Source organism: Onychostruthus taczanowskii, unplaced genomic scaffold (genome assembly GCF_017590055.1).
Source record: "Onychostruthus taczanowskii isolate IOZ18803 unplaced genomic scaffold, ASM1759005v1 scaffold34, whole genome shotgun sequence".
Taxonomy (NCBI): domain Eukaryota; kingdom Metazoa; phylum Chordata; class Aves; order Passeriformes; family Passeridae; genus Onychostruthus; species Onychostruthus taczanowskii.
Window position 1 is genome coordinate 3,034,626 of NW_024500794.1, and position 68,842 is coordinate 3,103,467.

The window sequence follows — 68,842 nt, forward strand, 5'->3', positions numbered from 1 at the left end:
ATGGCAGAAATGCACAAGGTGCCACTTTTCAGCTCTTCTGCTGCAAAAAATCTTGTTTGGAAGAAGAGAGAGAGAGAGAGAGAGAGGCCAGATGGACATGACTACAAAAGAACTCCTTCCTTCCCTTTTGAGGTGGTTGTTATTTAGAAAGGGAAAATGCATAGTACTGTGCACTGAAGAAACAGCATGACACATTTATTTTGTATAGCAACTTGTATAAAAGCTGCTGAACCCTTTATGGAATTAATTATCTGAAATACATGATTTCTGCCCAAATAAAGAGAAATGGTGGTGAGTAGCAACACTAGAAAAACTTCACTTTGTTGAGATTCTGCAAAACCCATTTCAGGATTCAGCTGATATCTCACTTCCATTTCAAAGCAGGCAGAGGTAGAGCTTTTCTTTGGGTTCAGCAGATTTAAAGAATACTAAAGAACATTGTTTAAAAAAAAAAAAAGAAAGCAAAAAACCCACAACAAAGTCCCCACACTCCAGAAGCATTTCCTAAGTATATTTAAAGAGAACAAAATAAGGTAGACTTCATCTGTACAGTTGAAAAGGACAAGAGAGGACAAGAACCTGATTTATTTACTTTCACCTGAGTTAAGAGGGCTAGAATCTGTTACATACCATGCTTTTTCCTCTGTGTTACAGGTACCTCTCAGCTCCCTGAAGACTTTAAGGGGTAAGGGACATTAACAGTCAGCCCCCCTCTCCCTTGTAACTCTAATCAGTCATAGCAGGGTGGGGGGCACAGGACAGAGGCTGAAACAAGGGAAGGCATGAGGCCTCAAAAAGGAATGGCTGGCCATAGTGGGGGCAGACACACTACTTCAGTCTGTTCTGGGGAATCCAGCCACAGGACAAATCCTCTGTTCATGTGCAGCTGGTGGCCAGAAAACCCGTAGGTGTGCGTGAAGCTGAGGAACAAGACTGCACGCACCGGAATACTTGGGAACTAAAGCTTTTAACAAAGGGCAATAAACATGCAGGAAAAAGAAGAGGTGGAGGAACAGAGCCTTGAGTCTACAGACTGAAATTATGTGTTCAGTCAAGCTGCCAAAGAAAAAAGCGTAATTGGTGTTTTAATTCTGGGAAAGAGGGAGCGTTTTTTCCAGGCTGGAGAAGCACTGTGAGTTGCTGCAGCTGATTAACAGTGCCACCAGCCGGCCTGCTGGAAGAGGGCCAGTTTGAGAGACGGGAAAACAAGGTACATCCACTCACCACCTCTCACCCCTCCAAGCCCTCACAGGCAGACTCTGATCCTGCAGGCACTTTGCCAAATGCAGAGGGGGCTATTCCTGGGAACAGCTGCAAGAAAGGTCTTACAGAGGTGCTGTGCAGCACTGACTGCCCTCAGCTCCAGCAGGGTGAAAGGAGGTAATAAATCCCATGGGCTTGTTTGCTACAGCCAGGAGTGAAGGCCAGAGTATCCAGCTCAGGAGGGCTTCTCCTCGTATGGAGCACAGCAATCAGCATGATGAGCCATGGCAGGCCTGGAATTATTAAATAACCAGATGGTGCCACAGGGGCAGTGTAAACGCAGCCAGTGAGATGTATGTTGGCAATGAGATATTTAGGGACATACTTTCCACTGTTCATGGGGTGATTTCCTATTGGAAGATGAACTTCAAATTCAATTAAGTTTGGCACCTCACAGTCTCCCTGATTACAGCACTTATTAGGAGAGCTACTAATTGCCTGCTTGTACAAAAACACCCTAAAAATATGTTGGCTAATAATAGTGTCAACAGCATGAAAAACAGGAAAGTTCTCCTGCAGTAGAGCAAAGCCAACATCAAAAATTCTGCCCCAAAAAGTGAATCAAAGGATTGTGGAACCTTTCACACAGTTTTTTAGACAGCAGTAAGGAACCGGTTTTGCCCTACAGCTGCAGCAAAAAGCTGTGTAATGAAATAAGAGTTGTGGGAGAAGGAAAGGTATCATTTATAGTCAGTCTCAAATTTTGGCAGCCTTGCACACCTTCGCCAAGGATACTGGTCAGCATTTTGCTAGACTATAACCACATGATTAGGGAGCTAAATTTTATATTTGAACAAATGCAAGTCAAATGGGTTTCTGAGACATGAGAACAGTGTAAACAATTTATTCTGTGTGGTTATCATACAGTTGACAGGTTCCTTTCTGCTGAGCTATATGTGGACATGTAGACTGAATGCCAGGTAACTACTAAAAAGCTGATTGAAAAGAGGTATAGTGAGATAAGGTATGAAATTTGAGAGGGAGTGAGGAGGCAGGGAAATGCAGCTAAACAATACTGTATTCCAAGCCCTAACAATAACTTAATGTAAGGGATAACAATGGAGCATCAGTTAAAAGTTTAATTTTCCATCTCCAAAAGAGATCTGGGATTGAGCCAAGATCCTTCCTCTTTGGACTCTGAAGCCAGAGAGAGTCTCATTCCACTCCAGAGCCACTGACAACATGCAAATATTGGGGCCAGTCACAGCAGTGAGGTACAGGTGTGAATAATGGCTATGCAACCCATGTTTCTGACATGAATGCACAGGGACTGCCTGAGTGATGGTCACTTTTTGTGCATGTTCTTGGTGAAATTACTTCATCGTCATGGCTTTGAGACTGTTGTTGAAGATGAATATGGCTGAGAAGCAGAGGAAGAACCTTTATTCCTAGAGAAGTAGTATCTAATAGAATGTCAAGGAAATGCTGTCAAGTGTCAACAAGTACCAGACAATGTATCCACTAACAGATATTTACCAAGGAAGAAAGCCAGAATGCTCTGAATACTTTTGTCTTTGTTTCAGGTTTTTGGTTTCACAGAATTGCTGAAAGTGTCAGTATAGCAAATGCATGTCTTCCAAGAGAAGTGACAAAACAGAGCCTCCTTCTAAAACTGCTTCCTTTCCTGGAAGGTGAAAGCCTTCCTAAGCCTGTCCTAACACACCAACTTTCATCATGCTCAGCCAAGGAAGCAGGCTATCACCTGTTTGGAACACTGTAATGTTTTTTTATATTCTCACTTTTGCTGCTTTCTGAGTCATTTCCATTAATCTGAAATTCCAGTCATGTCCCCTCACAGATGTGGCATATACAGGTAAGTCCATGCTGTCAACAGAAGACTAGCACCTGGTTCTAACAAATCCTGACAGGCATGCTGAATCACACTCATCTGTCATTATCACCCAAAATGCTAAGTCTTTGAGTACCTGGGTGCTGTCAGAAATACTGGATGCTGACAGCAGAGAGAAATCAGGTTTTTTAGCTGGACTGTGGCATCTGTGCCTTGCCTTACTTCCTTACTTTGCATTTACCAAGATATTTACAGGATCATTTCAGTACTAGATGGTGAACAGAATGAGACACACTCCAAAAGGATACATAAGAGTGGGCACACCCCGAGCTGCCAGGTGCTTTCTGATGAGCCGCTCGGTGCCGTACCAGTTGAAGCCTTTTGTTGCATACCCAATCCGTGGAAGATGCACTGTTGCTGAGGAGAGAACAGAGACAATAGAAAACAGAAGAAATACTTTTGAGCAGCCTATCTGTAATGGAGATCTCACTTCACTTCAGAAAAAAACAACAGAGAGGTGGAAATCGGTCATCATCTTTAGGTGCAACCACACACGTACGGATTCGCTGTTCTACTGCACGAACACTTACCATTCCTTTTCTTGGCTGCTAAATAAATCTTCTTCAGGCCCTTTTCCAAAGCTGACAGCTTAATGCCAGACAAGTTGTTGGACCGATCTCGGTGCTGAGCTACAATCAAGGCCAGCTAAGGAGAAAACACAATAAATTGAAATACAATCTATATACAGTACTAAGAGACACAGTGACAGTACCGGAAAACTGTATTACTAACTTTTACCTTTAATAAATGAAGAAAAGAACTCATTATCTCTAATATTTAACTGCAACTAACCATGTTCAGTAATCAGTGCCATTATTGCGAAAAAGACATAAGGTTCATTTCACACAGCTTCAAAAACATATGGATAGAGCAAAACAGGAAAGAGCTTCTCATTCTCACCAAATCTTGTCCTTTTTTCCTAGATTTTTTATCATCAATAGGGAATAGCAGTGTTCCTCCTAACTCCAGATCTGTCCAGAAAAGAGAACAGGACAACAATAAAAAATCAGTCCTGAAGAGTAAACAAGCAGTCAATGAAGCAGTAATTTCACTGTCAAATTCTGTATTATTCTCTGAGACTCTATCTCCTCATGATGGTTTCGACAGTCAGATCTTTTGCCCAAGGAAGCAAGACAAACATTTTCCCTTGATCCACCCAATCACACACCCACATCCCAGTTAAAGACAACAAATGGAAAGAGAGACACTGAAATGAGAAGAAGACTTCTGGAAGAAGGAAAATTAGCAGGAAATTAGAAAGATCAACAGGTCCATCTTATAGCAAGATGTCAATTCCTAACCAGCTGCAGGTATCTCAAAACTGTTAATATATGCTCAGGAAAAGATTAGTGCTTGGAAGGAAGCAATGGCTCAGCTGAATGGTGCCTGAGGTGGCCTTCATCCTTCTTGAAAGCACTTTGACAGAAGATGCAGTGCTCTGTCTTATTTAGTGAAAAACACTCTGTGAATGATGTACAAGTTTGGAGTTTTTCCCCTTTTTTATGACTTGCAGGATGGATTGGAATGATCAACCTCTGCACAGAGTTCTCACAGTCCAAACAAGCCAAGTCAAAGTACCCGCTGAAGTACTACTTTTAGAGCTAGAGATGCACATATCCAGAGAAAGAGTAAAACACATGAGTATTGAGGTATCCAGGCACTTCATTCCTGCAGTGTCAGTGAGGTTTTACCCCGTTCAAGTATCTTGGCCTCAGGTAATATTTTAATCTCTTACCTTTCATCTTTCCTGCCATCTCGTATATTTTCCTTGGCTGATCAGAACGAGCCTCTAGAGCAGTGAATAAACCGCCCCTTCCCCAGCGGCCGGAGTCATCTAGAATGAAATAACAAGTTAGATTCCTTTCAGAAGTGACGTTGAGACCACCCCTGCAGGAAAGGCACCTGCTCTGTACACAGACAATGAATGATTATCAAAACCAGATATGACATACAAACTTAAGTCAACAACTATTCAAGAGACTATCCTAAAGGATAAACCTCAGCCCGGGAGAAAAACAAACTTATCACAGTTCCCTGAAAAACCCCACAGAAAAATTCCTTACTGTTCACCAATAATGCTGAAACAAGCACTAACCATAGCACTGAGCATATAAACCTGACAGTATCCTCACATACATACATACATATAGGTACACAGAGCATGCATGTAGCATGTCCCCACACTGGTGCCTTGGGCTTCCCACCCCAGGCGTTTGATATTTGCAGTCTTTCACTTCTACTTGGCATTTGCACTTCAAACATGAGCTTTCATGCACAGTGAAAGCATAAGCCAAAGCAGATGTTGATGTTTTGCTGTAGCCCTGGACAGAGAGCAGCTCCAACACTGCTTCAGGAGGAACTCCTTTTAATGTCTTTAATGCCTTAAAAGAGGGCCTTAACTTAGCCTAACCTAGAGCCTCTGTACTGTCATTGTTGAGAGACAACCACCAAGAAACTCTGACCTCAGTCTTTGGAAGTGTCTGTCTCTCTCTGCTGACCGAAAAAAGAAGACAAATTTCAGTATCTCAGTTTGATTCCTACAGCTTCCACTGTAGGATAAACAAAAGACCCTGCTCTCGAGAACTGTCATCATTTAGCCACAGATATAAAATTTCAAGCCCTACAGGCACCTTTGAAGAGGTTTATCCATAAATCCAGAGCTGGCATGCAAAGACCCTTGCACACCTTGCTAGTACTTATGTGGGTTATACATGCTGGAGTAGAAGCTGTAGTGCCTCTGCACCACTTGAGATTAAGTCAGACTCAAATCCAAATTATTTCAGAATTAGAAACTATGGAACCATTCAGCTCCCTTGTTCACTCCTCCCAACAACAGTCCTGTTCCCGTTGTTCAAAAGTCCCACCTAGGCAATGGACAATGATGGCATCTTCCTCTTCTGCTTGGGGGTGGGTTACATCTCCCATGACGTATTTAATATAGTTCTGGCCTTCATCTTTGTAATCTAAATCCACATTCTGCCCCAACTCATCCTCCTCAAACCCTTCCTCGGAGCCACTTTCCTCTGAAGGAAGGCAGGTAGATGTGTAATGATTGGCGTCCCACCAGGCCATCCTGAAACCGAGAGAAGAGGATGTTCAATGAAAATCAAAGGTGGGGGCACACAGCTTGGTTTAAATAATTTCAGTGAAACACAGGAGACCTAGACCTGCATTCCCTCTGTTCCCACCCCATTTTAGGCCAGAACAACAGTTACCAAAGTTCTTATTTATAACATTAGGAGCCACGTGCCGATGTCATAAGCCAATTGCAGGCATGGAAAAAGTGAGCACATAACAAAGGGCAAGGAGCTACTTGGAGTGGTGAAAAGGAAGAACACCTGGGAAATAACAAGGAGAAAGTTAAGATGTGCCAGAGAGTCACAGATGTCAGAGCAATTTGTAGGAGCCAACTGTGACACTTCAGAAAGCTTCTCCCAAATGCTCATTGATTGTACAGTCAGACACAGGGCTCTTATTCAGGACATCCTCCATGAACTAAAGTAAAGTCAGGCAGGGTATTCAGGAGGAAAGAACCCTTGCTAGGGACTCAAGCCATCTTCCCACCTTCACATCCCCATGTTATGCAGTTTGAGCATATTATTTCCATCAATCAGACACATTCCAAGAATACAGTGCAACAGACACCAGTTCACAAGTAGTAGATGCAATACAAACCATACTTTTTCTTGTGCTCTGCTTCTGCTTTTGCTGCCTTCTTTTCCTCCATAAGCCTTGCCCTCTTTGCTGCTGCTTCTTGGCGCTTCTTCCTGCGAGCCTCCAGCTCCTCTTCACTCAGCAAGTGCTTCCTCCTGACTGACTGTTCCCGAAGGCCTGTGAGAAGGGCCTGGAAAGAAAGAGGTATCACAGAAACAAACTGCTCATCTTAAAGCCATGCCTGATGCCCTCCTTAACCTACATTCCTTTCCCATTTGTTTACTTGTCCACAAGTCTTAATCATCAGAAGTCAACTGTCACATAATACGTGGTTTTGTGACCTGAGTTTATAGAACTGCCCTCTACAGCATATCTCAGATCTATTAGAACTGGTGAATTGTCAAGCCCTGATTCCAGAACCAACTTCAGTACCCTGACATCCAAATCTTTTAACATGCCTTCTGCAAGCTGTAGGTAAAGAGAGAAAACTGCCAAGTTTCATTTTCCACAAGCAAATGAAAGAGCATCACGTTCCTTGTCACATCTGCCTTACGTTTGCTTTGTTCCGGAGAGCTCTCCCTTCCTTACTGGTCTCTTCAGTCAATGCTTTCTGAAGATCCAAAAGCTGATCAAATGCTTTTTTGTCTTCTCTGCTGGGTTCTTTTGAATAATCTTTGCCTTCATACACGTAAATGTGACCTTTAAAAAATAATTTAAAAGTGTGAAAAGGAACTGAAACCTACTAACACCCAAAATGTACAGTGAGATCAAAAATTCTGGCTCTTCTGTGACATTGTTCTACCCTCAGCAGAGAAAGATCTTCACTCCCACAACTTTTTGGTATGACCAGAGTCAGTATCATGTAGAAACAGGAGAATTAAAATTTGCTTCCTCTGACAAAAGCTTTTAATTTAAGATAATTTAACATGTTTAGACTGGCAAGAAGCTTTCTTCCTATTTCATTTAATTAATTATTTTAAATTGTGGTTCCATCACTGTTCGCTTTGGTCATTCCATCTCTGCCACTGGAGAATTCATTCAGCTTTGCTATGTAGTTACAGGCAGCTCTTGAAAAGGGACAGTAAATTTTTGCTTTTGACTTCCCAAATGAAATGAAAGCACAGAACTCTGGCAGCCCAGGGCTGCTGCACACCACGTGAGTTATTTTCCCTATACTTATTACACAGTGTGGTAACACTGCCCCTCTTTTAAGTCATCACCAGAAAATACCACTCTTGGCTAACTCTCAGCAAATAATTACCCATTGCTGGCAACTGCTGCTGGATGGACAATAATTGTCCTGCAGAGCCACATTTCAGCTTCAGTCACAAATCTGTATTTAAGTGCTACAGTGTACCCAGACAAAAATTCAGTCTTTCTCTGGGAAAGAAGATACTGAAAGAGGGAAGTATCCTTAGAATTTACTTTCAGGTAGTATGGGACTATGAAAAACTAACCACAGCTGGGTGAAATTTGGGCTGGAAAGCAGAGTTTTGAAGACAGAGTAGGTTTGTTTTAATTCTATGGACACCATGACTCTGCGTTTCTTACCTCACCTTTTGGATTTTCATAGCCAATAATCCTTTATTTGGAGATAAAAAATTAAGCACCTGCTACGCAACCTTTCCTTAACTTACTAAAACGTCTCCAAAACTGTAGATCTATCTTAATGGTTCTCTGGAAAAAGCAGTAGCTACAATATTAATATTTCCCAATTTCTCAGGAATTTCCATCTGAGGTATTAAATATGAAAAAGAATTCAAATCTCAGCCACAAAAACTGGACAAGTATTGTTAATATTATCTTACAAACAGGCAAATAAAGACACAATAAGCACTCAGAAGTAAAGTTTGTGGATAGGTCACAAACAAAATCCAAGTAACTTGATTACAATTCTGCTTTTCTACTTATTGCCTGAAAAATGCCACCCCTACCTGGGAAGCCTTTTTTACCAGCACTCAAGTGACACAGCTATTTAGATTCTTAACTTACTCTCTGTATCCTCCTCTTCATTCTCTTCCTTTTGTGGCAGCACAGTGTCCATTATCCACTGCCCTCCTTTTGTCTCTCCAAGGATGTTTTCCAGCTCCACATCCTGTACAGTACTTCCCTCAGAGGAGAGCAATTTATCCAGGCCAAATTTCAAGATTTCACTCAGCTTTAACAAAGAGAAGGGGAAGTTCAGTATTATTATCCTCTAATTCCATGTCAATCCCAGTGTCTTGAGCTTCTCAGGCTTAAAAGCAAAGGATGTATGAGTGGTGGAACCTAAGCTTTAAGGCTGCCTGTCAAAATACTTATTCTTTAAGAAGTCCCATTCTCCCAACACCTGACGGGACAAGCTCCAACAACATATCTCCCATAATCATAACTCATCCAGACTTGAACAGTCATTTTTCTTCAGGGCTAAATGACACAATATCACTGTACTGACTGCATTCAAGCAGCTTTCTTCACAGTCAAAAAGGCCAGACTTGCTTTTGCCCTCAACCTGTTTAAAACAAAAGCATAAATACCATAAAAATCCAGGGGGAGAAAAATATCAGCATGGAATTTCCTATGGGCTCAGTTCCACTTCTCCCACAGAAACTTTAATTGCTGAGATACACACAAATGGGGCAGGAAGGGCAGGCAGAGGGGGAAAGGATACACTAAATCCAAACCTCTTCTAGGTTTAGCGGCACACAGGGGATATATTCCCTTAAATGTCACTTCGCTTCATGTTTTGCAGCCAAGTTCTCAACACAAACCTCAGCTTTCAGGTCAGAATTATAAATCATGCCCTGACTTCTGAGACACTGTATTTGCCAAGAAGTCAAAAGAAGGTTGACAGAGTTTCACACTAACAACCAAAAGCTGACTAGGTTATCACCGGACTTCTTATCAGCTCTGTTTGTGACAGAAAAGCACCAGAGACAGATCAGTTAGAGAAACAATGAGTCCAGCTTCCACTTTTTATAATTTCCACTAATTATAATTAAAAAGCAAGTAAGACAAAGAAAGGTCTGTCTTCCCCTCTTCTCCAAGACAACACACCCTTTTTCCACAATGAACACACTTCAAAATTGCAAAAACTGTCTTCAAACATCAGATGCTGTCTGGACCTGGGATATTGTTTTGGTTCCTACATACAAAAGCTGTCATGTCAATGCACAACTATTTGCAGAGGTTCAAATCCGACGTAAACACAGAAACATTCTGGCACATTTCTAAGGTGGTTACTGGAGTCAAATTGAGGATACAACTCTGGTTTACCTGCAACTCTGCTGTTCCCTGAGGCTTGGGCACTCCCAGAGCAAACTGCCCCCCTTCAACAACGGCATTGGTCAGACGGAGCTTCGAGGCAGCTCTTCGGTAAATTATTTCTTCAACTGTATCTCGCCCAATCAAACGGATAATTTTTACAGGCCTTGAAAAGTTTAAGAAAATTCTTATTACTTACTTTGTTTTGAGGTACACAAAGGTATTTACTATCCCCTCACCCACTCCTTTGGTAGGTAAAGAAGGCAAGAAGAAAATTATCAAAAATAATCAGCAGAAATGTGATGCTGATACAATTCTGCTTGACACAGGAGAAATGCTCTCTGCAAAAGTGCAGGCAAACCTCCATCTCCTACTCCAAATTTACAAACTTCCCACCTTAGATACATGACTAGGACAAGATTGTATGAGGCTGCAGTTGGAAAATGAAGACACAAAGTCCTCTCTGCTCCCCTTTGATCTTCAGTCTATCCTCATACTTTAACCTTCCATTGCCTATGGAAGGGGAAAGTAATACTGAGAGGCCAAGAGAGTCAGCAACCAAACCACAAGTAGTAACATTTCTCACTTGTGCTGCCCAATCCGGTGAGCTCTTGCTATTGCTTGCAAGTCATTTTGTGGGTTAAAATCACTATCAGTAAAAATAACTGTATCTGCTGCTGTCAGATTCATGCCAACTCCACCTAAAAACAAAAGAAGGAGGTCATAAAATATGTCACCAACAGAAAATAAAGGAGAAGCTGGAGAATTTATGCTGTGCAAAGTTCTGTCAGATTTGATCAACTGTATCTAATCCAATTGATCTCTCAAACCCAAATCTAAGTCTCTTAAGGATCTAGACAGATGGGTAAGCCTTCCATTTCCAGCTTCCTGCAACAGTCCAAAAAAGAAGCTGTACAATGCAGTGTAACCAAAAAACATAGGGTGTGAGTGAACCAATACAAAAGGGTCTGATTGTCAAAACTGATGAACACAGACATAATTCTTCTGCTGGCAGGCAGATTATCTCTGCAAGGACTGGCTTCCCTGAAGCCCCAAGGGACTGCCCAACTCATGACTTGGCTGCAGCACAGAACCAACTGTAAATATACCACTGAAACAGTGGAAAACACCAAGCCAAACTATACAATAACCAGAGCCCAGGTGTTTATGAGATTTAAAGGTTTTGAGGTTAGAACTTGGGCTCTCGTGAAACAAAAAGATAAAAAAAACCGGTTAATTTTACATTTTAAAATACCTCTACTGTTACCACATTGTGTAGCTCAAGAGGAGACAGACTGCTGCCTTACATTTTCCCCAGCTCATGACAAGACCTTCTTACCTTCCCTGTAATCAGAATATCCCTGCAAGTGGAGACAGTCATGCACCTGAAAATCAGTGTCCATAATGTAACAACAATGGCAATACTGTTAGCACACCTGCTCCCAGCTGAATACAAGATGCTTTGGCCAGACATAACAGTGTGCTGTAAAAAACAACCCTAAGTGTGGCTGGCATGGGAGAGCTCAGGCACTGTGGTGACAGACACACATACTCCTGACACACATCCAGCATTAGGGTCTTCCCCTCACTATCCCTGTGTGCTCCCCGCTGTGCACTGTGGTGCAAGCTCATCAAGACAAGTCTAACCAGAAGCCCAAAGGAAGACCTGGTTCCAGTTTGATGTTTGAGACCAAGCAGTGTGGATTCCTTCTCTGGAGACAAGCAGAAGCCTGGTTCTGCGCTTGTTTGAACAGAAAGACAGGGAGGTTTGAAACTGTGTAAAAGACACAGATCTGCCCAGGGAGTGAAGAGGGGAAGCAGCACAGATGGCAGTCCCATGGAGTTCTCTGCAGCCTTGGGACAGTAAAAGACTCTCGTTTCAGTCTGTCTGAGCACGTCCATGTTCAGCAAATTTGAGAAGCAATTCCACCAGCTTACTTAAAGGAAGTCTGTTCCTGCCTGAAGTCTGATGCTTGCAGAAATAAAATGGTAGTGAGATTCCTTAAGCTCAAACTGGCACAGAGACAGGCATTATGGAACTTGGAGTAAAATAAACTCAAGAGGCTGCAATATGAAAAGGATCTTGGCATCAGCTGTCAAAAGGAAAGCACAGAAACCAGATGTCCTAGATGAGAGACCCAAGTTCAGGATGTGTCCTGTCTCCCTCAAAAATCCCCCACACGAGCAGGCTGCAGAATTCAGAATTCCCTGAAACCCTGCCAGAGGGAATAAAATAAGAGTGCAGAAGCAAGATGGGTTGTTTGTCTCTCTTACTTACCTGCTCTGGTGCTCAACAGGAAGATAAAGATGGGCTGCTGGCCGAAGTTCTTGATGGCAAGGTGTCTCTCCTCACCCCTAACCGAGCCATCCAGACGCTCGTAGCTGTAGCCTTTCCAAACAAACAGCGTGAATGTTTCTGAAACTTTGCCTTTGCTCTTACCCTCTTACCTCATTCTCTATTGTCTCACTGCTGTCCTGAATCTTTTTGTGCCATATCCTTCTGGCTTGGTTCTCATTTAATTGCCTTCAATTCCTTCATTTTTTCCCAGTTAAACCTCGTATAAACTGAGGTAATGACCCTGACTTCCAGATTGACTGTTGGTAAAAAGTAATTTAGCTGAGTCTGAAGCAGAGACTCTTAGCATTTAATTTACTGCTTGGAAACACAACAGGAAAATTCAGAGCCCAAGTAAAAGAACATTAGCACACAGTCCCATTTCAGACTATGCTGTGCTGGCTGTTGGCCCCACAAAGCAGGCCAAGAACCATCAGATCCTCCTTATCCAAACTCCCACGGCCTTCAGTGTGCTTTGCTGTGAGCATGCAGTATGGGATATGGCACTACATTTGGCTTTATCCTACATTATTAGTTGTCCAAAACCATAAACACCAAACAAAAGCCTCTTTCATGGGAAATCCTAAGTAGGCATGGAGCCATGTGGATTGAAACAAAAGAAAATGTCCCAAGAACACATTGCTAACCTTGCCAAAAATGGTCTGATCCAACCTGCCCTCAGACATGTTGGGGCCCCACTGTCAACAATTGTTTTAATCAAAAATTAATTTCCTGGTGTAACTGTGGCTCAGTTTGTGTTTTGTGGTGGACAAAATGAATCCAGAGCAAGCCTATTGCCTTTACTGAAATTACTTCAGGACACAGGTACACAATTGAACACAGGTATATAATGAAACATTGCTACACTGCCATTTGTTAGCTCCAATTCATCAAGGCACAAAAGCTACTTTGAAGAACACTTAACTGCCAGCTCATTTCAGGAAGCTGGTAACAGCAAAGAGCTGAACTCAAGACTCTCCAACTCACAGAGCTGCTGCAGGAATATGGTCCCTATCTACTAAGAACCAATAAATCTTCATCACATTTCTTTCCCCATCCCAGACAGATCAACCAAAATCACAGGAACAATATCTGGCAGAGATCATTAGGATAAGGCCTCTCCTATCAAAGTGTGCACAACGTACCTCTATAGTCCATGTAGTCCTGCAGGATATCAAGTAGTTGTGTCATCTGAGAAAAGAGCAACACACGGTGGCCTCTGCAAGAAGAACATGAAATCCTGTGATGCTCAGCATACTGTGACAGCATTTCACAGCCTGCTGGGGGTCACAATAGCTTAACCAGTCATTATCAGTCCCTGTTACACAGCAAGGCCTCCCAGAATCACAGCCTGTTCCCTCAGCACATTTTCAGCTCCACATCTAAATGTAATCAGTTAAGCTTTATCTGCCTTCATCATTTGCCATGTCCAGGGTGTGGAGCCAAGAGAAGTAACAGGGCTCTGACACAGATCTGCTGCTGGCTGGATGCACGCTGGCAAAGAGCCTGTCTAAAAGGACCCCCAGCTTCAGCCTAGCATGATGAGGTCTTCTTCACCATGTGAGAGCTCTCAAATCACACACTACAATGCATCTGAAATTCTAGGAAAATGTAATATCAGCATCTCTGTAACAGCAGAACACTTCCTTCTCCAGCAAACAACCTTCAAAGATCAAGCTCTACCTACAAAGGGTGTTAAGAAATCAACTCTCCTCCCTCCGAGCCCTAGGCCTCAGACAGTGCTCTATTTAAATCAGACTTCACCCTAAAGCAGAACACAGACATTTCCCAGTCCAGAACTTCCACAGGGCTGGTCCTGCAGCAAATGCATTCAGTGGAGAGGTAGCCACTCACAAGGTGCTACACAGCAGGACAAAGACAACAAAATCAATCAGAACTCCACAAGGGCTGTCGAAGTTCTCTTTTTTGGTCTTTGGATTCCAGGCTCTGAACTCACCAGACACAACACAAGGGGTTCTGAACATCAATCCCAAAACTTCTGAAGTTTCAGCTTATTCTTGGGTTTTTCTTCTTCCCATTTGCCATGGACTGTGCCTCCCAGGCTAACAAAGGCATGCTAGCACAAAGGAACTCAACCGAGGCATTAGAAACCACTCTCAGTAAACTCACAATCAAAGCAGATATGCTGAATACCAAGTCACATGGTTATTGTCCCAGGTTCTCAAATATGGCAAATATGAGAGCATGTGAGAGAGCTAGTCAAGTGCTTTGAGAAATGCTTAAAGGGAAGCTACAAAAATCTTCAAGGTTCTTCTGCCATCTCCAGTACAGCTTTTTTTTACTTCTTTCAGGTAGTGAGTAATGTGGAATAAATAGGTCAGTGCTTGTGTTGTGATGAACAACTGCTCAATCTACGGCTAAAAAAAGTAGTTTGCTTTCCCAGCTTACTTTTTCTCCCTATGCCAACCCCATCCCAACATGACATACCCAGCGTACAAGAATGAAAGGAGCTTATCCAACAAACACATCTTGCCACTGGCTTCAACAATATGGTCTCCAATCTCAAAGGGTTCTGGCTCAACACCTGGAACAGAAAGGAGTTTCAAAAGCAGAGTTAAAACCACAGAAACAACAATTCTGTGTAAACCTCAGTGCGTCTGCATGGTCGCTTTTGCTGAGCAGAGTGACACACTGCTTTCTTGAGAAGATGGAGACGGTCCTTCTCTACCTCCAAATGACACCCTCAGTAGTTCACAAAGCATTGTGATTGCTTAGATGACAGAAGACATAGAAATAGAAAGCTGCAGTCAGAAACTCAGACTTCACATAGTCTCCTAGTTTATTCGTCATTATTGATGAACTGTCATGTGTTGGAACTGGTCACAAACTCACAGCTGCTACTGATTCAAGTACAAGAGTGTTTATTACTTGCTTCTTCTAAGCATTACACTAATAATAGAAAACCACTGTATAAATCAAGAAAGTGCTTTTTCTGTTCCAAAAGAGAACAGTGCTTTCCTACCATTGAAGAGGTATGGGTGGGCAACACACTTCCGAAGCTGAATTAAGACATTCTGGAGTGTAACCTTCCTTCCCATGTCATTTTCAAATGCATCTGGAACAAAGAGCAGAGAAAGAAACAGAGCAGGAAAGCCCACACTCCATTAATGGTTGTGACTGGGAATGTCTTGTACTAAGCACTGCTCTGAAGTGCTTCAGCACTGGAGTATTTCTCTCTGTGAATCACATCTGGATTTGAATTTCCCATCTGTTTTCATGGGCCAAAACAAATTTCCCTCCCACTTTTTGGACAAGCTTTTAGAAATAAGACCTTGATAAGCACTACTTTGCCTTGTCAGACTCACTGAACTTTCTGGACTCCCTGGAAAATGTCACTGTAATTTTTCTGAGTGAAATCATCAACATAAGTGAAAGAAATTTGGTGCATTTCATTTGCATTTTGAAATATACACAAAGCACAGTCAGGATCTCCTGGGCAACAAGATCTCCTTGTTGCATTTTTGTGAGGAACAAACAAAAAAAAAGCATGCACATATGCTGACTACAGTAGAAGATGAAGTTTCAGATTTCTGGGTGATGTTCATGCAAACTGCTAGAAAGCCCTAGAAGAAGAAAGCATCTGCAACTCCCCAGTGTGAATTTCCTTACAACAAATAAGCACTAACAAACCACATGATGGTGGTGGTTGCATTGTCTACATAACCCTGCAGTTTCCCAAAAAACTCCTATCTGCATCCAGTAGGTTGAAATTTGCTTTATGGCATGTGTGCTACTATTGGAAAATTTGTAGAGAACCACAGATTTCTTGTACCACCTTTTTGTTTGAATACAAAAACATGCAATAGAAGCAGGCTTACCTTGTGATAAGTATTTTTAATTACTTTAATTACTTTGAGATTGCCCAAAGCAGATCCTCAAGATGAACCTTCCTAGCTTACAATACTTGAGCAATAGATTATGTCTCTTATTTTACCATAAGCTAAAACCAAAATTAAGCAACCCAAATTTGGCATATTTATTCTGTACATATTCCGCAGATCAAAGCAACTTCTGCTTCTTTACAACAGAGCATGCATGTACAACAGGAATTAGTTTGGTTTTTAAAAATAATTTATAGACTTCAAAATGCCCAGTTACCTAGATCTTTTGTCAAAATGGCCTTGTAGTACTTCTTCTGCAGAGCTGACATTCCATGGTACAGAACCACTTCCACCTTCTTTGGCAGCTCTGCAGCCACCTCAGATTTGACTCTCCGAAGCAGAAATGGCTGCAGAAGACTGTGCAATTCTTTGGCTAGGCAGAGGCAGGGAGGAATTTAAAAAAAACAGCAAACAAACAAACAAACAAAAAAAAAAACACAAAAAAAACCACCCAAAACCAGAGGAGAATACTGTGTTAAAGGTAAGGAATTTAAACAATACCTTCAGAAGTACACTTTCAAAATAAATGTAAAAGGAATCTCACATCTATTGGTGAAACCAAGCTACATTTTGCAAACAGAGAAACCAAAACATAGCTGCATACTTGCAACACTTGGGACTACATTGAGAAAGCTCTTTCCTTAAAAGTAATCATTAGTTTTACTGGCTTTGTTTTAAAGCTTGTTACCATTAAAAGAAGGCAAATAAAGAGGACACAACATGGTTGTTTCCTAGTCAAGATAAAAGCTGGTTCTGACTGAAGTACAGTGTTGCTTATTACTGACCTGGCTCACTCTCCTTTTCAATAGCTTGGTAATACTCAACAAACTCTTTCACTTGGTCCTGGGGAAAGATGTCAGGTTCAATAAGGCTGAGTAAGGAGTACAGTTCCTGGAGGCTGTTCTGGACTGGAGTGCCTGTGAGTAGCAGGCAGAAGCCTACTGAGAACTGAATAAAACAAAATATTAGGAAAAAGTGTCTGTAATGAATAGTTAGTTAATATACAAGTCCACCTACACCACTCCTAGGCTTAACTTAGAAGATGAGTGCCAGCACAGAACTGCTCGCAGAATGCTGCAGATTTGCCAAAACCATCCAAACATGAGGTATGGTGTGACAGTCAAACAGCTCCAAACTGACAAGGCTGGCACCAGTGCAAGGAATTCAGTGTAAGCAAAATAAGAACAAAGTACAAAACTGACTCCATTAAAATGCTCAGGTCCATGCAGTCTACAGTCTAATACTGCACACTAGATGTTAGATAAGGAGGGATAACTGGAAAATGCAGTTGGAATAGGGCAGTGAAATGAAACTGCATCAGACTAAGTTCCATTTCTGTTTGCTGAGCAACTCTGACAAACACACAAACACTATCAGGTGCATGTTGCTCACAGTAATCCCCATAAAAAGATTTGAGAAATATGTTTAATTTTGGAAAGATACAAATTTCTCACAAGTTTGGTAATAGAAAACAAGTTAGGAGGAGAGATGAGGTGAATCCCATCTATTTTTTTTTGTGGTTATAACCAAAGCTCCTGAATTACAGACATATTAATTACATATGGACAATATGTTCAGAATATATAAGACTTTCAGGAATTCAATAAAACCCCCTCTTTTCCAAGATGTATTGTAGTACATTGTTGCTGATGCCAGCACACACCAAATGCTGATGTTTCACTGCCATGACAAGAAGTGCAGCCTTCACTCAGGCATTTGTGCTACTCTGGCTGGGAGCTTTGGAAGCTGGAGCAATTCTCCTAATTTCTGTAAACAAGGGTGGCTCCACTAAATGGGACAGTGGAAGTCAGTAGTTGAAGACTTGAGGTCTCATGAGCTAGGCAAGGGCTCCTTCACCCTGCCCGAGCTGGAGATGGCCTCTTGTTGCTTAGGTCAGCCAGACATCTACTTCTGCAGTAGCACAGCTGTGGTGCAGCACCATGTCTGGCTGCTTTACTTTTTTTCAAGTCTTTCAAATTGCTCCAACATGGCAAGCCCAAACATGAAGCAGAATCAGAGGGAAGCTGCAAATACTGCCCACTGCCATGCAAAGCCAACAAGGCCTTTATCTCTCTGCCACTAAATATGGGAATCTTTTCTCCAGCTCTGATGGAAACAAGTGATGATTCACACTGATTCACAGAGAATCTGAAAAGGGAAAAGTCTTAAGGCACTAGAAGATAGACGAGTTACTTTACCTCAGAAAGTGTCTTGTAAAGCAGAGAATTTTGATTTTTCAGTCTGTGAGCTTCATCTACAACCAAGGCAGCCCAGTTAAAGCTGAACAAGCAAAAAACAGCATCTTCAGTTAGGGGCTGATAGTTCATTCTTGTAAGTACAGAAAGACCAAAGTAAGTGGTGGCTCTACTTGTCTCAACTTAAGGTGGGGTCCCATCCCATGAACAACAAGCAAACACCAGAAGTGGGGTGAAATTCACAGGTACCGTTTTTGAAGAGCCGACAGAGGTTTTTAACTACAGTCTGGGTGAGTTTTTTCTGAAGTCAAGACTAACAAAATTCACTTGAATTTCTTGCTTCTCTCTCCACCCGTTACCATCAGGAAAATGATATAAGCACAAGTTTGCTGAACATTCAGGTCTCTGATTTGGAAAAAGAGACATGAAACTAAGCCCTAGCACCTGTGCAACAACGCAGCAACGATCAGGAGGCAGTGATGGAAGAGTGATCCCAAGGCTTTTGCAAATCACCCAAGACAGGAGCTTCAACTTATTCTGTGTTCATACAGGTCTACGCAGAGTGTGCTCCAGTAGGCTGCAGAATCACTGGTGATCCAGTAGATCCACTAGGCTTAATTGAAACTCCACATCTTCTCAACCCTCAGTGTCTGTGCCTCTTTATCACTAGGGTTTCAACTTCCATATCAGAGTCATTTCCAGGGGAGAGAAAGCATGAACCTCTGTCTTTTGTCACCCACACACTTCTATTCCCAGTGGAACACATCTGAAATCACAGTGACCTACATTCTTCCTAAAAAGGCTTTTTGTTTGCCTTGATTTCCCTCTCTGTATATCAGAGAGGTTCTCAATCGCCAGAACAATCAAGTGTCATTACTCTTATTCTGCAAGCTCAGGAGCTGAATTGCCAAAGGGCTCTGCACTGTGCAGCACTGCAGAAGCTCATGTGCAGAGCAGTCTTATCCCTCATCTATTCCATTAGAGCATGGCTCTTGCTCAACTCATTTGTGCTGTTACATTGCTTGTAAGGAGTTGTGGTGGGGAGATATCTGATAACTCTGACCCTCCTTTACAAAGTGCTCCAAATGCTCCCACACAGAACAAGGTACAAATGATTAGCAACCACTTTATTTCAAAAGGAAGACTAAAGGGCAAAACCCTAAATTTGAGTGACATGGCTTTGAAGTTATTTATTAGCTTTAGAAGTAGGAAATTACTCTGTAGCTGACATTTCTGTGATACTAGGGCTGGCTGCTTGCTCTCCCTGGGTGCTACATACCTGGGCTACACTTTAAAATAAACAGAATAATATGCAGCAATGCAGAACATAATATGAAACTGTAAGGACAATACAGTCATGGCTACCTTTCATTAGACCTGGCTTCTACCATGATGTGCAGCACAGTCTGCTACTTCCAGTGGCCAAGGACAGGTGCTTTGCTAAAAGACAAGGGGTGCCTGCCCACTGTGGGCCTGACTGGTCCCGACAGACACAAAATTGTGCCAGTGGGGGCCACTGGATTTGTGCTTCTACAAAGGTACTGAGCCATTCAATATGTATAGCTGCCCCCAGCATTTGTCACAACACCACTGCAAGGCACTGGCACTACTGCTAAGAAAAAAGGAAAATTCCTCCCCATTTCAAGTGCAGATGCCTGTGGAATTCTGCGTGACCGTGACAGTACCTCCTACAGGCTGAATTCCAGCTGAATAATCAGTCTTTGTAGAAGGCATAATGCTTCACAAGGCCTCCACAGTTCTGACTGGAGGCAATAAACTTCAGGACATAAGACATTATCACTGTTATATAATGCAGGTCAGTTTCAGTGAATGTTGCAACTAATACCTTTATAACCTGAAGCTCTTGAGGATGTCCTCTGCTGGACTGATACTTAATGTACTGCTGTAAGTCACTATGTGTCATATAGCTTTGAGTTAACTGGCTTGAAAACTGTCCTTGGGGGAAGTTCACAATTGTTTTAGCTGAAATTAAAGACTGAAAGTCGGAAAAGGCAAAGTTCTAATCACAAGCCAAGAACATCCCTCTCTCTTGTGAAACAGCACAGAATCTTGTACATACAAATATCCACTTAAGAAATCGTTGATAGATATCCAGACTTAAATTTGAAGAAATTAAAACCACACTCACGACTTTAGAAATGCTGCATCTTTCAGGCAAATCTGCAATGAAAAAAAATGAACTGTGATTTATGATTTAATTAAATACATCAGTTAAGAAACAGAGCATTTTTCTGTCTGCTTGCAAACTATGGTGAAAAGGTGCAGAGTGGAATGAAGGCACTTACTACCTGAGGAAGAAAAATGACAGCTACATGACACCTTCAGCATGTCATGGTTTAACACCACACACCCTCTCACTCACGCTCCACCCAGGGAGAGGGGGGAAGAGAACTAGAAGGGTAAAAGTGAGAAATCTTATAGGCTGACAAGGCATGAACTGGGTGATACAGAGGAATCAAAAAGGCAAGGAAAACTTGAGCCCCCCTTTCAAGTGACAGACATCACGTACCTCGTATGTTGTCAGGAGTGCATGGAAGTGAGAGTGCCCTTTCAGATTCTTCTGCAGTTTGGGTCGCTCTTCCTTGCTGCCTACATATGTTATGAAAGAAAGACCTGGAGCAAACCTGTTGTTAAGAGAAAGACAGAGCAAAAACAGTGAGCCAAGCTAAGTCTTTTCATGTGTTTATGACCCTGGACCTCATTACCAAACACAGCCACTGCACAGATGATGAGAATTCCTATCCAAACACCTTACACTCCTGTGAGATGTGTCTGGCTCTCGGCTTTCCAATCTCACTCCTTCATAATTTTCACCTCAGGTTGGCACCTCAGCTGTTAGCTCTGGTTTGGACAAGTCCTAAATAAACCTACATTCTTTTAGCTGTAAGAGTCCTAGGCAGACAACTGAAAACCAGTCTCATGACCTAACGGCTACTCTGAACTGAAAAAAGTTCATAAGAAGCAGGTGAATGAATACAGTTGGCCCAGATGAGGCCAAATAATTGGCCTGGATCATACTAAAATAAAGACAAAAATGTCTGCAGCAAAGAGGTCCTAGTCAGGACCTCAAAAATATATTCTCTCAGTCAAAAAGCAGATAAAACCAGCTCCAATTGTTGGACCATACAATTCTTCCTCACTTAATCCCACCACCGCTATTTACCTAATATTCCTTCTGGAAAGCTGCAGTGCTGCTCTATGAAGGAATACACTTTCTCCCAACTATTCCAACCCAACGTCTATCCAAATCAGGCCAGCTCACTTCAGAATGTAACCTGGATGACTTCAGATGCTGAGAGACAGCATCAGCTGACAGCCACAAAGACAGACTTCTGTTCTAATCTTTAACTTCTAGTCCTTCCTCTTTTAAGGAATCTGTGGGCTACAGACCACAAATGTACATATTTCAGGCACAGCAGCCTGTCACCCTGCTACACATCAGCACTGTCATCCCAGTGAGGATGGGCTGCATGCACAGGTGTGATGTATTTTGTGTGCATATGTGAGCATGCCCCCCAGCGTGGGTCTTACCTTTTACTGTGAAGATTCCTGGCTGTCTTCAGCAGATTTTGCCTGAGAGAGGCTAAGCAGGGAGGGTTATAAATCAATAAAAAGCAAGGAGCTAGTGGAGGCATTTGGACTGAAAGTCAGCCAATAATATAGGATGGATGGATTTATGTATACCACAGCATTGTAAAGACTATGCATTAACTGAATAGTCTGCATTGATTTGTTGGTTTAGTAGCAGCTTCCCTTTTTACTTTCTATTCCTTTGAAAGAATAAAAAGAAAGTGTTGGAGTGAGCACATTTGAAAACAATTTTTGCAATCTTGCAACTTGCAAACTTTGCAATTGCAAGTCTGAGCAGTAATATTGTAAGCCAGACAATTGTTAAAACTTACCTTTCCACCTCTTCCTTCCAGTTGCTCAGAACTGACAGAGGACAAAGTATCAGAAATCTCTCTTTGTTGGATAACTTTTTTGTCAAATAAAGAAGTAGAGAAATGGTCTAAAAGGCAAGGAAAATATTTTTTTAATAACAAGGGAAGGATTCAACCCGATAGCCTGATCCTACAGAAGGTGTCTCCTTGTTGAGCTTTGCACTAGTTTCCATAGGTTCATTATCACAAATCAGAGTTAACAGAATATCAAGTGGGATACAGACAAAAAGGCTTAGATGCTAAAACATGACCTCAATATATGAAGTCCCTTTCTTGCACAGTCACAAACCAGGTCTACCACGCATCACTTTCTAAAACTATTTGTAATTTAAGACCTATTGAATAAAATCAGCTGATCCAAAGCACAAAATTCATTTTCCAACAAAACTTAAACCCACTGAAAAACTTGGAAAAAAAAATCCAACAAACCTCTGAAAAAATTAGACATATAAATTTTAATCCATGTGTTGACAAACATAAAAATCTCCTTCATGCAAGTGCATCAAAAGGACATTATTTTCCCTGTACTGGCTGTGTATTGTGCCTTCAGCTCTGCACACTATGAATTATGCATTAAAGTGTTTGGATAAAATGGCCACTCCTCTTTTTACAAAACCCTGAAACCTATTTAGAGTTACACAGGACTTAACTCAGGACTTGGTTTAAGTGGTTAAGGACTGAAAGAGACAATGAGCTCTCACTTGAATATGGAATTCTGAAGGGGTGGGGGGGGAATCAGGGCACTTTTTATTTTTCATTCTGCAGAAACATTAGGCTAAAAACCCAAAAATTAAAGCAAAGATCATTTTCCAGAAGAAGAAGACACACCTGACAAGTCTTCCCAAGGCCCATCTCATCCCCCAGGATACAGCCATGCTGGACTTCATAGCATTGCACCAGCCAGTTCACACCTTCTAATTGATAGGGACGAAGTTTAATGCCTGGGAATAAAGTGATTTGTTACACTTACAGTCACCAGTGCACTCCATACACACACTAGACAGAAACAGGTCTTGCCCAGAACAGGCTTTCCTGAACATCTCCCTTACAGGAAAAGCACAGCAGCCTTCAGAAGCTGTTTTACCCTCCTGGACAGCAAAGACCCCGATGTTATAGCAATTAAATTAAAGCATATTCAGAAATTTACAACAAAATGCCCTGAGCCATTGCAACAGGTCTGTACAAGGAACCTGATCTAATAATTAGATACTTTGAAAAGGTACTTTGCGTTCCTTGATTTTCAACCTGAATCACTTTTTAAAATATGTAAGTACTAGAGCCAGGGACACACTTCAGGCTACCAGAAATGTTTGTCACAATCTATTATTGTAGGATAATAATTTCTCAACAAGATGTTTTCCAGATTTTCTGTACTTAAAGCTAAGGCAGACCTCCACTATAGGCCACTGTGACTACTACCATCATTGCAATCCTTATTATGGGGCACAATATGTCAAAATGGATACAAAACAAGACACATAGGAGTTGTCAAGACCTTTCCTTGTACTTGGACTCAAGTGATGTGTATTGTGGCATTGCTGCCCTCTCCTCTCTGGGAAAATGTGCACACTGTAGCATGAAGAAACTCACCAGCCTGCAGGATACACAAACCTAAACCAGTCGGGGGACTGAGGAAAGAACTTCCAGCAGCTAAGGAAAATGTGTGGGCAGGATTGCCCTGGCATTGCCCTTTAACATCACCCTCCAGGCAGTGGAAAGCATTTTAATTCACGCCCGTTTAGAGGCCACTGAACAGGTCAACCCTTGCTCATGTTGTCCCGAAGCCAGAGCTGCCTGAAGCTGTGCAGAGGCACCAGGGGGGTTAAAGCCGAGCTCAGCCCTGGCCCAAACACCCACCCAACCACAAAGGCAAGGACAGGGACTGCAGCATCCGGGGAAGGCTCGCACAGAGTGGAGAGCATGGCAGCAATGCCATCTCTGCAACAACTGCAGGTCACTTTGAGCACTTTATTTGCACTTTTATTTATTTCCAGCCTGAGGGCTGTTAGTACAGAGCTCAGACAACTACAGCTGAGAGAACTGGGGTTGTCCAGGCTGGAAAAGTGAAGGCTTCCGGGTGACCTAATTGAGGCCTTGAAGGACCTGAAGGGAAATTACAGGAAAGATGGGACAAGAATATTTAAAGGAGCCTGCAGGGAGAGGACAAGAGGGAATGTGTTCACACTGAAAGAGAGTCTATTTAGATTGGATATTAGGAAACAATTCTTTACTGTGAGGATGGTGAGCCACTGGAACAGGTTGCCCAGGGAAGTTGTGGATGTCCTATCCCTCGAAGTGTTCCAGGCCAAGTCGGATGGGACTTTGGGCAACCTGGTCTAGAGGGAGGCGTTCCTGCCCATGGCAGGGGAGATGGAACTGGATAATCTTCAAGGTCCCCTTCCAACGCAAGCCATTCTATGAGCTGGGCAGCGCGGGGCAGCGCCAGGCCCCTCCGCCGCCTCCCGCCATCTCTGACAGCACCCACACCCCTACGGCTCCCTGCCGACCCTTTCCCCGGGCTCCCCGCTGACCTGTCAGCCCCCACCGCTGCACGTCCGCCTCCTGCACGCCCGGAGCCCCGGCCCGGGCGCCGCCAGCGCGGCGGAGCGCCAGGAAGAAGCGGGACATGGCGGGACGTCAGTCACCCGCACCGCAGCTCCGTTCCCGCCGCCCGAGGCCGGCTGCGGGCGGGGCCAGCCCCAGCACCGCCCCGGCAGCGGGAGGGCTCGCTGGGAGGGAGCATCGCGATGGCGCCGCTGCTGCTGGTGTTCTTGCCGCTGCTGTCCGCGGCCGCCGCCGCGTACCTGTGCTGCGGGCGGCGGCACACGGGCAGCGCGGCGGCCGTGCTGCACCGCCGGGGGCCGCGGCGGGCGCGGGGCGGCGGGGCCGGCGCTCGCCTCACTTCTCGCCTTCTCTCCGCAGTGGGCTCCGAGGCTGTGCGGCGCCGGGCTGCGCCTCTTCGTCCACGTGGCTAACACGGTGAGTGCGGGCCGGCTGACGGGGCAGGGAAACCCGGGGAAAATTGGGCGGGGGTCCGGTGGTGCTGCGTGCTCTCGGGTTCTCCCGGCCCCTCAGGTGTGATGCCGTGGGCACTGAGAGCGCCGGCCTCTGCCTGAGGGGTCCTGTCTGTCTTCGGGTGTGGACAGCCCGAAGCTGTCATCAAACTCGAAACTGAGCTGCCAGCAGCTTCTCTTGGGCGTTAAAGGACGCGGGTCCCTCAGCCCTCTGAGGGGGGTTCCAGCGGGGTGCTGAAGGCAGCTGTGCCGCCGGTGCTCCCCTCGGGTGGGCTCTGGCGTGTTTGGGAGCCTGCGGGCTGATCCCGCTGTGGCACTGGGACCGCTCGGTGTCAGGATGCAGAGGGGACAAAAGCCTGCGTTCCCTGGGCGCTGCCCACCTCGCACCTGCTTCTGCTGGAAGCAGCTGGCTCTCATTGCTGCTGCTGTTGTTTGGCCTTTCCTTTTGGGCGAAGCAGGCACAAAAGTTTCTTTTCAGCCGTGTCAGCTGTTATAAAGCTTGGTGTCCGGCTGGGCCTGGAGTGAAATAGCTTGATGGGCTGTGTTTGTTTGTGAGAATACCTTAGGAGTGGCTTTCTGTCGAGATGTAACAACCAAAGTTATCTTTTGCTTTGTGACTGCTTCTGGTGGATGGCGAAGGGCTTCTTTCTTTTCCCAGTACCTCCCTTGGAAGGGGCATGTGAGATTATCAATCTCCTACGGGAATGTGCTGTGCTAGATTAGATGGAGATTAGGAGCCGTGTGTTTTCTAAAAGGTGCTGTAATTCTTATGCAATGTGTGAGGTAACATGCCGCTTTGTGGGGCTGGCAGTGTGAGCCTTGCCTCAGACTTGTACTGTATTTGTACATCTCACAACGTGTTTCAGAAGTCCATTGTTAAGATATTAAGACAGGCCAGAACAAGGCTGGTCTCTTTGGGACTGTTGATGCTGCTACTTTGCAAGCCAAGGTATTGAAAGACTATTTTCTGCTGTCTGCTACCACAAAGTCTAAATTCCTCACACTTTTCCAAGTTGACTCATGTTACTGCGGGAGCTGGTTGAGAGACGGGCAAGGTCCTAGTAGTAAATAAAACAATAAGCTCCTGCCTTATCCAGTGTTTGCATAATCTGTGGAACATGAAGAAAATAACGGATGGGAGCTATGTAGATGCTTCTTCACAGTGTTGCAGCTGCAGATGCTGGCTTTCAGTGTGAGTCAATGAAGGACAAAGGCAGAAGAATCAGAAGAGTCCTCTTTTTATAATTATATAAATATGAAACGTGGGGGAAAAGCATTTCAGGCCATTTTTGTGGTATAAAATACAAGTGTGTGTGCTGTTTCTTTACTGCATAGCATTATGCATGTGTGCACTGTATGCTCTCTAGGGTGCTCCAAGCCTGCATCAATTGTGAATGTATTCAGCATTCCTTGTCTAGTGAAAGAAGGTGCTCAGGTCAAAGTTGCTGCAAACCAACATTTTTGCTTGCTTTTTTCCTAGGCTTTTGGGCAGATCTGCTTACTGCCGTTCTTAATGAGGTAAGCGTGGGGACTTTTTTCCCACTCTGAGTTTCTTTTATTTCTTGTTTTAGGTTTAAGGTACTTGCATTGCACATTGCTTGTAGGTTATCTGAAATTATGTATTAAAGAGAAAAGCTGCACAATTTGATTGGAGAATAAGATTACTTCATAGATGTTTGCTAGATTATTTTTTTAACTGCTGTCATTTGAGTGGGTCTCTATGAGAAGCAATTAACCTTTTTTCACACTCGTGCAGGTGCATAGAAACAGTATTCGCCAGCTTTTCTTTTTGCCTTTTGTTTGCCTTTATGTCTCTTTGTCTATGCTCTTTTGTTAAAGGACAGTTGTTTTTTCAAAGCTGGTGGCTGTGCAAATATGCTGTTCTTATCACTGACAGGGTTAAAAGAATAGTAGTAGTGGGGAAGTGAGGCCAGACATAAAGTTCAGAGGTTTTGGTAAGTTCTTTTTAGTGATGTTCTCTATTTTAGGTCAGACTTCTTTCTCTCATGTATGTTTTTGTTCAGAAACTGATTTCAAGTATACGTTGAAGTAAGGAGTAAGAGGACACTCGGGTAAGAGGTTCAGGAACCTCTTCATGCTTTTTTCATATCGTTTGCCCATCATTTGAAGGATCATCTGTGCAGATCCCAGGACACTGAGAACTGTGTCATCCCTGAATTTGACTTGGGATGTGGGCTTTTTGAGCAAATCAAACCCAAACGTCACTGCTGTTAAACTGCAGATCATTCCTGGATATCTGTGACAAGATTTGATCTCCTTGCTTTGTGTGGTCCAAGCTATGGATTTATGCTGCAATCCCCATTGTATTTGATTGCAAACAAATTATGTTCAAGCAGGTCATGGAAAAGTCTGAAGAGGTGCTTGTTTTAACAGGATTAGTGGTTGAATGTATGACTTACACTATATTCTCCTTTTACTTTCCTCTCCACTCCTGTCTTGTTTGATCTGTGAATGAGAGGTCTAATTAAAGTGAATCAAAAGCTTCCACCATTTCTTTCCCAGCTCGAGTTTACAGAGGCTGGCCTTATATCAAGAGGTAGGAGGCTTTGTTAAACAGGCAGAATAGATTTGATGCTGCCTTTAGGAAATATGTGAGAGAGATTAGCTTGTAACTGTTGCAACTCCCTGCTGTGAAAGCAGACTGCTAAGACAAAATGTTCTTGGGTAAGGTTCCTTCTGAACAGTCTGAAAAATTAGTCATAGTCGAGGTTGAAAACTCCAGCAGTGACTCTCTCTTATTCAGAATGAACAACTTCTCGCTTATGCGTTCCCTTGACATTCATGAAGATCCCACGTTTATCCCGGAGGTTGCTGCGGGGGTTACAGAAGACAAGACTGAAGCTAAAAGCCCTTCAGATGTTATCAAGCAGCTGACAGATGCAAGGTCAGTATGTGATGTGTAAGAGAGAAGTGGAAGAATACACGTGCTGGCACTGTTATGTTAGTGGGAAGCTGTCATTGTCAGCAATTTAGATCGAATTCTTGTTTCCATGCCCAGCCATTTCACAAAACAAATAGTGCTGTCAGTCATCTTGCCTTTTGTAACTTACAAATCACCAGTAAGTACAAGCAATGTGAAAGGGAAAAGTCTGCCTATTGGGGAGAGACCAAATTCTGCCCTTACCAGGGCTCTGGTTGCACTATTGGAGCAGGTGCACTTTGGCTAGTCATTAAATAGATTCCTCTATGTGACTTTGCAGGAGTGCTGTTTCTAGCCTGCAGGGAATCTCAAAGAGAACACCAGGTTTGCTTGGAGGAGGGAAGGAACACGGGTTCTAAAGAAAATGATGCACGAGAAATTAACTTTGTTAGTGATGAGAAATGGTCTACTGATTGTGCTAGAGCTATTGATTTGGTGTTGAAGCAGTTTTTTTGTGTGAGCTGCATGGTGCTTTTCCCACTCCTGCACTACACACCCAGATGTGCTGCTGACTGTCTCTGGATTGAACTTTTGACAGAGGTCCTGGGAGTAGATTCACAAGTATATTCCAGCTAGGCTATAATGTTGTAGTGGTGAGTAGCAAATGTAAATCTAGAATACATTTTGAACAGTTTTATGACTGCTGTATTCAGGAGGAATATGAAGAAGCTAGAACATACTGGCAAAACTGGTCCCTTATTTCTGTGGCATCCACAGTGTGCCTGTTGCCTGGCTTGTGTGCAAGAAATCTGACAGAGTGTGAGGTGCAATGCAGGGGCTGGCAATCCACATGGTTTGCTGTGAGTGATGCCCAAATCTGCATTGGACAGTGATGCTGAAGTCTACAGCTGTGAACAAACCTGGCTGTGGTAGCTCAGTTGCACTTTTTAATCCTTTCTTTTGCAGGTCTGATTCTGCTAGGAATGGCTTTAGCTTCAAAGGGATCAAAGACTATCTGGAATGCTACCGGTAGGTGAAATTATGGTCTGGAAACAACCTGTCCCGCATGTTCCTCTGCTGTGGGCTGCCACTTTTCCACAGGCTCTCAGGCATCTCTTTGTTAGCATTGTCCTTGAGGTGCCATTGTTTATCATCACTTCCTGCTGTTGTTTTCCTTTAGTAGAATAACAAAGGAAAGTCAGCTGGGAGAGCTGGCACAACTTTACAAGCCCTGCAAGGATATTTAAATGTAATTTTCTTTGGCTTATTGTCAGTCTTGTCTGAGAGAGATTTCTACATATCTTGTTTTCTCAGACATGAGTGAGAAGTAGAGGAAGGTTGATCTGGATTATGCCAGTTGTACATACTGTGGGTCTCTGATGAATCCCTTGGTTCCCCAGCTCCTTGTGCTTCTCTGAGCATGACACTTGCTTTCACCCAGTAAAGATGTCCAGCTTGGAAAGAACTGAAAACACCCCCCTGACTCTGGTGTTCTGTGAGCTGTTGTCTGCCTGGTAATCCTGGTTGCCTCTGGGACATGTGCCAGAAGTGGAGCCCTTGGAAAAATATTCTTGCACCCCTAGAACTTGTTCCTCAAGGGCCACTTCTGCCTGCAGGCTGTGGCATTGGAGCAAAGGGCTGACACTGCAGTCTGGTGTCACAGGTGCACTGTGACACCTGGCAAGGCTGACACTTGGCCTCGAGGCTTTTGTGTCAGCCAGAGATGGTGTGTTTGTGGTGTAATACAGCCTTTGCCAGGAGGGAGGGAAGGTTTTTTAAAGGTGGGTTATGACAGTACTGCTGGCAGCCCCTTCTCTGTAATGGGATAAAGGGGTCTGACCTCTTGGTCTTAGATATACTGGGAGTTTCATAGCTTCCAAACTTTTAGGAGCTTGAGGACTGTCAGTATAGCTGTCAGCTATTTATCTGTCTGGTGGTTCAGGAATATTTTGGTAACTCTCCTAGCTTTTGCCTCTCCTCTAAAGGAGCATTCTGTGTAGGCAAATTCACCTCTTAAGGAAGAGAAGTCTTGGTGGTGTCAACAGCATTCAGATCATCACCACACAGAGATTCCTACCTAATTCTTGCTTAAAGCTGTGACAGCTGCCATCTTGCTGCATGGGAGACAAATCCTGTGAGTGAATGTGTGAGGGGAGGTCTTGTAACAAACTCCCAACTTCTCCTGTCCTGTAGGAGTGGGAAGCTGACGCCAACCCAGGTAGCCAAGAACATCATTGCCATGTTGGAGGACTGTGACAAATCCACACCACCGCTCAGAGCCATAGTGCAATGGGACCAGGAGCAAATAATGCTGGTAATGTCTGCCTCTGGTAGGAAAGCGGCCTTTGCCATCCCAAGCATCCATTAGAAGGGCCAATATGCGCAGAAAAATAAGTACATTTTTCCTTACTCTCTCTTTAGAGGACTACAAACAAGTTTGCTTTCCTTCCTGTGAAGAGAGGTAGCATTAAATCAATCTGTTTCCTGCTGGATGACTGTTTATAATAGGACTTCTGTGCTTATGTGGCATCCATTAGTGTAGATGGTTCCAAGTTGTAGTTTCCCACCAGCATATGGTGGAAGAAGGAAACTTTGATAGACTGGCCAAGAAAGCCACTTTTTATATCCATTCCAATACTGGTGATGACCTTCAGCTCAGCTAAATATATACATAGCATATGCTTTATGCTTTTTCTTTTTCTCTGTGCAGATGGCTGAGGCCTCCACTGCTCGTTACAGGAATAAGTGTACCCTGTCTTGTCTGGATGGCATCCCAGTGTGCCTGAAAGAAGAGTTCAAAGTGGTGAGTTTCCTTGTCTAGCTGCCAGTTTCTGCTGCAGGTGGTTAACCTGGAAAGCTCACTGTGACAAGGTTTTGAGACCAACTTCTCAGCAGAAGCCTGAGAATATGTTTGTAATGAGGGGTTGTATGTGGGTTTGTAGTGAGTAGGATTAACAAGTTTTGCAAGGTGAAGACAGATCTTGCATAGAGCAGACGTGCTGCATATCTTGTACTGATCTTTTTAATCCATGGGGAGAAGAGGGTGGGTGTGGGAAACAGTCTCTTGTGATGAAATAGGAATGTATAAAAGCATCTGTAAAGTGGGTGTAACTGTCTGTATTTCTCAGGCACTGATTCTGCTCCACTGGCAAAACATCCCTCTCACCTTAAAATACAGGTGCCAGAAATACACAAGTTCCTTTGAAAATTCCTACTGACAAAGATTTTTACCTGTGATCTAACAACAGCTAACAGTAGATACTTGTGGCAGTGCCATCAGGCTGTTGTAGGCTCTGCAGAGATGTGCCCCTATGGTGGGAGTCCTGTTTTATGTACAGATTCTTCTGTTGCTGCCTTGAAGTAAAGAATACTTAGCATTTCCTGAAAATAAGCCCATCTGTTATTTTGACACTCAACTAATCTTGATGGCAGTCTTCAAAAGCATGCAGGTCTGAAATGATGTAGCCCTATCCATAGAAAGATGGAACACAGAGTTGTGTGCTGCGGGGCCAAGGTGATCTTCAGCCTCTGGGCATAGCAATTGCATTGCTGCAGGGAGGCAGGCTTTGGTCATCTACGTGTTTCTGTTCTACTGTATCATGGTGTGAAAAGGACTCCTGTGCATGGGAGAAGGACCAAATACTGAAGGGTTAAATGCCCCTCTAAATATTGAAGGGTTAAGTCACAGAGATGAACACAGGACAAGTTGAAGAGTCGTGCTCCCTAGCCCTTGCTTACCTCCATGGGTCCTAATGTCTGTGATCTGTTGTGATGAAGTGTGCATGTGCTCCTTTGCCAGGGTTTTAGAATGAATAATTTGGCGTCTTCTTGTTAAGGTGCCTTACCATCACCGAGTGGGAACAGTGTATCTTGGGACACAGCCAGAAACAGAAGATGCTACTGTGGCCAAGAAGCTGCGAGAGGCTGGGGCTATCATTATTGGGGTCTCAAACATGCATGAACTAGGGACTGGAACAACTGGATGCAACCCTAATAGGTAAAAATCCCTTTCTTCTCTCTTCTCCCACTCTAGAAACACCTATGACTGTCCAGAACTCACAGGGAAGAGTACAAAAATAAGGGGAAGCATGACAGAACCCTGGGGGCATGAAAACCCAGTACTGTACATTTGAGGGTTAGTGGAAGCCTGAAGGCTCCTGAAACCAAAGGAAAGAGAGGCTCCAAGCATTGCCTGCTGAGTAAGGAACTTGGTTTGTCAGGCCTTACAGGCCTGGAGGTGTGAATGTTTATAGTATGAGTGGTACACAAAAGCTATGACAGAAAACAAATAGTCATGTAATGCTCAGCCTCAGTGATGGCTGAAGGCCTAGAATACTGAGAAAAAGGTACAGTCATCTCAGGAGAACATAGTGGTTTTACTTCCTAGCTAAAACAGGTTCACTGAATTTGCTTTACTATGGTGAATTCTCCAGCTGTAGCCAAGCTGAGAACTCGGCCCCAGAGCCGTGGTGCTCACAGCCTTGATAAGCCTTGTGTAGAGACACACTTGGTGCATGTGCAGCTGGGTGGAACTAGGGCTCCCCCTCGGCTGCAACAGCATGCCGGCATTTCCAGCGTTTCCTCACCGTGGGAGGGCGGCTGGATACGCAGCGGCTTGGCAGGGCTCTGCTGCCTGGGGCTGTGGTCAGGCTGGAGGCGTGAGGAGCTGCTGCTTGGGGATAAAGGGCAGAACTGACTTGCTTGTAAGGATTGCTGGCCACCAACTGCTCCACCTTTTGGAATTGCATCATGCACTGTGGCAGGCAGTAATGGCACGGTGCCGTTGCCAGCAGAAGAGCTGAAGTGGCATCTTTTCTCTTGCTTTGGGCCTCTTTTGGATGGGCTGCTGATGCTCACAGGAGATTGGACTCTGAGGCAGAAGTCTTTTTTCCATCCTGTTTTTTAGGGACAGGCACTTTCTAAGATTAAATGGCATCTCTTTACCAAGAGATCAGAATCCCTGAGCTGTGTTTCTGGATCTTTTCCTGCCCTATAGTCCACACAGTCCTTCTAAGAAAAAGTTAAGTTAAACAATCTTTGTCTGCTTCAGGTACCACAAGATCCCTAGGAACCCCTATAATCCTAACCACTTCACAGGTGGGAGCTCCAGTGGGTCAGCAGCAGCTGTAGCAGCAGGTAGGTGGTCTGGTCCTAAATGGAGTTGGTAGGAGGAAGATCCTGAGCCAGAGTACCTCAGGCATTTAGTTTTTGTGGGGGGTTTGGGTTTAGCAGCTGGAGGGAACTTATAGCTAAACAGAGAGCTCTGTGTGCTGTCTTGGATACAGCTGCTGGTAGAATGGACAGAGCAACATGTTGTGTCTCTGATCACAGGCCAATGTGTGGGTTTTTTGTAGGTCTCTGCCCTGTGGCTATTGGCACAGACGGAGGAGGCTCTGTGAGGATTCCTGCTTCGTTCTGTGGTGTGGTGGGGCTGAAAGGTAGAGCCCTTTAATCATGGAGGGGTGTGTGTTCGTCTTGTTTGCTGTTCCAGATAGAATGCCACAAACAAGTCAGACACTAATTCCTGTGAAGTAAAATTTGACCAGAGAAACTCTGAAATATAACACCCTGAGAGTCATGAGGGTTAACATGGAAGTATTCTCTACTCTCTGTTGAACATATGTTTGAAAAACCTTATGTCAAACTTACGTCAAATACTAAACAAAATATGCATGCTGCCCTTCCTTTCTACCCTTTCCTTTCTACCTTTCATCTGAGCCCAGATACTCAGCCATTACTCTCTTGCTGTCTACATGTGGTCAGCTTGACAAATCTTGATTCATCTGTGGATGATAACTAAATGCAACTGGTCAGAAAGGTGACATGAGTACTTGCAGAATACAGCTGGCGTTAGGCATGAAGTCTCACCAGTGAAGTGAGTGAGACCTCCCATGGGGTGCTGTCTCCTGCTGTTGATAATCCTGCTCCTGCCTTCCCATCTTCCACCCTACGAATGCTGCTTCTGCATATTTAAATACAAATATTCCAAAATGTCCCTGCACATATTTCCCTTCAACTAAATAATTTCTCTGGGGGGAAACCAATTTCACTATTCACATGTTTTACTGATGAGACAGATTGGGGTCAGCAGAACAGGGTACTGAAGGATGAGAGACTGGGCTCTGAAACAGCAGACATAAAAGTGACTGGCACGGGTTTGCTGTTTACCCTGGGTGCACCAGAGCCATCGAGGTGGCTCTTCCCAGTGACTGCTGATACCCAGTTAAGTCCCATTTCTTGTTCTCCAGGTACATTTGGGCGCATCAGTTGTCATGGCAGCTTGCCACTCTCCTACTCCACAGTCAGTGTAGGTAAGAGGACTTGGGCTCTACTTCAGGGACTTGCTGAGTGCTGCTCTCTCTCACAGAGAAGGCAATCTCTGCCTAGAAAAGACCTGGGGAGGAAGGTACTATTTACCTCTTGTCACTTTTTTATAACTGGTCTCTTTTACAGGCCCTATCTGTACATCAGTGGCAGATGCAGCCATTATTTACAGTATCCTTGCTGAGCCAGATCTGCTCTATCCATATGGTAGGTGAGCTCTCTCCCTTCCTGAGCCCAGATGCTCTCCCTTCCTAGAGACATCCTAGAATAAAAGGAGGAACTCTTCTCTGTTCCCTGCAGGACTAAAACAGCCCAAAGCAACCCTATCTGATATGTGTGCTCCTGACCTGAAAGGCTTAAAACTGGGAGTGGACTGGACATTTTTTAAGGTGCCTGATTTATCTCTCATCTTTCTGCTGCTTTGCAAAACAAGATTTTAAAGGAACCCAGTGCATTCATTGTTCTCTTGCCTGTCATCATTAAAACTTCTCATATTTAGTCCTGTAGTTGGAAGATAATACAGCCTGTGTGAAAACATCAACATGGAGATATTTTTTTTTAAGGCAGCCTTTTGAGCAAGAGTCTATTGGAGGCATGAGAAAGGTAATGACTACTGCTGATTCTATTGGAAGCAATGCTTCTGAACTGATAACAAAAGGCAGTTAGTTTAAAATCAAATGAGGAAAAGGAGTGTATCCACTTGGTGACAGTGCTGTAGCTGCTGAATGTTATGTCAGTATTCCAGTGTAAAAATGGGGCTTGCAAGCTAGTACTGCTTGAAAATTGTAATACAGCCCCACAAATGTACTCAGGATTTCTTCCTGAAAGTACAAAAAAGACACTTACTGTCTCTGGCAAAGTGCAGATGAGGAATATTCTCTGCTCTGGAAAAGGTGACCTTTCCTTTTTATTAAGGGTGTGACCTGCAAGCTGTTCTCTTGCAGCATGTGACCTAAGTCCTGTAGGACTGTTTCACTGCTGGTAGGGACAGGAACAAGGAAAGCACTGTAAGGACTGTAGTCCTGGTGAATGTGCTCACCAAGGTGAAGAGAGCAGATACTGAAGTTCTTTCCTCTTATTCTTTAGGCATGTGATGCTGAAGTCCTGTCTGCCTGTGAGAAAGGTAAAGAGGGAAAATCTGTAAGTCTCTTATTGTGCCTGATGTTATGGTGTCACTTGCTGTTCCTCTTATGTATGCATTAAATAGCTCTTGCCTGAAGTCCTTAAAGGCAGTTGCTTAAAGGGATCTGCTGGGTAAACAGCAGTAACTTTGTATTGGGGAAGCCCCCCTGACTGCTGAGGGTTAAAAAGCTCAGCAGTTGTGGGCTTGTCAGATTACAATGGAAGAATTCAGTCCAGTGTGCTCAGCCTCTGTGTGTATAAAGACAGATCTGTGCTTGGTAATACTTACTCTGCAAGCTTTAATGGTAAAAGACTTTTAAGGGAAGGCCTTGTTTCACAACATAATGGTCAGTAGTAATAGAGTACTGGGTCTTTGTGATATATCCAGTCCTCTGGTATTTCCTTGAAATCTGCCAAGTGGTGCCTTTAGGGTGACTTTGTCAGAATTTAGACTAAGCAGAATTGATCCTGGTGAGTACTTGGGTGCAGGGGAGGAGGCCTCTACAATGCCTGGTATAGTAGTTGCACTGGAGCTGAGTATTCAGGCTTTGCCTGGATTTTCTTCACCCTCCTTATTTCCACAAACACACTTCTACATTTATAGTTTTCTTAGGAGAGGTGGATCATAGGCAAGCTTAGGTATTTATGAAGAAGCTGGGGTCACAGAAAGAAGAGGATTCTTTTCAGACTACAAAAGATTCACTTTTCCCAAAGTGTTGGTGTTCAGCCTTGTTAAAGTGCATCAAGATTTAGTGGCTCTATATTGTTTACCTGGTCTCTTGAGTATTCCCTGGTTCCTTTACCGTTATGGTTCAGAAGAGGCTTTGAATGGGATCTCTTGATGCTAAATAATCACTTCATGCTGATAGAACACTGGTCATGTGAAGTGCTCAGGGAAACATTGTCAGTCCTTTTACTCTTTGGCTGAACTGGGAGGCTAGAGGGATGAGGTGAATTTGCCTGAACACAGCAGTTAAGTTAGGACCCTGTCTGCAGCCCCTGCCCTGTTGGAATACTGAGCTGTAGTTAGGTTGAAAGCGTTTCCCTGCGGGAAGCAGCTGCAGCTGTGCATGCCATGGGGTGCACTGAAGGTGCTTACCCTGCAATGGCATTTGGAGACTCTCACTCTGCAGGGGCTGGGGCTTTGCAGCCTTTCTGTGAAGTCTGGAGAACTCAGGGATGCTGTCTGTGATTTACCTGTCCTGTACACAGCGGTGAAGCACCTGCAGAGTTTGGGAGCCAGTGTGGTTGAAGTCTCTCTTCCAGAGATGGAGGAAGCCCGAGTGGCACATGTGATCTGCATTCTCAGTGAGATGAGGGACTTCCTGCAACCCGACTTCAATAAACATTTCCATGAAATGGTAAGTAGCAGCAGCTTGGAGCAGCTTGGAGTAGTTGTTCTGGCTGATACTGATCAAATGTCATGTCAGTGAGAAACCTGAGGTGCTCCTGCTTCTTCTATGACAAACTACCTGTTGGATGGCTACTGGTATAGAAGAGCAGACCTGGAAGAGAACTCCTGGGCTGTCACAGTTCAGTTTCCTGCAAGCAGAGCCTTGATCAGTTTTCTCTATTTCAGAATTTGGAAACTCGGGCTAGCCTGGCCTTGGCTTGCCAGTTCACAGCTCTGGATTATATTAAGGTAAGGAACATACTGGGGTGAAGGCTGAAGGGAGGCACTTAGTGAAACTGTAAAGGTGGGGTTGGGGCTTCTCTTAGCCTCCCCATACCCATGGGAAGATGTCACCCAGCTTTAGCTGTCCTCTGCTGTGAAGGCATGCAGGATGGTAGGGCACCGCAGAGGACGTGCCTGTACCCTGATTGCAAATTGTGGGAATGGTGTCTCCTTTTGCAAAGGCAGAGATGCTGATGGGCAGAGTCTGCCAACATCAAACATGAGTTTTGTGAGCCAAGAGGGCCCATCAAGCAGTATTCTCTCTGCTTGCAGGCAAACCGACAGAGAACTCGGAGCATGAGATTTTTGCAAGAGATCTTCAGCACTGTGAACTGTATCCTTACACCAGGTATTGGCACTCTTGGCTAAAGAGACAGTCCTCAACAGCTGTGTGGTGCTTTTTAAGAGCAGTCACTTCATTAACTTTCCCTCCTCAATTTTGAGAGTATGACTGCTATGCACTTTGCTGTGCCTTGCACCCTTAGAGGATAACGCAGCCTGATTAGAGAGACCACGGTGTATTTCTAGACTTAGTGGTTATATCCATGGCACTGCATCAGGTTGCCCAGAGAGCCTGTGGGATCTTCATCCCTGGGAATATTCAAAAGCTATTTGGACATGGTCATGGGTACTCTGCACTTGCTGACCATTCCTGATCCAGAAGGTTAGACAGGATGACTTCCTGAAGTCCCGTTCAAGTTCAGTCATTTTGTGATTCCTCCATAGCTGTTCCTTGCACTGCTCCAAGAATTTATGAATCTGACCTCTTGACTGGGAGCAGCGATATGTCCTTCACAGTCCGGTCCATGAGGTAAGGAAAGTGCTATTTGCACTACAGAAACAAACATTTGGGAACAGCTGGCAAAGACCTTCAGACTGTAAGTGGGAAAGATTAATCATAGCTGTCTACCAAAAAAAGGATGAATTTGCTGCTGTCCCCAGGAATACCAATGACAGCTTTTTCCCCCTAGGTTCATGCAGCTTGGTAACTTCACTGGGATTCCAGGCCTTGTTGTTCCCATTGGATATTCTACTGCTGGGCTTCCGATTAGCCTCCAGGTATTTGCTCTTTGTGAATGCTGGGGCACAAAATCCTCAGCTGGCTTTGTCCTGCATCACAACCTGTTTCACACAGCTCACTCGAGGAGAGAGCAGGTACTGGAAATAAAAGTTTAAATTTGAGGGTGATTTTCCTCACTCCTAAATGGCAGAGGTCTCTTTGGGTATCTTTGAGAAAGATTTCTCTGACTCCCTGCCTATTTGCATCAATACCCAGTATTTGTCACTACCCTTTCCTCTCTTACTTCTCGTTTCTTTAACTTCTTTTAAATATTTTCCCCTTGAAACAGGTCTCATGTAAAGGAAAGATCTATGTATTGCAATTGAAAGTCACACAGCTGCCATTATCCCAAATACAGTGATGCCATACTTACTGGGATAAAAGGAGAAAACATCTTTTGAGGATGTTGGCAGGGGGGGAATTGTTTCCAAGGTTTTCAAGAGCATCTATGTGATGCTACCTTTTTTCATTCATCCTTTTCCTTCTGCCTCTTATCTTCTCCCAGGTCATGGCAAAATGGTGGGATGAAGCTGTTCTTCTGAGGATCGGCCTAAAGCTAGAGCAATTCCGTGACCAGACCAAAAAACCATCCATTTATTATGACATCCTCGCGTGATGGAGCAACCAAGATGGGGAACAAGTCTGTTTTTTTCCTAGTCTGACCTGACCAAGTATTAGAGTGAACTTGTTTTCAGTGATCATCAGAATAAGGCATAGGAGCAGGCCCATCTGAGGAATGGGGACAAACCACTGATCTAATCAGGCACTGAGGCTGAGCAGACATAATTTCTGCTCCCTGCTTGGTGGATGGTCCAGTTTATACTAGGGAGACTAACTGTGCTAGCTAGTTGGGTTTTGCCAACAGGGGAAGCTGCAACTATCTCCTACAATTTCTTCCCATGTAGGGGTCCTGTGTATGGGTGGAAGGCAGTTGCATCTGCAGGACAGTTCATACTACTGTACATGGCAAGGTACAACCATAACCTGGTCATGGAACTCCTCCCCCAGGACAGAACAAAGGTACTGTTTCTGAAGGGGAAAGGCAGCAAACACTGCCTAGCACCCTTGGAATGAGGAGGATCTTAACCCACCTGCACTTAGGCAGTGTTTGTTTTGGCCCTGTACTCAGGCACTGGGAGCAAACCACAAAGCCTGTAGCTAAGGAGGTGCTGCCAGCAGTGCAAGGTCAGCCCAACGGCTGCACAGCGTCTGGGTGTGCTCACTGCCCCAGAGTCCTGCCTCCCTTTCAGCCCGGCATGCAAGGGGAGGAAAAGCCACACCATTAACCCTCCTTGACTCCACCCCAAAGCCCCGGTGCAGTGTTTTGACTTTCTTTTGCACGTCTCCGTTTCCTAAGCTAAGCCTTGAAGAGCCTCTCTTCTCCTGCTGGTTGCTTATAGGTAAGCCTACTGTCATCTAAGTGTCCAAATGGAAGAAACCACTGGATAATGCTATGAAATACTGTTCAAGGGATGCTGAGCCAGCTATTAGAAACAAGTGGAATTTGTAGGAAATGCTACTGAGCTACTGCAAAATAGAAGCTGGATGCAAGAAAGGTGTTGCACAAAGAGCAAAAGAGCATATGCAGCAAAGAGCCTGCTCTAGATAAGAAGCCAGCCTTCCCTTATCTTTAAATTACTTCCTAAAGTAATCAAGGTAGACATGGATTACTACATACAGCATGACATGGCTGTAAGCCACGATGTTGTTTTATTGAAAGACTCCAGACTGTAAATTCCCTAGTACCTTTGTCCTGCCAGAACCATGTGAAAGGAGAGGCTTAGGAGTAACTAAACCTAAGCATTTGTGTTCATTTTGGGTTGAATGGTCAGAGGTATCTCCTGTTGTCTACCTTATTGGGCATCCTGGAATTGTGATCAGGCTGCTGGAGCAGCTGTCCTACAGACAGCAGAGATCACTGAATTCTTATGTAGCTCGGAAGGAAAGAAGAAACAGAAAGTAGTTGCAGTTTCTCCCAAACTCAGTATAGTTTTGGGATTTCTTTTTCCCATACCTACATACAACCTAACCAGAGCTAGCACTTTACTAATGGCTGACGTTGTCATAGGGCATCTGAATCCAAGAACATTGCATTGCTATCCCCTGCTTAATTTCCTGAGTTAAACATCAACTCCTACCATCAGCTGTCACCAGCATGCACAGTTAATTGCATGGTTGATAATGTTTTTTATCTTGAATGGGATATTGCCACAACTGTTTTTTCACTGGAGTCTAGTATAGCTCAGCTTTAGGAAGAACAGTCTCAAAGCAAGGCATTTCCTATATTATTAATGATAAGTTATTAACACTACCAACATAAATTACAATGAAACTGCTGAAATGTAGTGCTTAGCAATAAGGGAGTTGGTAAGTGTTTCACGAGAATAAATTTCAGCTAACAACATTACTGCTTGAAGGAAATAGCTGAATATTTCCTAATTCAATGGTATTACTCAAGGAATTACGAGATGAGTGTTTAAAGTATTCAATTGCGACCCTGCTAGATAAAGCTATTTATTTCAAATCGCTTCCTAAATGCTTCACTACATTAAGATTCTAATTTCAATATTTAGTTCATTCTGTGGGCATGGTGAGGGAGCTCAGGTTGCTAGGAGGAGAGAGGCTAAAGTAAACAGTTACGTTTTAAAAATACCTGCATCCTCCTAACAGTGGGAAGAAGAAAGAACTGAGTTTTTACTGACTGACAGTACTACTGCTTCCTCCTTTTGCCTAAGCATATCTCATCAATGCACATTTCCAGTGCAAGAATTTCCTAGTACTGAGGTCACTAAAATAAACTTTACTCATCCTGGTGAAAGGCCCCTGTGTTTCCTTTTTTCCCCTGGCTGTTATTTTATCCAAATTCTACAGCAGACCAGTTCCTAGTTACCAGCAGTTCTGTGAGCAAAGCAGACACAGTGACCACACACACAATCCTGTTGCTTCACATAGATATATGTATGGGTATAGATATACTGTATATACACATGGATTTTTTTTTTAATATATATATATATATAAAATAACACCTTGTTTATAAAGCGACATTTAATTGCCACTGGTTCCCTTCCCGCCCCACAAAAACAATAGTATACAAAATATAAAATATTTTAAATATTTATAAACGTCGCAAGAAAAAAATAGAACTGTACGAAAATATTTTTTTTTTCTGAGGTTCCCTCCCTGCCCTGTGGGATGAGGAAGAGAAGGGGTACACGTCTGGCCGGCCTAGTGTGCCTTGAGTCCATAGTTGTTAAGTGGGTAGGAGTATGCCCTGCCTAATACTATCCGGTCCCGGAGGAGCTTAAATAAGACATAATAATTGCAGAAAAGGATGAGGGCCATGGAGAGGGTGTGGTTCCACTTCTCTGAGCGCAGCAGGGAGTAGAGCTGGTAGCAGACCACACTGCCTTCGATGAGAATCAGCAGGTTGAGCAGCCGTAAGGGACGGTGAAAGAGGAACTGCAGAGAAAGAGTAAAGAACGAGAGGTTTCTGTCATTTGTTGCTGTTTGAAGTGAGGAGGAATATGGACATAATGCTGTCAGGGACCACTGCAGGGCAGAAGCAATGCTTGTGCTCCAGCCACCACTAGCTGCTACATAGGGAAAACAGTAAGAGAAGTGGCATTTTGCTCAGGAAGGGGAAGTGGGTGAAATAAACCTATTGGCCTGCTGAGACACTTTCCCATTTCCCAATGCCACTGCCTGATGGGAGAGCTGTGTCACTTCGATGAGAAAGCACTGACAAGGCAGCCGTGGCTCCCATCTTGCCCAGAGGTCACTGTAAGACAGAATGGGAAGGCCCCACTGCTGCCAACGTGTATTTTGTTTGACAGCACCAGCCTGTAATGGAACACTGAACTCTCTCCTGCTGCAGCTGGGTTTGAGCCTTTCCTCCCTCCCACAGTTGTAAAGGCACCAAGCAAGAGAAGAGATACTTGCATAAAAGCGGGCATGGGACACGTCTGAAGGCACTGCTACGTTGTAAGGCCCAACTGCTTTATACAGGCACCGGCTCCGTCGCACAAGAACTCCCTGTGGCCATATTGTGTTTTCTGACCAGCTGTGGGGAAATAATACCAAGAGTGTTACCATCTGTGCTCCCAACTCCCTGGATGTGGGTTCATACAAATGGACTGGATTCTGAGAAATACCAAAGCCTCTGCCACAACAACATGACCTAGCTCCCACTGGAAAAGCACAGAGGAGTGATCACAAGTCCATGCAATGGACTCTGAAGTAATATGAACGAATGGCCTCCAGTGCTAGAACCTTGTCCACTGCAGTGGAAGGAGCCACCCCCTGCCTCTGCACAAGATACTCTCCAGTGGCCAAGAAGAATCTCAGCATTCCTTTCTGTGAAGGAACTAGCAGTGACTGGAGGAGCTCAGACAGCTCTCTAATGCAGCCATTTCTGTTTTCAGTGAATGAGGCCAGTAGAATTGCATGGGGAGTGGAGACACATCCTCAGTAGATAAACACTGCTGGTATTTGCTCATCCACTAGAACATCTCAGCCCCTTGCTAGGCATGCCAAGCCCTGCCCATCCCCACACTCACATGTGCTGTGGAGCATTGCTGTAGGAGCCATGTTCTAGTTTCTGCCACTTGCCGAGGTGGGCGGCAGACCTGTGGAGCAGGTCACAGTACTTGGGAGGCAGCAGCTGCGTGGTGAGCATGACAAAGGCATTGATCCACACCATGATGAGGTGCTCACAGGACCAGCGCATGTCATAGTACTGGGTACTCTGTGAAGAGATCAGACAAGAACTTGGCACCACTGTCACAAAGCAGAAGGAGGAATGACAAGGGACATACTGCATGTGCATCCAGCAGACCCACACCACACGTTACAGGCATGCGCTTTTGGACCGGTGATTTCAGAGGGTTACAGCTTAGGAAGCACTCAGCTCCCTTCTCCTTGAGCTGCAGGAGAAAGGGCAGGGGATGATGCTGCAGCTGGTGCATCTCCTCCTCCAGCAGCAGGTAACAAGGCAGTTTGCTTGCCACAGAACTGTCCCAGGAGCACCAATTGCACCAAGACTGCTACATGGATTGTGGAGCCCTGCCCATCTCTCTGCATGAACTGGAGCTTATTCAAGTTAGAGAAATGACAGATGAAAAAATATAACCCCCACACTGACAAGAGGTTCTTGGATTTAGTTTGCCAAGCATCCTAGTTGGCTCTAACAGGCTGACCACCAAAGCCTCTGATCCAAGCACTCAAAAGCCACGATGTTGGATCTGAGACGGGTAACAACAGATTCTCTTTTCTAGGAAGAACACAGCTATCCATCTGCCTAGGACAGGGGGTGGGAGAAGGGGAGTTAGTAAGTGGGGTGATGGGACTAGAGGTGCATCACATTTATGGCAATACCTATCTGCCAACCAGGAGCAGTACTAGTGCACTCCGGATGCAGCCATGCTCCGCTATCCGGGCTGCCAAAGGGGAGACAGAGAAAAGGGGAATTAACCAGGAATCTGGCCTGGCAGCAGTTCACACAACATTCAGAAGGAGACAGTGGGCAGGGGCACACAGAGAGCCAGACAACAGCTACCTTCACAAAGCACAATGGCAGGAATGCCACGTAGTAGGCACTGAAGAGAGAGTTGAAGAGAACTTCCTTGATCCTGCGATTGAAGTCTGCTTTTAGGCACTCCACCTCATTGCGGATGAGATCTGGGGAAAGGGGGCAGCTGTGGGTGGGGATAGACGTAGGATTATTGAACTGTTCTCTCAGGGATTCCCACAGAAGCGAGAAGAAGTCTTTGACCAGGCTGCTGACAGCTGAAGCCCCATCATCCGCCACCTGGTCCTGTACCAAGTAACCACAGTCTGCAGGTAGAGGCTGTGCTCTGCTGTCTTGGTGGAAGCAGCACAGAGGGACATAGACACCAAACCTGCCGTGAAGGAAAGAAAAAAAAGGGCTGAAATAACAGCCATCCCAACAGGGAGCAGGGGGCACCTCCTCAACAGACACTGGCTCTGACAAGACTGACAGCACATAGGAACCCCCACTCCAGAAGCTAACAGCCAACTCTTCTCCCCACTAAAAGGCCAGAGGCTGCAGCTTCAACACCTGTGCAGAGAAGTTTTTTTTAAATCCCATTTGTAGAACCAACAATCCCAAAGGCTCAGTTTAGAAGTAGCAGTAAAGGCCCCTCACACAAAGAGCAGCTGAGGCAATTCACTTCATGAGCTCGGTGCCACCTCCTCACACCATCCCCCAGCCACTCCTGCTTCCTTTCTAATCCTAAATCAAGGAGACATTACAGCCAACACTCTGCTTCCCATGGTGGCTCATGGCATCCCCAAGCAGCTGTGCCCCCCTCCTCAGAAGGTTCAAAGTGGTGTCACTCACGGGTAGCCCAGGAAGAGAAGGTTGAGAACAGAATGGCTGCGGAAGAGGTTGACCAGAGTCCAGCAGAGCACCCATCCACAGAGGGTGAGCAGCACCAGGCGCACCATGTAGCACATCAGCGATGTTGCACCCACCTGAGAGGCCTGCAAACGAAGAGGAAACACTCAGAAGTCCTCTAACAGCCAGTGCTAGAAGATGAGCACAAGACATGCCTGTGGTGGAGGAGCAGGGAGAGGGGTACCAGGAGGTACTAGAAGAGGGATAGCTGCCCTCTTCCTCTCAGATTCTGTTACAAACATAAATGCCTTTAATTTTATTCATGATTGACAGGATCCAAAAGATTAAAACAATCGTACGTTGTGAGGCATGACTAAAATAGGGCCTTTGAAGAAAAATTCAGAGCTGCAAAGTAGAAAAATATTTTGCTTAAGTCCCTTATTGCTCTGATGATAGTCCAGAATGGCCTGAAACCCATTTCCTCTCTCTCTTTTCTTTGGAAGTATCAGGTCTCTGTGAAAGTTTGCAGCTGAGGGAAGAGAAGATGTGCACCTTGTCAATCCCAAACCCAGATTTCCATAATTTAGCTCTATTGGATGTGCAGGCTGCAGTGTAGTGAGGAGGCAGCACAGCAAGAAAGCCTGATCCAAATCTCCAGAGGAGAGAAGGAAACTGAACTATCAAAAGATTAAGGGTTAAAGCCAATACATGGGATGCTCAAGAACCTGCATGGAAGATTTCAATGCAGAAATTTCAGTCTATGGCAAGTTTTACGGAGGATGTGAACATAAATGAAAATGGAAGGAATCAGCTGAAAAGAGATCTTCAGAGTTCCCACCTTCTCCACTTATGTATTCAACAGGACATAACTATTATTTAATTTACTTCTTTTTAAACACTGCTTAGTTGCTTAGCCTAGAGTTGTATTAGTCTTTTCAGTGGACAAAACTTCTATTTTCCTGAAAATGACCTTTTACAGAGAACTCTTTTACAGAGAACTAATTTGGCCTGGTTCTGCTCCCACAAACACAGAGAAGGTCTCAAAATCTGTGGTGACATGCTTGAAGTCTGAGTTACTGAGTAACCAGGACTGGAAAAGCAGTTCTACCAGTATTCCTATTTCACTTCAGTGTAGTCAGACATCCTCTTCCTGACCTTTCCCCCTCTCATCTCCTGTTCACTCTTCTTGTCTTGGCCAACCTCCCTGTTTGCCTTTTTGCTACCTGACTTGCAATTCTCTTGGCCACGTCTCTAGCACAAGATAGGGAAGTACATTATTGTACCTGCAGAGATGAATAAGCAACTGGGACCATTTAATCTCCTCCTAGATGCAGAGCCAACAGAGCTACCCAATAATACAGGACATGACTGGTCTCAAGGAGAAAACTCCAAGGCAGATGGGCATCCTCAAAATCTTAGTCCTTTACACCCAGACTCTTCTGAGAGAAGAAACCTTCCTACCTGCAGAATTTTCTTAGGCCATGTTCTACAGCAAGTTCTACAGGCAGGAGAGGGAGCAGTGCGAATGTTACCTCAGAGATAATGGCCCACACCAGCCTCCGTGCCAGCATCACTGTGATGAACGCCGCCAGGTGGTAGTCAATGAGGTGAAAATTCTAAAGGGGGAAAGAAAAAAGGTCTTCACTAGGAAAAGGGACTCTGAAACCACCCAGCTGGGGTGGGACTAGAAAGCTGGCTGCTGGAGAGTACATTAGGACCTCACAAAAGCATTCCACAAACCTCTCTATTTGGGATGAAAGAAAAGCAATAAACATTAGTAACACAGGAACATCTCCAGAAGCATGATCTCCTCCACATGGAGATTCCTTCCCATGGAGAGGTTTCCATGAAAAACAAAACAAATCCACCCTTCAGGCAGGTATTTTTGGGGTCAAAGGGACATCTAAAACCAGAATCCTACCACGGAGAACAAGTTGCAGGTTTCCACAGAAAAGCCCCTGAACAATCAGACAAAGGGCAGCCAAACTGGAGTCCAGAGTGAGCACACCAGCTCACTTTCCCTCTTGGTTTTATAAATGGTCTGTAGCAACCAGTGCTTCCTGACGAAACCAAGCTGATCTGAGAAACCTCACCTTCACTGGCCATGAAGAAGTTCTCTAGCTGCACCAAGTTAGACACAGCTCTTACAGCTTTTCAGTGAAGCCATCCAATATATTCTGGCCAGAAGAGTCAGTAGACTGAATACTGCTGCTTTTGGTACTTCAAGGACATTTTGGATAAAAAATAGTGCTTGAGTTGTGATGGGAATAAACTATTCCCATCCTGCCGGGTAGGAAGCCTCAAACAAAATGCTTTTACTTCTAAGCCAGCTGTGTCCAGCACGGCAGAGCTGATCAGGAGGCTGGTGCCTGGAACACCAGCACCACCTGTCGGTACGGTAACTGAGGGACCACCTCGTGCTTCCAAGCAGCCTTTAGGTCACGGGTCCAGCTGCACAGGCTGGCTTTGCTCACTTGGGGCCCGCTGGCTCACAGGCAGCTTATTGGGACAGCAAGAACACTGAAACAGAGGAGGTCGAGAGCTTTACATAAGCTAAGGATCTGACCTCCTTCTCAGCTGTGCTGCTGACCTGCTGTGGGATCCTAACAAAAATCTGCACATCTTCCTTCTCTCGGGCTCTCTTGTTTCACCTGGCAAGGGGCACTCACAGCAGGGACAGCTCCCAGAGTCTCAACTCTGTGTCAAACCCTAGGGGCTAGCAAGACCATGCAAACATGTGCAAGAAATTTCCCTTGAAGGAGTCCTGCTGATTTCTCTCTCTCCTGCAATGATTTTCTCCTCTGTAAAATGGGGGATGCCATGGCCCTGACTGACGGTGTGCTCGTGATCTCTCATTCACTCCCTTAATGTCAAATGCTTGGTGATTTCTGGATTGAAGAAGCATGAAAGGAGCTGTGTGATGAAAAAGCCCACGTGATGGCACTTGCTGGGGAACTCACCAGTGAGGTGCAGGAAGCAGGGTGATTGTATGGGTACCACCAGACAGTCTTGTAGATGTTGATGTACTGAATGAAGAGGGCTACCAGAAGGTAGATGAAGAACAGGAATTCAAAGAGAAGGCTCCCATCCAATGGCAGTTCAGGGATCCGGCAGTGACGCACAGGCTCTGGAGTAATCAGTGCTGTGATCGGAGGTGCCGACAGGCTGATGGCACTACCATTCCTGAAGCAGATAGACATCACTTACTTGGTAAACATACTACATCATCTCTGACATTTTCCAGGATAGTGCTTGAGGTTGTGAATTTGAGACTGGGCATTCCTAGGGGAGAGGTGACAGCAGTCTTACATTCTTGTTTCTGACATGAGGCTGGTGGTGAGCTCCATCGTCTTAGCTCAGACAAAACTCTTAACCAGAATTTTCCCTGGATGACAGCTTGATCTGTCAGAAGTACTGTGACATGCCCAGCATTTCAGTGAACTTGCTGATTGAGGAGCAGACACACGGAGCAAAAATCATTAAGGACTCTATGCTACACCCAACAGTTAATATTGGCTCTTTCTACCCATCACCAGGACATTACACTAGCACCCAGCCTCCTTCTCCAACACAGCAAAGTGCCCATTGTCTTTCTGTTCATAGTTCCTCTTTTAAAAAGACAAGTAACTAAAAATGGAATGGAGTGGTTCAGCCACTTCCTAGAGGCTAACCTCTCAAGTGTTCTCACACTTCCTTCTTTTCTAGCTTTCAGAGGAGGATAGGACAACGAAAAGCTCTGGCATACTGAACTGGTGGAGGAACTATGCTATGTCTGACTGAAACCAGATAAGCAATGTTCTCCCAGGACCCTGAGGCCTGGGAGTTTCAACAGTCACTTGCTTCTCAAGAACCTCAAACTGTGCTATCTGTCCCTCTGCCCCTGACAGAGAAGTCTGTAAAAGTCAAAGCTAAATGGCTTGGATTGCTCTACTCTGTAAGAATGAACCTATACCAGGGCCCCAGCATGCAGCAAATAGCTTCTCTAGTCTGCCAACTTTTTATGGAAAAAAGTAATGCTGGTTTCAGTTTTTATACCAAATGTGGTAATTTCAATGTCACTGTGTGTGTGTTCCTGTTTCAGCCACCAGCTTCCCCAGAAAATGCACGTCATCTTTACCAATGATGAGAATTAGTTTCATCAACCTGCAGGTCTAAAACAGAATATGGGCATCCTCCTACCCTGCCTTTCTATTATGTAGGAGGAAGAGTCACAGCTGTACTCTGACGTGTCACACTGCCCCAGGGCAGTGAAGGCAAGTGAGCGAGACAAGGACTCATCACTTGCTAGGACTCACTGCTCTGGAAACTGCTGCAGGAAAGACAAATGAAGCATTGTGTGATTTCTGCTGTGGCTGTTGTGACCACAGTGAGTGGTGAAGGAAGGCTCAGACCACTGCCACAATCGCCTCCATGGGGCTGGTTTTAATGCATGAAGTCAAAAGAGGGGCTGCAGAGGGAAGCATGTACCACAGCAGATCTGAGAAGAGAAGCTGTAAGAGGTTTGTCACGCAGGACTTGTTCCCTCTTGGATGAGCCATCTCATAATGCCACAATGGAGGGCTCAAGGTTCCCCTCTCCCAGTCCCCCACTTTCACCACAAAGCTGTGCTCCCACACAGGGTTCAGGGTGGATCAAGGCTCCTTGCTTTCAGTGCTCTCCCAACCACAGATGTCTCAACAACCCTGCCTTTGTCCTCACCTGTTTCTCAAACCAGTACCGTTTCCACAGCTCCCGCCAACCAGAGTCTGGAGAGAAGGCAAAGCTGAACGGCTTAGCTGCTGCCGGCTGGGTCCCCTCCTTCCACCGGGCATGACCAGGAACCAGTCCACTTCCAGTGCCTCCAGCAGGCTGTGCCCCGACACCCAGACAACGATTCAAAAGCCTTCCCAAATCTGCAAAGGAGGCAGAAACTTCACTTAAGCTTTAAACTGCTGGTCACACTCACTCAGTTCACACTCCAGCCAGGCAAACTGACGCAGAAGGAAGTCACTCCCATACACTCAGAGCCCTGTGGGACAGCCATCACCACTCTAAAACACTGTGCCACTTCAATGGCAGCAGGTCAGTGTCTGCTTGCACACCCAGAATGAACACCACTGACACTGTGTCTCTAAAATGGGGCTGCTTACATTAGCCATCAATGACTGACAGCACTTATTGCTGGCTGGAAAGCACCACGGAGCATCTGGAGACGGCACAAACGTGTGCTTTATTTCAAAAGCAAACCTGGGAAGAGCCCTCTCCATGTTGTGGTTGAGCTACTAGAGCTTCACAGCTCTTTTTAAGCACCCAGCACATTACTCGCCAGGCTCTGATGCTAGCAGGTAATTTGGACACCCTCTGGCAGAGCTCTGAACAGACAGACTGGTGTCCTTGAAGGAAACTGCATGTTTCAGCTCTCTTCTGTGCTAATGCCCACATGACACCAAGGTAATACACCCATTTAAAAGTGGGTTTAGTTAGCAGAAATGTGCAGCAAATTGCACATATGGGCAATCACATAACCCAGACCTGAAAAGAAAAATAATTCAGAAGTAAACTTGTACATATTTATTTACCTATTTATTTTTAATTATACACTTCAATCTATCGATTTCTTAAAATGAACTAGTATGAGAGAGGCTGGGCAACTCAGAATATCAGAAACAATAGTGTTGTTTTTGGCACAGACTTTATCACTTCCCATACAATTTTTCTTCTATTTCACTGGTCTGCCATGTGACACTGCAAGGATTTTGGCAGTCAGGAAAGTTTCCAGTGGAAACACAGCAGATGTAAGGGAGCAAAGGATTGAACTGGAGTGCACATGTGCTGTACAGGAACAAGACACTGAGTGAGCATCTCACTACAAGGACTTTGGTGTGTCTGTGTACCTGGAGTCTAAATCAGCTGCCCTTCTGGAAAAATATAATAGCCAGAACCAATCCAGGGGCCAAAAAAGCACACCCACCTTCTGGGAGACTCTAGATCTAGCTTTGAAATGTACAGATGGAACCTATGGTCTATTTATAATTCAGTCATCGCCTCCTTTAAAATCCTGAGAAATCACAGCTGGCAGAAATGCCAGAAGTTTTCTCAGTGAGTCACAGGACTGTCACCATGAATACAGTGTGCAGGAGTACTTCTCTAAAAAATTCCCTCAAAGAATTGCCCTGTGTATTAAAATTTCCCATCCTTCATCTCTACTCCGATAAACAACTGTCATGATTGAAACCAGGATACCAATTCTCAAACTTTGAACAAAAATCAAGATGTTTCAAAGGATGAATGCTTTCTGCATACCCACACGAAAGTCAGCTGGAATAATCAAACCTAAAAAAACCACACCAAAAAACAGAGATCCAGGAGAGAGAGGAAAAAAAATAAAAAGGAGATATGAAAATGCATGAAAGGCAAGCAAACATTGGAGAATTCTAGTTTGCAGGTAAATAGTGTGTTTTGGCAGACTTTTATACTCTCATATCTCCAATAGCAACACAAGAGAGATTGAAGCCTTCCTTACTTTTCTTGTCGAGCAAGAATTTTAAGACAATTTTCCCTAGGATGTTCTAGAGTTTCATTTGGAAATATTTATATTTCAGGAATTAAATATAAACAAGAAAATTCTCCTGCATGTGTAAGATGAGCAGGGGCAGCAACAAACAATGCAGAATTCACTTAGGGCATTCAGACACTTTTGATCAACAGCTGAAGTGAAGGAAAAAAATGAGCAAAAACCCCCAAAAAGAACAAACTTGAAAACCATTTTAAGCCAAATTTAGCTACCACAGGACCTGTAGTAGCTGAAACAATAGTTCTGATTCGACCTACAGGATATTTATGATAATGGATGCAATATGTTGGTGGTCTAATTAGTGCTATTAACAGTGGAAGGTATTTTATACCACATTCAATAATTCATGTAAATAATTTAACAGCTCTCATTAGTATCACCCCATTAGTATGCCTCACACACTTGCCAATACAGACACTTGGACACAAAGTAATCGCAATTCCAGCCCCTGGCTTTACAAACCAGTAAAATGCAGGTTTTTACCAGTAAAAACAACTGCCCATGGAAAGAAGCCATCTTTAACATCAGTACACATATTTTAAATGTACTTGAATAAGCCCTTTCACGGTGATTCATGAACATATAGACCGGGCAGTTCCTCAAGCCAAGCTTTAAATAACTTTGCTGGAGTTAGATCAAATTAGGTAGGCATTTGTTGGAGCAAAATCTGCCTAAGAACCATTCCTTTTTTTGTTTGCTTTTATTTTGTAAAACTAGCCACACAAAACTGAAGCTCCACAGATAAAGCTAAACAAAGCAGTGAGATTACAGATCAGATTGTCTCTAAGTCTGCTTTTTTTGGCCTTGAACCAATCAACAGCCCTCCTTTTTGAGGAGAAAGACATGAGGAAAAGCATTTTTATAGCTTTCAATTAATAAACAAAGGCATGATTCTACTTTGAAAACGAGAAGAAAAGGTGTCCATAAACCCCTTACTCCAACAGATAACATTCCAAGTCATATTAAGTACTAATGCAGAGTCCACACTGCTCCCTTCTCTGCTTGCACTCCCCACCTCATCAGTGATCTTATTTTAGAGAGTCATGCAGAGAAAGTGAGTAATGAAAGATAAAAGCTTTTCCTGACAAGACTCTTCAGTCCATTAATGTGATTCCACACTGTTCTTTCCAGTTCACCTACAATTTCCCTCAAAAAATAAGTGACATGCTTGTAAGTCCCTTCATCCCCAAATCCTCAGAACCAATGTTACCTAGCCTCCAAGATCTCCTCTCTGAGGCAGATGTGGGCATCATAAAAACACACAGGCAGAATCTGGAGAGCAGCTACAGAAGAGCAGACAGTGGTCCTGCCCGTGCACAGGGAATGGATACAGGTACGGACAGCTCTTGGATCCTAGGGCAGACCATGCTTCAGGACGGAGACAAAACTTTAATTTGTAGCAGTTACAAGAAAATCCAGAAACAGAAGGCATCAGATGCTCTGATTTCCAGTTCCTGCTTTTAGGACCACAGAAAGCACTTGGTAATTTTTTTTTTCCCTGTGCCACGATACCCTTCCTGCCCATCAGCTCCCCAGCTATCCTGATGAGGCAGGATCAAGGCAGGCAAGAGACACAGCTGTGTGCAAGACTTTACTGATAAAAAGCTAGGCAGATGAATTACTCACCAATTCAGAGGTGAAACAGTGTGTAGCCCTGTCCTGCTCACCAAGGCCCATCACTCAGAATCATGTTTCTGCATCAGCAGCTGCCCAAACAGCTCTTTCAAGAGGCAAATCAGGAGAGAGTCAGTGACTCATCAGAATGGAAAGTGTGCCTGTTCCCCATCTCTTTGCTGGAAACGCTACAAAGCTCAGTTGGTTATTTTGATGGTGTTAACATTTTTTAATTGGAGAAAACTCCGAGGCTCTGCAGTCCTGTTGGGAAGCTTGCTGAGAACTCCCAGAGGCTGGAAAACATTCAAGTGGCTCTCCTTGGCTCCACAAGTCCTACAACGAGTTACTCACAAGAGCAGAAAGGGAAACATGGCCATCCTCACTTGGTGTAATGTGGCTCAAGAAGACCACAGGTCTCTCATTGCAACTCACCATCTCAATTAAAGTCACCTTCTTCCTGTGGGGAAGCATGTGACAGCTGGGGGTGAAGCAACACATGGCCTTTGTGGTGAGAGGGACTCTCTCTGCCTCCTCCTCAGCAACACAGACACTCCTAGCAAGACTTTCCATTCAGGGTGTCCGTGCTTTATGGAAACACACCTGCCACGTGTGCAGAGCTCCCTGGCAGGGAAGCGCAGCCAGCCATCCCCACGACACAAAGCACAATGAAAATGCTCTTTTGGTTGCTAATGTCCTCAACTCAACTCACTGCAGCTGGTCAGCCTAACCCTAAACTTGCAGTTGTCCAGCAATCCTAATATCTTTGCAAATTAACACACAAGTTTTCCTTTGAACTTTGAGAGTCCTAGTTACTACAGGTTATTTTTACTTCCTTTTAGTGTGAACCTCTTATTTATTTACTTAAATTAAAATAAAAACCAACAAAAACCCCATTTTGACAGGTGGAAAAAGACACAAAGCTAGTAATTGACTCACCCAATATATAAAGAAACAAAATCACCAGAGAGCCAAGGAACACCGATGGCTGCACCCAAGCCTTGGTCACAAGGCCACCTTGTCAGCACCCTCACATCTGCCACACCAGAAGCCACAAAGACACAAAACTTCTGTGAAAGCCCCAACTGGTCTGGGAATAAAATGAGCATTTGGTTGTTGCAAGGGAGGAAACAACCGACAGGTTATCAGATGGAAAGCTAAATATTTGGCTTGCACAGAGCTGCCCCAGTGCTAAGTCAACACAACCTTTCAACTCCGGCTGGATCCAAAGGCACACACCCGCCACCTGGCTCAGAGCTGGGAGGCAAAACCGGTTAGGAGGGAGGTCTCCAAGTCAGCACATTTTCCAAGTCCTCATGCCATAAAGAGCGATGGATTAAGATGGGGATTTGGCACAGAGAGAGACAGAAATCCCCTGAAGTGCAGCCCAAACACCACCAAACAGGAGAGCTGGGTGGGGAATCATCACTGTCAGGTGGTGCACCAGCAAGACTAATTTTTGCTCAGTGACTAATAAATGCCCAATGACTTACTCCTCTGTAAAAACAAAACCAACCCATCAAGACCATGTCAGTGCAGGCTTTTCTGATACAGCACAGCTCTGGCTGAAGAGGTTCCATCCATCAGTCCTCTACACAGATGCCAAAACCAAAGGGTCGAAGTAGCAAGATTATGGCAAGCGTTAACAAACAGCATATGCACTGTAGGACTTACTTCTAGTATTTTCAGCAAGGAAGACGAGAGCTAAGCAGAAAGGTAAGTGGGAAAAATAGAAGTTTTGGCTTAAGACAAGGGCAAGGCAGCGCCTGCCATTTGTAGCTGCCACAGTACTTCAAATACCTACATATAAAAATGGGAAAGGGAAAGAAAAGTTTTTCAGGAAAAGCCTCTCAAAGTTAAAATGCAGTAAGCTCAGTGAGCTCATTTTGCAGGCATGTTATAGTATAGGATTTAAGTTCTTAATACTCCAGATAAACAAAATTATCTAAGATACTGAAAAAGCCATTTTTAAAACCAGAGAAATCCTATAAATTCCCTAAAAATCCCTCAAAGACCTTACTTTAGGGGGTGCAAGGAAGAAATTTCCAGAGGTATGCAGGCAATAGTGTTCTCTTCAGAATACAGTGAGTTCAGGTTTTTGTGAATTGGAGGAAAGTTGAGACACACACTAAGCGCTCTAAACAAACCTCTGGCGAGTACAAGACCAAAGTCACAATTCCTGGTGTAATAAAACAATATTACCTTATATTACCATATAATTAACTTGTGCAACTAACTGCTGCAGCAGGTCAAAATAAACAGCTTAGGAAAACTTTAATGAATGACTGTAGTAATTTTATGAATGAAGACAAGAGAAATTATATTCCAAAAGGAAGTAAAAACACCAAACCAAACCAAACCAAAACAAAGCCACAATGCAAGACCCTCAAGGCTCAGCAGCTCCAAGTGGCCAATAACACTCCTCACCAAGCCAACAAGTATTACACAGCTAGCAGCAAGACATTAACATTTTCTTTGGCTTCTTCTGATGTATACAGCAACACTCCCAGCCAAACACTGGATCCGGGAATAAAGAAAGCATTAGCTTGTTCTTGTGTGAGAACAAGACAGAATTGCAAAGCCGAGCTTTTCCATCAGCAGAGGGAAATGCAGGCCTGACCAGTTGTGTCACAGTCTATTTTGGTCCTAGGGTTCCCATGCTTCTGAATTGTCTGGGGAAAGGGACATCAAGCCCAGCCTCATCCAGAGTGAGAGGCCCAAACTAAAGAGCTGGAGGGAATTACTGAGCCAGACAGTTCTCTGAGTATGTAACAACGTAGAAGTTTTAACTCCAACTCCACATCACTGATAGAAACGGAAGTTCTGTTGAGAAGGGGACACTGGCTGGGAAGTGAAAGACAAGGGCAGTGTTTCAGCAGACACAACACAGGCAAAGCTATCAAAGCTGGCCAATAATACAATTTATCAACATGCGCTCACTCGTAAGTACATCTTGCACCAGAGCTCTTCAGTAAACATTACGCACAGCCACAGCTCTGCTAAAACACAGCTACAGATCACTCTCCATTATACCATGCCCTGTGCAGTAACTGGGAAAGTCAGGGAATTTTAGGTATGGCCACTGAATTTTTTTTTCTAAGATATCAAGGCAAATGCACAACAAAACAGATCACTACTGATGGGGGGAAAAGAAGGGAAAAAAATAGAAGATGCTCATGCTTTAAGAGCCCATCTTAAAATTTTCCATCAAGCAAGCCACCAAGATAGGCATTCTCCTCCCAACCTTGAATACTAACCCGCAGTTTAATAGCCTGAGCACAGGCTATTAGCTTTTCTTTTTAATCTTTCCTCTTCAACTGACTTCCAGGGAACTTGTTTCACCAATAAAGACCTCGGTTTCCTTATCCAAAACAAGATAAACTGTTCAGCAAGTACTTCTCCTCCCAAGGGTCTCTGTATGTAGTAGTGGATATTTTTTACAGTATTATTTTAGCACTTTACACAAGCTTTTTTAAAAACAAACAGAAGCAGCTTTCCTGCTGGTTTTGTTCCTCTGCCAATCTCCATGTTTAATTTAATGGAGATCAGCCATGATGACAAATCATGGGGAGTCACTAGGATTTTTCTATTTTGTCCTGAAATAGCTAAAAATAAGGCAGGCATCTGCCATCTACAGCAATGAGCTTGGATGCATGAAGAAAAACACAGGTTAAATAACATTTCCTTGAGCCTTACACTAAGTCATCACACTGGGATTCAGAAAGTGTCAGTGAGACAATGCTTTGCACACTCCTGACACTGCAAAAAAGCAACAATATTGCAGGGAATTTTAAACAAATTGTAATTCGTATAAATCATAAATTTGCATTAAAATATAAACTACATATGAGAATGCATTGATTCTGCTCTATTTGCCTTTTAAACAACAGGTTCAGGTGATACAAATATTCCCCACAAAACAGTAAGTCTTCAATTCAACTTCCATGACTTCGGTAGGCAGGACTCAGAACTTCATATGACTGTTTACAGAGCAACTAATCCAGCAGATTGAGAAAATGCAACAGGACACATTAATCCCTTGTATAATTAATTATACTGAGACTAATCCAGCTGCCTGAATCTGCATCCATACTCCCTTATATGTATTTCTGGGCTGCAGATGTCTACTGATAATTTTGCTTTAAACCAACAATTCCAAACACCCCAAGGGACGCCACTGCACCCTGTCTCCCAGGACAGTGCTCCTGATCAGGCTGCATAATACCCACTTCTCACCAGAAGTCTTGTTTTCGCTCGTAATACCCAAAAAAAGTCAAGAAAAGGTTGGAAATAACTCACCAATGACAACAGCCCCCAAAGAATGGCATGAAATCTGCCAGGACAGTTTGTGAAAGCTAATGAGCTATTTTCCCAAGTCACACAGCTACTACAGATTTTAAAAACCTGTACTCTGATTTTATAAATCCACCTGCTAACAGCTATGCCACTTACCTAATTGTGGTAGGGTTAGAAACAAATGGACTAAAGTTCCAGTTTTAACTGCCACAAGAAAACTTCTTCATGATTTCACAGGATTTCACGATTCTGTGGCACAGGGAAAACACTGGGACTAAGGAGCAGGAGGGTCTCAGAATTGCTACTGTCTTGTTGCTTTCCACCACATCCAGCTTTAGCAACTGTAACTCTGCTGAGGAGCACTGAGTGGCCAACTTGAATTGAATTGAATGCTGATGGAAACTGGAAGACACCTTAACAAACATTTCTAGCACATTTACTCTTGGCTGTATTCTCAAACATCCAGATTTGATGCTATAGAGAGAAAGAAAGTGTTAAGTTTTATGAAAACCAGGTTTGAGTCAATCTGCGTTACATATCCTTTCAGAGAAAGATTTGTGTTCAGTGCTACTCAGTTTCAAAACCAGCAGAAAGGTGGGGGGCTTCCCCTTCAAACATTGCAAACGGAAGTTAATTTTTTAATCTAAAATTTCAGAACAAAGAGGAATGTCTGAACAATGCATAGACAAAAAAAAAAAAGTGATTAGACCTGTCTGCTTTTGAGTGCTACATAACAGTACACCTACATTGGCCATGTTACATCAGCACAAATGTTGCAAACACAGGCAGGCCAGCAAGATGAGAATTGCTTTATTTCCTTAGCTACCACTGAACCTACTGTGGTAAATGCCATTAGTGTCTCTGAAAAACAAGTAATTCAGCAAGGTGCTAATTGGTACAATGCAAAAATTTTGTTATAAGAATTCATCGTCTTACAAGCAGAATAGAAACATGCACTGCAAAGTAGGAAGCAAAATGTTTTATCCCCATTTTACAATCACAAAGACTAAATATAAAAGAAATAAAAGCCCTGCATTTTCAAAATTATTAATGATTTTGAATGTTCTGGTTGAGGCAGTATAGACATCTCTATTATAGGCAAATGGACACCCAGAGCTTCTGAAAGCCAGATCTCAAATGCTGCAAACAGACAGCCAGGAATGAGCTGTACAGGAGGCACACAGGTGTTCTATGGTCTTGAGATCAGCAGTACACGCTGAGCATGGGTCACTGTGTCACTGATATCACTTGAGCTTCTTGTTGTTCCAAATAAATCAAACCTGGAAAACATTACCACCTGCTGTGCTGGTTTGTACAGCAAATCCCCAGGCAAAGAAGCTCAAGAACAGGAACAAGGAGTAGCTGCACCTACACCTGAAGAACTTCCAGTCAGATAAGGGAGAACAGGGAGCAGATGAAGTTTCTGCCCAAACCTCAGAGGGGTCAGCATTGCCTGCTACACACCATTGAGCCCAGATTTTACCAGCAGATTATTATCCTGCACCTTGGCTGAAGGACTCTGCACTCCAAGAGGTGCAGCTGGAAGGAGAAATGAGTGTCAGAAACAGTCCAACAGCAGGAGAGCCAGGAGGTGAGCCATGGAGCAGACTGTGGGTTAAAAAGGGCTGATGTGGTCTGTCTTCAGCATCCTGTGAAATGAGCTGAGCCATTCCAGTCCCACCCTTGTACTACTGTATGCCTCTCCCAGAAAATCTGTTCTGGTAACAGTGAGTTAACAGATAGAAAGGATGGTTACAGAAGGGATGCCTTGTCTCCAAAAATTTTGTAACTCACCCCTTTGTAACACAGCCATCTCATTTCTCCCCTTACAGTCATAACAGACGACAGGGACAGGGGCCCCTTACTCACAATGGAAAGCATGCATGAGAGCAATCAGAGATTGCAAACAAAGCTGCCTCTGTTTCTGCAGTATGTTCACATGTTAAAATGATGCTGGAGTAGCCAAGGAGCTGCCACATGTAATAGGGAAAATCATGTGCCCAACTGCTACCCTATATAAGGGAGAATGATTGATACACTGTTTTCACTGCGGTATAAAAACCAACAGCGACAGAAATGTGCACTCACATCCATTCTGGAAACGGTACCTTATGGCGGGTTGGATTTGCCTGGACTTACAGAAGATTGACTCAGCTCTTCATCTTCCACAGGACAGTGCCCTTGCAGGACTGGTTATGTAGGGACAGCGCTTTAAAAGCCCAAAGCAGACATTTCCGTGACCCCAGCCCAACTTCCTCGCGTTTAATCCTCAACCCTCCTACCACAGAGCACCGGCTCTCAGCAGCGTGCGCGGACCCAAACCCAGCAGGAAACGTCTCAAAGGAGAAGCCCGGGACCAAACGCCGTAACTTAGCAGCAGGACGGAACAAACCCGGTCTCCCCACCACTCACTCCCACACACAGACACACACCAGGTTTCGGAGGGGGGCTCCGCCGCCCGCACGGGTGGCCGTGGCTTTCCCGGCGCGGCGCTGCCCGCGGGAGCGGCGGGGCCGGTACTCACACATCCAAGCGCGGGCGGCGGCGCGGCTCGGACATCAGCCGGCAGCGGGGTTCCCTCCGGCGGCAGCGGCCCGGCGGCGAGCCCCGGCCCCGGCAACCCCCGGACCGCCCGGGGAGAACGAGGCTGCAGCGGTGGGAGCCCCGCGGAGCGTCCCTCCTCCCGCCGGGCAGACCCACCTCGCCGCTGCCCCGCGGCGGGGCAGGAGCAGGGGAAGGGATAGGAGGAGAAGAGGAGGCAGGCGGGCGGGTCCGGCCTCGGCGCCCCGGCGCGGCCCTGCACAGCGCCGGCTACCCGGGAGACGTGGCAGTGAGGGCTGATGCTCTCATCACACGGCGACAGCGGCGGCGGCCCCCGGCGGCCGCGGCCGGCCCAGGGAGGGCAGGAGCCGCGGGGCGGGGCGGCGGCCGCGCCGCGCCGCCATCTTGGTAGGGGCAGCCAGGGCTCCGCCGCTGCCGCCGGAGCGGCCTCGCTGCTGTGGCGCCTCTGAGCGGTGCTCCGTACACTGGTTTGCCCCGGAACCACAGGACACGTGTGGAATTAGAGCAGGGGGCCGGACTCACGGGACCTCAGGCCCCTGAACACCAACGCCGGCCCTTTTCCCCGGGAAACAAAAGACACCAGCCGAGGTTCCCGATGTCAGTTTGCAGGGGGTACTTGGCACTGTCATACCAGCCAGAACTGGCAGTGGTGGCAGCTTGGGTCTGGGAGGCATCCTCCGCTGTATGGAAATAGAGCAAGGAGCTGGCCAGTCCAGGCCACAGGCCCCTGAACACCAACGCCGGCCCTTTTCCCTGGGAAACAGAACCCACCAGCCCAGGTTCCTGATGTCAGTTGGCAGGAGGAACGTGGCACTGTCGAAGCAGCCTGAGTTGGTAGATGTGGCAGTTGGTTTCTGGGAGGCATCCCACCTCCCAGACGGCAGAAGGATCCACACGGAATCACACAACCAATCAGGCAGGTCTTGGAAAAGTCCTTTGAGATCGTGGAGTCCAACCTATGCCTGATCACTACCTTGACAACCAGAGACCCACGTCCAGTCTTTTCTGAAACGCCTCCAGGGTCCATGACTCTGCCACCTCCCTGGACAGCCCAGTCCAATGTCTAATCATCATTTTCGTTGAAGAAATTCCTCCTAAAGTCCAATCCACACCTCCTCTGGCGCAGCTTAAAATTGTGTCCTCTTATCCTGTTGCTTGTTTCCTGGGAGAAGAGACCAAGACCAAGAGAGTGATATATGGTCTCCCCAAGCTTTCTCTTCTCCAGGCTAAATCCCAGCTCCTTAGAGGACTTATGCTCCAGACTCTTTCACCAGCTTTGTTGCCCTTCTCTGGACTCGCTCCAGCATCTCAAAGCCTTTCTTGTATTGGGAGGTCCAGAACTGGACATGGGACTTGAGTTGTATCCATGTTTTGCATCATGAGATGCCATTTAAAACAAAATCATAAAATCATAATTAACTGCTTTATTACAGCCAGCACATCTATTTATCCCATGGCTGAACATCAGCAGCTGAAGAGCTCTTCTGCCATTGCCACCCTCAGCCAAGGTGGAGAAGGCCCATGTTCCCATTTGAAACAAGCACAGTATCCACCCCTTATTCTACATCATTTACATCATGCCAGCTCCCATACTTTCAAATATCCCATCACCCTTCCTGTCCTTTGGTGTGTGCACACAGATATCATTCCCTAAGTCTGTCTCTATAAAATGTCAGTTGAGTTATTTCGTCCATGACCTTGAGCTTCATTATAGTCTTTCAGGGCAGAGAAGACTGTTGCTGTAGGACACGAAACAACACGATGCAGACACGCTGCTGTTCTCAAGGGAAAAAAGGAAGTTTATTTTCTGACTCCAATTTATAAATTTCCAAGGGTGACAGTGGATTGGAGGGTGAAAGTGCCACTTCTCCAATGACACTGGACAAACCAACAGTCCATCAAATTTCTCCTCCTCCATAAAAGAATGCAAAACAATAAGTTGTTTACAGAAAGCGTGTGAGAAAGTTTGCTACAAGAATGCAAACATCAGAAGGCTTAGAAAATCTTAAAAAATCAGGGCGACAGAAGACGGTGTGTATTGTTGGACTGTTGCATGGTGAAGCCTGTTCTGATTACATCACCATTGCACTTGTTAATATTTATCAAAGTTCATCTTCTATTAATGTGGTAATCAAAAGGGAGTTGGGTTCAGATCCCCAAATCTGCAGTTGTGGAGATGGGTGCTGCAAAGTGCCCAATGTACTGATGAGCATATCACCACCATATACGTAATAGCACACAGTCTTATATAAGAATTACATCAAACAGTTTAATAAATTGTAATTCCCACCCATAATCAAATCCTCCTGAGGCACACACCAGACTTCCCCGTCCTTCTGAATTACCCATCAAGTGCACCCAAGTCCTTGAACAAAAACAATCCCATGGATTGCTTTTGCCTTTGCCTGAGGCAGGAATAACCCAGACTTTTCCCCTCAGCATATTTTTTATGTGCACTACTGGAAATTTACCCCATTGTCCAGTATGTAAAAGTTTTGATTGAGCAGTGCCAGCCTGAATGACAGATTCCCTAGTGCTGACTAACCAGGTGGCTTTTGCTAAATGTTTGAAGATTCCACCACCCATTGCTCTCAGCTCAGTCTTTAATAGTTCATTGCACTGCTGAATTTTTCCTGGAGGCTGGTGTGCAATAAGGTCTGTAATATCCACTCAATACTATGTTTTTGGCCCAGTTGTCTACAAGGTTGTTTTGGAAGAGTCCCATTGTGTAACACAGTTGTTTATGGCCTACCAGGTCCCCACAAAACTTGTATTTTAAGGCCCAGGATAGTTTTCTGGTGGTGGCATGGGGCCCAGAATGTTTCCAGCCCTCCAGTAAGCCCATGGAGGATTTGTGGGAGTGTGATACAGTCACTCTGCCAGGCCTCATATTTATATTTCAGCCCCTGTCCTTCATACTAAAGAGTCTTTAACCACTTGACTTGCTTAATTGCAGCATGCTGCACATTCATGGATAACCTGTGTGACAGTGTCCATGGTCAAATCTACCCTTCACTATCCTGTCTGTAGTTGCATCACTTTCTTGATGGCCTGAGGTGTCATGAGCCCACCCAGCTATAAATAATTCACCTTTATGTTGCCAATGCAGATCCACCTGAGCCACCTATGCGTCGTTTTGGTGTTCTGCAGTGGCCCAACTCGAGCACATGAGCATTTATGTGATGCTCCTTCCCAACCAGGTTCTCCACCCAGGCAGCAATATCCTGCCACAGTGCAGTAGCCAAGGTGGGTTTATTTCTGCACTGCCAGTTACTCTGCTTCCATCACTGCAACCCCCTCCACAGGGCATTTGCCATCATCCCCGTGTCAGTAGAGAGGTAAAGTATTTGCCATTTTTCCCATTCAACAATGTCTAAAGCCAGCTGGATGGCTTTCACCTCTGCAAACTGACTGGACTCATCTTCTCCTTCAGCAGTTTCTGCATCTTGTCATAGGGGACCCCATACAGCTGCCTTCCACCTCCAATGCTTTCCTAGAACACATCAGGACCCATCAATAAACAGGGCACATTGCTTCTCACTTTCTGATAATTTGTCATACAGCACAGCCTCTTTGGCACATGTCAGCTTCTCCTATGACCATATTCTGAAATCTTTACCTTCTGGCCAGTTCATGATCACTTTCAAGATTCCTGGATGCCTGGGTTTTCCTATTTGAGCTCGTTGTGTGATCAGTGGTATCCCACTTATTCCATGTAGCCTCAATTGTCTGAAGTGCAGAGGAGACCCTCCCTTTGAGCATCCAGTCCAGCAGAGCGAACCGGGGTGCCAGGAGCAGCTCTGCTCAGTTCCAATCACTTCCAAAGCAGCTCAAACCCCTTCATAAGGTGCAATTATCTCTTTTTCAGCTGGAATGCAGCAAGTCTTAGATCCTCTGCATCCCTGGCTCCAAAAGCCAGGCTGACCTCAAGTCTCCCATGGTGCTTTCTGCCAGAGGTTCCGTGTCGGGTCAATCTCCCTAGCTGCAGCATAGTGCACATTTCTAACATCTTGCCCTGCCCAGACTGGCCCAAGAGCTACTGCATTAACTATTTGTGTAACTATTTGTTCAAAGACTTGTTGCTGCTCCAGGTCCCATTTGGTACCACTCTTCTGCTGGGTCACATGATAGAGAGGACTGTAATTTGGAATGTGCATTCTCCAAAAACCCATAACACCCAAGAATCTTGTGTTTCTTTCTTGCTAGATGCTGGACATGTGGCTGTTGTTTTGCTGATCACACCTAATGGGATCTAACGATGTCCATCTTGCCTGGGGGACATATAATGTCTTCCTTGAAGGGATACTTTTCCTTCATGCTTGACAGAAGTCATCTCCAAAGACCAAGGACTTGTATCCCTTTTCCAATAAGCTTGTCAATACCTCTTTCCATAGAGAGTGACCCCAAATGCTTGGCTTCCCTAACTTCTATTTCCAGGTTGCTAGTCCCATTATCCCAGCATTTTAGCAGCCAAGTGATAATATGTTCGCCTGGACAATAGATGAAATATTTTTCCAGAATGCATAACTCAGTGATAGGGATTGAGTGGTGGTTATCATTTGTTCTGCTTCTTCCTCCTTTTCTTCTGCTTTGTCCCCCTTTACTAAACGAGTGGACTTTCATGTCCGTTTCTTGTCTGTAGGGTGACTGACACTGGCATGGGTTGGGTCTCTGGTTCAGCTGCAGTCCCTATCACCAGGGTTGGAGAAGCTGCAGTGCCTAACACTTTGCCATCAGATCCAGACAATCCTGTCCCCTTGAGGTTCTGAAGAGTGTTGAACAGGGATCAGCAGGCATGGGCCAGGCCCCAGCACACCTCTGTGACTTGTGCCTGTCTGGAATTGACAGGGTAAGTGCATATTTTTCCCAAATATTCATTCTGCACTTGTTCAGGGAGGAGGTTCCAAGACACTGGGGGTGCCCACTGTCCTAGGTACTTGCCGTATGCTATCCCACACATTCTGCTACTTGTAACTATCCAGACTCGGGGAATTCTCTTGGTCTTATTCCCAAATAGTTGTTTAACCATGAACAAGACCTGGAACACATTCAACATTCCTGGAAATAGGACCGTGCTGGTTTCAACATCCCAAGGACATTCACAATTTTCAAAATCCTCAAACATTACTGCAGTTATCCTGGCAGGAAAGGGGAAAGTGTGGAAGGATATCTCCTGCGTAGGTTGTCTCTTGGAGGAGGAAAGCAAAAAGGTGTGATTATTGGTAGTTCCCAACAGATGGCTCTCGAAGAACACAGGTGAGCAATGCTGAGTACACACACCAGATTAGTCGTGCAACCAGTAATTCTATCATATCACAAGCCAGCATTACAAAGTACAATAAAACGATAACCTTAGCCCAGGCCTCAAAGGTGATAAAGCCAAGAGAGGGAACACGTGCTGCAAGTAAAGTGCTGCATAATACAGCCCTGAGAACAAGTGCAATGACTCTGAGAGCAAGTAAACCAATGTTGTGACCAGTGATTGTTAAACCAATGCAGCGAATGCTCATAACAAATTTGTTCTAACGTGCTCTGCTCAGGTCTGTCCTTATCGGACCCCGCAATGCTTCATGTTGGGTGCCAAAAAGGATATTGACACAGTGTAACGCCAGCTGGCAACTAAGTACCAGCAGGATTCACTGCCCCACCCAACCCACAGAGGGATGGGGAGGAGAACCGGGAAAAGGTCAGATCTGTGGGTTGGGATAAGAACAACTTAAGAATTGACAAAAAGTAAAATAATAATGCAACTAGTAATAACTGTAATGAAAACAGAGATAATGGAAAGAGAGAAATGAAAGTCAATATAAGAAAAGTCAACAAGCCAACAGTCATGCACAATACAGTTGCTCACCCCCCACTGACTGCTGCCCAGCCTATCCCCTAGAAGCCAGCAGTGACTCCTGGCCAGCTTCTTCCAGTTTGTATACTGAGCATGACATTCTGTGGTATGGAATACCCCGTTGGCCTGCCTGGGGCAGCTGTCCTGGCCATGCTCCCTCCCAGTTTCTTGTGCACCTGCTTCCTGGCAGAGCATGGGAAGCTGAAAAATCCTTCACTTAGGGTAAGCATTACTTAGCAACAATGACAGCATCATTGTATAATCAACATTATTCTCATACTGAATTCAAAACACTGCACCATACCAGTTACTAGGAAGAAAATTGACTCTATCCCAGACAAAACCAGGACAGCTGTTCTGTTTTACTTTTAAAACAAGTGTCTGGAAGGGGCTCTGGTAAAGTCTTTTTGGCTTATCAGTGTGATTTGGCTTGTTTCTGACAAAGAATTCTCCCTCTTAATTCCCTGCCAGCAGATCAGGGTCTGTGCCTCATGCATTCACTTTCCTTCCTTCTGCCTCAGCACCATCCTCACATAATTTCCATGTCTACAAACTGGATCACAGCTGCTGCTCAGTGAACAGATTGATTGTGTCTGCCTCACTGCCCTCACACCTCAGCTTTGCTGATCCTTCCCCTTTAGCCACAGAAATGACCAGTGACAGCCCAGATGTACCAACAGACTGTATCTGTAGTTCTCTGTCTGAACCTCTGTAATGCACACCTTGTACTAGGAAATCTGCCAAAGCATTCCATTGCTCCAGAGCAGCTGCAGAAAATACCCAAACAAAACAGTGAAATATTTAAGAAGACAAATTGTTCTTATCCTCAGTACAGGTGTCTCTGAGGCTTGAGATGCCTGCTCCAAGAGAAACCTGATCTTTGAGTAAAATATGCCCAGGAGATCTTAGCTGATGGAACTGTGCAATAAACCACAGTAGGGTAGGAGACAGATCTGTGCTAATTCAGCAGGGATGAAATTCCTTCTCAGTCAGAAATCTGAACAGCAGTTCAAGTCCAGATACAGGCAGATTAACCTTACAGCTGCTGTGTATTTTTACTAGAAGAAGTAACTTTGTGCTATTTATGAAAGTTAGGCTAATGACTTAAGCACAGTTTTGGTTGGATGTTTTAAAGATTTACACACCCTCCTCCCTAGCATATTATGTACTAATTGTTATGCCTAGTATGGAGACTTATGTGTCTCATCTTTTCCTTTCTCATTTTGACATGGCAATGTTAATGTGGCCAGAGCTATCACAGTATGACAATTTATATCCATCTACACTTGATATAAAATTTCAGAAATAACTTGCATTTGTCTGTCTTCTGTGTAATCCATGGCATGTTGTATTTTTATCAATGAATTCATCAGAGAACTGCTTGAAAGTTTGGGTTCTTGCTTTCCTCATATTTGCAAGGAAACTGTAATCCAGATTGAGCCAAGGAAAGTAGTACTGAGGAACAAGGATCAGGTCAGACAGAATGGGAAAGGTGAGATCCTCCTTGCTAGGTTTTGTGAAATCCCCTTTAGTTATCAGTCTTCTAACTTATCCTTTTTGGGACTTTATCGTAAATCATTGGACCACATGTGTGAGAAGACCATCAAAGTACACAGGCTCAGGCTCAAAAAGACCCTTCTTTGATTAAATGTGTAACTGCTGCGGGGTCTTAGAGTCATGCAATACCAGTTTGCCTCCAGCAAACACTAACAGTATAAAACTTTTTACGCTGTAAACTTATTTGATTTTCCTACCTGTTCCTTCCAAATCTAATTTCTTTTCTTTTATTTAGGTTAACACCCTTTTCACCTACTCCTTGCTTCTGCTATGCTTCGTGTCTGTTTTCTGCTGTCCCTGAGAAAACATAGACCCCTTTTGCCGCTCACTCTCCCTCCTGTTTCAAATCCTTTTCCTGTCTTACTGACTCCTCAATATTTAATTTTATCAAACACCTCCTCTATCCTTTCACTCCAGGGCTATTGTTCCACAAACTCTGGGACATAAACAGGTGATCCTGAACAGGAGCAATCCTTTAAATTTACCCTGGGAGTGCCCAATGTGGACTTTGTGTTCAAGAAAACAGGTCTTCTAAACATCTTCTAAAAGTATGTGTTACAAACAAGTTTATTTCAAGTCACTGATGTCTATGTGAGTAGAAAACCAACCTGCAGGGCTTCAAAATCTACTGCAGCTCAACAAATAGCAGCATTAACATAATCAGACCCAAATGACCCATGATCCGATTCTATTTACTCAGAAATTCTGCCATTTCTATGGCACAGTATTGAGATAAACTACTAGCATTAACAACCTGCTGAGAAGGATTTGATTTCTTAGGGAAACCTTTTATGTTGTGCTAGGCTAGTTGATGAGGTATCAGGTTTGCTGTTAATATCATTGCTGCTTCCGGACTGGAAAAAAAATTCTTTTCATCACCTCAGTGTAATAATGTTGCTCAGCATGCCATGTACTGTGTGACCTTCTCCCAGCTGGAGATGTAGCATTCCACTGAAATACTTACTGCTAAATTTACAGATAATTATTTATTGCATGGCATTATTTCCACAACTAATGATCTTTGCTCCTTTCCAAACATTTAAAAAATATCATTTTACACCTTGAAAACCTTGAGTCATGGGGAAATTTGGGGAACACCTGTCTTGTACTACATTTGCATGTGGTGTGGAGCTCAGCAATGGTTGATATTCTGGGTGGATTAAGTTCAGTCCTTGTCGTATTCTACAAGTGAGATTAAAATCAGCAGCTAGAGCACACCTAGGACAACCTGAACATTTGAGGTAGGGGAAAACGTAAGGTTTGCTTAATTAAAGGAAAAAGGTAGATCACTGAAGGAGACCCCAGATTCAGGGCCTTTCTCAAGACTGTTCCCATGAGATCCACAAGGTTTTATTTTTTGGAACAAGCATAACATTTAGTACAGAGAAAAGAAACTTGGTTAAACAAAATTAGACAAATGTTAAATTTGCAAGACAAGGATGTTTGTGGAGGAAAACACAAAGAGAGACATTTATAGAAAGGCAGTGTTCCATGGGCCATAAACAGAGTTAATTGCGGTTCTCAGAATGTTTCCCACATTCCCTGTGATCACTGCCATGGGCCAAGTTTCCCTTTACATACACC

The 68,842-nt window shown here is 44.5% G+C and overlaps 3 protein-coding genes across 4 annotated transcripts; 1 reads left to right on the forward strand and 2 right to left on the reverse strand.

Moving 5' to 3' along the window:
* Positions 1 to 1,935: 1,935 nt before the first annotated feature.
* Positions 1,936 to 25,070, reverse strand: CHD1L (chromodomain helicase DNA binding protein 1 like). Of its 2 annotated transcripts, none has more exons than XM_041411077.1 (23): positions 24,935 to 25,070; positions 23,232 to 23,344; positions 22,365 to 22,471; positions 20,972 to 21,086; positions 20,591 to 20,622; positions 18,445 to 18,526; positions 17,032 to 17,089; positions 16,464 to 16,619; positions 15,328 to 15,420; positions 14,793 to 14,889; positions 13,490 to 13,563; positions 12,288 to 12,398; positions 10,596 to 10,710; positions 10,022 to 10,175; positions 8,759 to 8,924; positions 7,320 to 7,465; positions 6,793 to 6,956; positions 5,977 to 6,185; positions 4,848 to 4,946; positions 4,013 to 4,083; positions 3,643 to 3,757; positions 3,361 to 3,469; positions 1,936 to 2,666 (listed from the first exon to the last, which is right to left on the reverse strand). In XM_041411077.1, exons 1-23 carry the CDS (start codon positions 25,029 to 25,031, stop codon positions 2,588 to 2,590), a joined length of 2,562 nt encoding a protein of 853 aa, XP_041267011.1. In that variant the 5' UTR covers positions 25,032 to 25,070; the 3' UTR covers positions 1,936 to 2,587. The 2 variants fall into 2 exon arrangements, with proteins under 2 accessions (XP_041267011.1, XP_041267010.1); XM_041411076.1 differs by having other exon boundaries at positions 17,032 to 17,194.
* An 80-nt stretch (positions 25,071 to 25,150) lies between these two features.
* Positions 25,151 to 41,292, forward strand: LOC121339280 (fatty acid amide hydrolase-like). The gene is made up of 20 exons (XM_041410957.1): positions 25,151 to 25,288; positions 25,326 to 25,382; positions 26,898 to 26,935; positions 28,182 to 28,322; positions 29,265 to 29,327; positions 30,492 to 30,612; positions 31,009 to 31,101; positions 32,135 to 32,295; positions 33,349 to 33,434; positions 33,653 to 33,736; positions 34,547 to 34,609; positions 34,752 to 34,829; positions 34,923 to 35,011; positions 35,709 to 35,745; positions 36,957 to 37,105; positions 37,324 to 37,386; positions 37,693 to 37,768; positions 38,146 to 38,230; positions 38,391 to 38,478; positions 38,985 to 41,292. Exons 1-20 carry the CDS (start codon positions 25,151 to 25,153, stop codon positions 39,093 to 39,095), a joined length of 1,821 nt encoding a protein of 606 aa, XP_041266891.1. The 3' UTR covers positions 39,096 to 41,292.
* A 163-nt stretch (positions 41,293 to 41,455) lies between these two features.
* TMEM39A (transmembrane protein 39A) lies at positions 41,456 to 60,126 on the reverse strand. Its single transcript, XM_041410958.1, has 9 exons — positions 59,822 to 60,126; positions 49,536 to 49,729; positions 47,798 to 48,020; positions 46,370 to 46,453; positions 44,841 to 44,983; positions 44,037 to 44,379; positions 43,039 to 43,226; positions 42,422 to 42,542; positions 41,456 to 41,941 (listed from the first exon to the last, which is right to left on the reverse strand). The coding sequence occupies exons 2-9, from the start codon at positions 49,646 to 49,648 to the stop codon at positions 41,708 to 41,710; spliced, it is 1,449 nt and encodes a 482-aa protein (XP_041266892.1). The 5' UTR covers positions 49,649 to 49,729; positions 59,822 to 60,126; the 3' UTR covers positions 41,456 to 41,707.
* Positions 60,127 to 68,842: the final 8,716 nt, after the last annotated feature.

Coding starts and splice junctions, on each gene's coding strand:
- CHD1L (XM_041411076.1), bottom strand. CDS start 25,031: ATGTCCCGCTTCTTCCTGGCGCTCCGCCGCGCTGGCGGCGCCCGGGCC. Junction 22,472..23,231: donor GCCTTGGGAAGACTTGTCAG/GTGTGTCTTCTT, acceptor CTTGCCTTTTAG/ACCATTTCTCTACTTCTTTA. Junction 15,421..16,463: donor CATTTTGACAAAAGATCTAG/GTAACTGGGCAT, acceptor TCTTTGTTCCAG/ATGCATTTGAAAATGACATG.
- TMEM39A (XM_041410958.1), bottom strand. CDS start 49,648: ATGCCCGGTGGAAGGAGGGGACCCAGCCGGCAGCAGCTAAGCCGTTCA. Junction 48,021..49,535: donor GGTACTGGTTTGAGAAACAG/GTGAGGACAAAG, acceptor TATCTGCTTCAG/GAATGGTAGTGCCATCAGCC. Junction 44,380..44,840: donor CTTCTCTTCCTGGGCTACCC/GTGAGTGACACC, acceptor CCTTCACGGCAG/GTTTGGTGTCTATGTCCCTC.
- LOC121339280 (XM_041410957.1), top strand. CDS start 25,151: ATGGCGCCGCTGCTGCTGGTGTTCTTGCCGCTGCTGTCCGCGGCCGCC. Junction 33,737..34,546: donor TGGTGTGGTGGGGCTGAAAG/GTAGAGCCCTTT, acceptor CTTGTTCTCCAG/GTACATTTGGGCGCATCAGT. Junction 34,830..34,922: donor AGATCTGCTCTATCCATATG/GTAGGTGAGCTC, acceptor TGTTCCCTGCAG/GACTAAAACAGCCCAAAGCA.